Source organism: the organism of the source record quoted next, unplaced genomic scaffold (assembly GCF_019419815.1).
Source record: "Pyrus x bretschneideri cultivar Hongxiangsu unplaced genomic scaffold, Pyrus_bretschneideri_v1 Contig107, whole genome shotgun sequence".
NCBI classification, from domain to species: domain Eukaryota; kingdom Viridiplantae; phylum Streptophyta; class Magnoliopsida; order Rosales; family Rosaceae; genus Pyrus; species Pyrus x bretschneideri.
This window is the reverse complement of record NW_025999399.1, coordinates 203333-275421: the sequence shown is the minus strand read 5'-3', so window position 1 is coordinate 275421 and position 72089 is coordinate 203333. Positions and strand designations below refer to the sequence as shown.

At 39.2% G+C, this 72089-nt stretch overlaps 2 protein-coding genes across 2 annotated transcripts; one reads left to right on the top strand and one right to left on the bottom strand.

Moving 5' to 3' along the window:
* Positions 1-16973: 16973 nt before the first annotated feature.
* Positions 16974-21004, bottom strand: LOC103959490 (putative vesicle-associated membrane protein 726). Its single transcript, XM_009371841.3, has 5 exons — positions 20595-21004; positions 18641-18782; positions 18424-18544; positions 17710-17772; positions 16974-17440 (listed from the first exon to the last, which is right to left on the bottom strand). The coding sequence occupies exons 1-5, from the start codon at positions 20782-20784 to the stop codon at positions 17294-17296; spliced, it is 663 nt and encodes a 220-aa protein (XP_009370116.2). The 5' UTR covers positions 20785-21004; the 3' UTR covers positions 16974-17293.
* A 15320-nt stretch (positions 21005-36324) lies between these two features.
* On the top strand, positions 36325-61692 carry LOC125471391 (non-lysosomal glucosylceramidase-like). The gene is given in 13 exon segments (XM_048571716.1): positions 36325-36897; positions 56090-56163; positions 56780-56880; positions 56975-57078; positions 57244-57297; positions 57386-57441; positions 57532-57570; positions 58341-58482; positions 58738-58922; positions 59154-59221; positions 59371-59478; positions 59564-60668; positions 61294-61692. Coding segments are annotated over 13 exon segments (2379 nt in total). The 5' UTR covers positions 36325-36816; the 3' UTR covers positions 61556-61692.
* Positions 61693-72089: the final 10397 nt, after the last annotated feature.

The following is a 72089-nucleotide window of genomic DNA, read 5'->3' as shown; positions in this document are numbered from 1 at the left end:
GCTTGTTGCAGGTTTTGGCTAAAGACTACATGATGCTATGGATGTATAATGTATAGGACCATTACTTTAAGTAAAAGTGGAGCGTTGCCTTTGTAGTTTTGTTGGTACTTGTATATGATAATACATTGTATAATGATTTACATTAATTATAGTTCATTATTAATAACAATTCTTCATATCTAGCTTATAGATATTTACATAATTTATAGATTATTCATTTTTAATAATTATTTATTTCTAGTTTATTAAATTAAATAAAATAATTTATATATGGCATCAAATATGACGTCATATATATATTTATATAAAATTTTTTTTATACACCTACCATCTATTATTAACGACGCTTCAGATAGTGTCGTAAGGTTGTCACAAATAGTACTTGTGACGATTAGTTTGCATTGTATATGGTGTCAAAACATTTGCGACATAGGTTTATTGCGACACGTCCATTATCGTCATAAGGTCGTCGCTAAAAGCTTTTTACGACATTTTTAGCATTTTTTGCGACATTCCGTTCCGTCGCAAAAGGCCCTTTTTTTTTGTAGTGGATATTGCCATTATTCCACATATATAACTCGAGATATGGTATGCACAAGATCAAGCTCGAGTTTGGGGAAGGAGACCTTATACCTTTTCTTGCAGATCCAGAACATCAATTTTTCCGCTTGTATCAGGCAGATTTGAAATTCTGCAGTCGCTCTATTCGTGTTCTTGACCCTCTCCGTTGATTGTTGAACCTGCACTGAAACCACACATGCACAAGGGTTTCGTCTATTTTCTAATAAAAAAGGAAACTGCAAACGGAGATGTCTAAGAAACTAACTACGTCCTTCGATTGAATGCGGGGCGTGCCAACTCGTCGGCCGAGCTCGGCCGAGGAGTAAAATTTGTTGATGTCGCGTTGAGCGCGTTGTTGACTTCTTTATCTTGCGACTGCGACCGAGGAAGGAACACTCTCGGTCTTTGGGTTCTAGAGCCTGAAGACAAGGCTGCTAGTTCTGCGAAGTTCACAAATTGTCGGTGCCCAATTCGGTCACCGTGATTAGATTCGTAAGAGTATAAACACGTCGAATCGACACCAAACTATACGGACACAAGTTCTCAAATGTGATGTATGTCTTGATGGTGAATGTAGTTCGGCTGTCAGAATGCCGAACTCTGAAACTTACTTGTGAGTATCCAATCATAAAATGACTCGGCGTCCAATACGTCGAATATCGTAACTCGTGATACCTTACTTCGCCGAGAAGGCTAATAAGATGACCCCTACCAATAAGGATCCGAAAACCCTCCTCAGCCGAGACTTAGATAGGTAACCAGTCGGCCTCGACGCAGTGCTGTTTATCCAAACTGAAGATGCCCCTTGGTCGGCTGATTCTACGGCGACAGTGCTGTTTATCCAAACTGAAGATGTTCGCCAGTCGCCTTCACAGTGCTGTTTATCCAAACTGAAGGTGTGTTGGCAAAAAAAGAAAAGGAAAAAATCTCAAGGTGTTTGAGAGGTTTTGCGCAGGGTGATTGTATGTTGAATCGAAGGTGCTCTATATTGCACGATTTCTTGTATTTATAGCCCCTCATTCCTTGAGACCGAATCGCACCCTTATCTGGATTGGGAGCCCTTGTCCCGTTCCAACTTTACTTCGAACAAACCTACTCCCACTAGGGCTTTGAACTTTCCCCTCTTCCGAGGCTTTATTCTTTGCCGTCCGGGAGTCCTGGTTGCACCAGGACTTCCTTGACCCTTTTCTGTTTATCTGGACTACTCCTTCTTAGGATAGGACTCGACCGACCATGCTAACTGGCTCGGAATTTATCACTCGGCCCATAACATTTGACACAGCCTTGGGCCGAGCATAACCTTCTGCTCGGCCCAAAACTATTATTTTGGGCCCAAACAGTGCCACTTAGATCCATTCATCAAATTCCTAATACATGCATTCGACTTTTCGGGGATCTAAGTAGCACAGAAGATACGGCTCATCAAGGCAGAATACTGATTCAGTTTTGCACATGCTTGGCTTAAGAATGTATTGGTGGGTACAAGCAAGCAAGCAAGAACAGATTCATGAGCATATTGAACACTATATTTGATTTATGCATGCATGCACAAACCAAGATCACTACAAGAAAAAGGCCTTATTGCGACAGGTTTTTTGCGTCAGATAGCACGCCCGTCGCAAATAACACAAAATATGCGCGCTAGATGGTGGAGCGAAAGTAATTGCGACCTTGGCATTGGTAACGTCGCAATTAAAGTCACAAAAAGATTAGAAATAACAATCTGTCGTCTTCAACAAAGGGTTTGCGATGACCCGAGAGGACGGAATAAAATTCAGTGCTCAAATTTTTATATACGTGCTCAATTTTGAGATGAAATAGCCCAGCGCGCGTTTCCTTTTCCCTTATATCCGAAAAAGAAAAATCTTTTTCTCTCCCTCAACCGTTTCTTTCCCTATTCGACTAAAAGTACGGAGCTCCTCTCGCCCTAATCCATCCAATTAGAGATTCAATCGGAGATTTTGGAGCACAATCAGAGTTCTTGTAAGCCACTACAATCATCTCCATCTTCTCTCTTTTCTCATTGAATAACTTTTGCTAAGTGATTTCTAGGGTTCCTCTCAAATCCGGAAGACTATTGTTTTTATTAATATTGGATTGATTTTTCTAATTGTTGTTAATATGTTTACCTGGAAAGATTATGTCCTTGAGATCCCCTCTTTTCTTGTTTCCAATTTTTGTTGTCGTTTGCTTTCAAGTGAGTTTTGAGATATACAAGGATTTATTTTTTGTTTCAGTATGGGTGGTAACGGAATTTGATCTGGAACTCAGTAGATTTTGCTAAAATATATTTTTTAGTTAAATTCAAAGTTGTGTTTTTTTTAACTGCGTTTTAAGTTTTAGTAGAAACACGAACCACTTTTGGTGTAGCTAATGGGATTGTTTAGTTTTGGATTAGTTGGAAAATTGTTTAGCTTTTGCGTAGCTAATGGGACTTTGTTGTGTTGAATTCGTTTGAAAACTTGTAAAACTACAGGGAGTATGAGTTTGGTAAATTTAATTTCTTTGACTCTTTGTAGGGTACACTTTCCCACACTTTTTCATTCGGGATAAATCTGCATTGTTCGTGATTTTAGGAGTTTTAGCAATGTTTGTTGCCAGGACATTATGAAGTTTTGTTTGTGACAGATTCAGCAACATGCTTGGGATCTTTTTTGAGGTTGGAAATTAAGATTTTGAATCAGATGCAAGCTGTGGAAGTTTTTGTTAAGGTAGGATCAGTGTTGTAGTTCATATACTTTGGATTCACAACAGAGATCAGAACAGGGTGCTTAATACATATCTTGGTAATGAGTTTGAGAGTCATGACTCTTATGTCTAAGCATCCAAGGATTACATATGCAGACCTACACCAGGTGATTATAGTTCTGAATAATTTACTCAGCGTATTATATGAATTTAGCTCTTCAAATTATTTGCAAATGAAGACCTTGTACAAAGACCATCACAGGCTTTCCTAAAATACGTGGGAGATAGCATGGATTCTTTAATGAAGACAGCAATTAAGGGGCATGATTACTTGTACTTTCAGCTTGCTGGTGTGCTGCAGTTGAGTTCACTGCCCTGCCATTGCTTTTTTTTTTTCCAGGCAGGAAGGTATGTTGTGGCCACTGATCATTTATTTCAACAACACATAGCTAGTTTCCATATCACTGTTTTCAAGTTTTCATCTGTTTTTTGTACTTTTTCTTAGGATTCTAAAATTTCTCCTAAGGAAGGACGACTTCTAGGTGCTAAACGAGGTTTATTCGAATACTTAATATATCTTCATCAAGTTTTATTTTTCCCTATTTTAATAGTTCTCATATGCTAGCATTTTAGTTGGATTATAATTCATAAATGTTATGCGTTTCAGTATTAGACATTTAGAAGTTTTTTTATTAGACTAGATTAGAAGTTCTCTAATAATGTCTCTATTAGTATACGTGCTTCTGTATCCTAGCTTTCTTAATTCATGCTTGCTTGTGTATCATTTTCAATTAAATTGTTTGGGAGATGAAGTTTTTTGTTGTTCATTAATAGAAGCTAATTTCTTATCCGTGTGTTCTATCTTTTGATGATAGGTGCACCACATTTTAGGGAAAAGTTCTATAGAATGGGGCTATCTGACAAGGATGTAGAAGATTGTTAGAGGAGGGGGAACAAATATCCTTTAAGCTCTATCTCTCTTGTAGAGTAGAATAAATCACTCTCCAAAGTTGATTTAATAACCCACTTAAGGTGGACTTAAATAGGCTTTGAGAGAAATTTATTTCCATTTCCTAGAAGGATCTAATTTCATATTAAAGAGGGAATCTACATCAAAACATTAAGCAATCCTAAGTTTCCTTGAGCAAGAAGATCTCTACACCTGCTGCTTTTTCCTACGAGCAGCCCAGCAGGTATGGGGGCATTTATGGAGCCAAAAATAATCACAAGGCGACACGTGGATTTTTGGTAAAATGGACAAAGTTACCCCCGAGACACACCGGTTGTCTTATGCACGAGCAGTGGACAATAATTTTTTTAATCAAGCCAAGAGTGTCCAAAATAGGTAACAAATTCCAAATTATCTCATCCATCCTCATCTTAGGTAATTACTTCATAACCTACAAATTATTCCATATAAATGGAGATCACTTGGCTAATTAATGGATTAATTCCTAATTAATCCATTAATCATCAATTAAATCGCCCATTTTCACACAAAAAACCTCTAAGGGCTAGCCACCTCCATTCCCTATATATATGACCCTATTTTCTCTAAAAAGCTAAGTTCAACACTCTTGCAAAACTCCCAAAAACTCTCCAAATTTCTCTCTAAATTCTAATTTTGGCATCGGCCAAAGCGCCCCCCCCCCCCCAATTCATCATGGGCGCATGAAACTCTTGGCCTTGACCTAAGGTGTTCATTGTTTTGTAGGTGCAATTTTGTCCAAGAAGAAGAAGTCGGAAATTTGCATCCACATCTATGATTTTGCATGGTGATAGAGATGGAGTTGCGATCCGAAATTAGAAAGAAAAAATGGAAGGTTTTGAATGTCAGGAAGAAATAAGGGAGATATAGAATAGCAGGGAGATCCGTAAATGAAATTAAATGGAAAATGGCTTGCCGTCAAGGGCAAAACCGAAAACTAATGATTAGGCCATTTTAAATGAACTGGTTAAATGTTGGGCTTTGTCCTAACTATTAAATAAAGTTATTACATGGTTTTTGGTTAAATTCAAAGTTTTCAAGCATTTTCCATTAGTTTTCCTTTAATTTTTTGCTATATAAATTATATAATAATCAACATTAAATAACAACAATGAAATATAAGTTATTCTCAAAATCATAACCCTAATCAATGAACTTAATGACCATATAAATAATTAACCTACTAATTAAATCAAGAATAATTGACTAAAGACATAAAGAACACATAGAAGGTGAAATTCATCCAATGAAAAGTAAGAAAATTGCTGTGACGACCTGTCCCGAATTAATGTATATTTTATCCTTGAATGTGTGAACATGACGATTATACCCTCGAGTCGTAGTGATGTGAATGTATGTATGTGGTTTTAAACTATTTCCCATTGACGTAATTAAATCATACTCGATGTCACGAGAGTGTTGACGTGACTTAGGGCCGAGTTGGGTTCGTAACGAAAATGTTACGAATAAACGATTGTGTAATTGGGCTAAGGAAATGGGCCAATCACCACACCTCCTACTTTCTTGGTCAAATTAGAATTTTAGGTGTTTTGGGGTCAATTGTTAGGCCTAGACATGCAGCCCTAGGGCTTAAGATCCCTTTTATATATGCCTAATCCGGACCACACGCACACATTCACACACGTACATACCCTCATCTTTTCTCTCGATCTTTCCTTCGTCCGTAGAGTCCGTACACACACATACCCAACCATCTTCATCTTGCATAGATCGAACTAGTGGAGGTCACTTTCGAGGTCCTTGCAAGGTTAGGAACCTAATCATAGCCTTAGTTTTGTGAAAGAACCTCGGAAACACGGGAACTCGCGAGCTCCGGCGAGGTGCTTTCCTACTCCATAGTGATGGTGGATGTTTCACAGAGTTTAAGGGCTCAATGGAGTCTTAAAACAACTTCACATAGATCATAGAGAAGTTTTGGAAGGTTTTGGACGTCAAGATAGGTCAGTTCCTCGAGTTTCAGTTTTGACCGAAATATCGAAGGATTTTCCAACTATTTCCGTTGATTTTAGGACTTCAAAGTGGTAAGAACATGTTCTACTCATTCAAGGCTTCAAATCCATGTAAATTTTGTGAAGTTTGGTTGAGATTTGAGTGGGATATTTAAGTTTGAAAATTTTCCAATTTCTGACGACGCAACGGCGATTGGCGCTGGAATCTGGTGAACCATCGGAGAAGGAAGGGGAATATTCCGTCAACTTTGATGGAATATACTAATGGTGTTAGGTAAAGCTAACAAAATATTCTATTATTTAGCGGAATATTCCTTAACGGCGTTTAAATTTTGTCTGTGTGCCAGGCATATGCCTGCGCGTGGCTGGCGCGCATGGCCGTGCCTTAGCAGTCGCGTGAGGGCATGTGGGACGTCGAAAAATTATTCTAAAAGTATGGGGATGCTCATGGTGTTGAGTAGGCGATGATGGTATATTCAAACATCCCAATTGAGCAACGTATGAGATGTTATTACATGGTTTTTGTTATGTACTTAAAATTAATGTTAAAATAGTGATTTCACATATAGGTGAGACGTTTTCGGAGGATGAGCACAGTCAGGCAAGACTCAACGGTTATGATCCAACTACATACTAGTGAGTGGGCTTTTGGTTTTCTATATATACGTATATTTGCTTTGCGTTTTCCCAGAAATTTGTTTTAAATGAAATTATGTTTTAAATGCCATGTCAATTGCATTATGCTTTAGAGTATGCATAGTATAGATATGCATATTGTTGCTTGATGCTGTGGACGCCCAGGTAGGCTTCATATGAGTATATATTGATGATAGTGGATGTATTGTTTGTGGTTATACGTAGATGCATTTAGAGCTCATTATCCTGCACCCCCGTCCTAGTGCTCCCGCCCGTGGCCAAGGCACAGTCCTTCATGTGATGTTCACCTCCCGCACCGCATGCTCACCTTGGATCCAAGTTTGGTGCACAACCCTGTCGTACAGACCACATTAGGTGGTTCCGACTCGTAGGTGACCCGCGATTATTCGCACAGCCTTCACGTGATCGTAGCACTTGAGCGTACTTATTTGCACCCAGCCTTGTTGTACATACCACAATAGATGGTTTCAACTCATGTGCAGGCATATCTGATGAGCTATAGGTTCAGCCATACAGGTCACGTTAGGTAACTCCGGTTGACACATCATTTTACATTGATTTATTTCACCTGGCTACTTATTTCCCTACTGGATACTTGACATGGCATATATTTGATTTTCATTACTCTCGAGCGTGATTTTTTTATATACGTAAGTATTTTTATTTTCTGGGAAACTATACGGGTTTTACGGTGAGGGGTTATTACTTTTGGAAAGAGAAATGGTTTTGAAAAGCTCTGCTTTTGCCCACTCACGTTTTTTGTTTTTAGCCTCTCCAGGTTCTAGATAGAAGTGCATGTTGGTGGCTCACGAGGACTCTACTGCGGTTCTGACAGACATCCATCAATGTAGGTTTTCTTTCATACCCTGTATGATTAATATTTAGCTTGTTGGACTGCACCTTGGCACCTATGCTCTGACTATGTGTATCTACACTCTTATCACTTTTCCCGCACTTATTTATTTGTCTTATGTGCATTAGCTAATTGGTTTTTGATTTCTCACATCTTCATATCATTGTCACTTCTGCATTGCGTACATGGCTACGTCACCATCACGTGACAGCCAATATGCCTCGATTTAGGTCGGGGTGTGTCAGTTTGGTATCAGAGCCTAGGTTTGGTAGTCCTGCATATTTTGTGAGTATTCTAATCATTTTGATGTCTTATTTCAGAGTCATGCCGCCTCATAGAGAGCCACGTACCTTTTCTGAGTCTAATTTTTTGGATATTACCCAACTTGTGGAGGTTATTGCTAACACCATTCCGTCCTCACTTTGTTCTCCCCAGAGAACTCCCTTGGGGACTGTATATAACTTAAAGTTGAATAATTTTGTGGGTAATAAGGGACCCGAGGGAGCTGAGCAGTGGCTTAACCATGTCGAGAAAACCTATCGAGTGATGCAGCGATAGGGGAATTTCCTTGAGGATAGATGGGTTGAGACGACCACTTGGTTTTTGGGTAAGGAGGCTGCATCCAGGTGGAGGCAAGAATCTTTTCAGTTCTCACCAGAAAAAGCTGCAAATTGGGAGGTTTTTAAGCAATTATTCCAGAAGAGATTTGTACCCCCAGAGTATTTAGATCGTAGGAGCCAAGAATTCTCCCGATTAAAGCAAGGGAAAATGTTAGCTATTGATTCTTATAGAAAGTTTTCTGATTTGTTCCGATATTGCCCGGAGATTGCTAAAAATCCTGCTGAGATGCTTCGACGATTCAAGTGGGGTACTCGAAAGAAGTGGCATTTTATGGCGACCACGACTCCCTGCTCTACGTATTAGGAGTTTTATGAGATTCTACTGCGGGTTAAGGATTCATAAAATATGCCCAATGACAGTGAAAAAGAAGAAGAAAAAGATAATAGTCAGAAGAAAAATAATAATAAAGATAAAGGCTAGTCATCTTAGGGACCTCGCAAGACGCAGAGTTTTAAGAGAAGTGGTACTAGTTCTAGTTCTTCTAGTGGGGGTTTAAATTCCACTGCCTAGCGGAGAGGTGGCCGGTTTTCAGGAGGTTCCCGGTTCCAGAGACAGAAAGATTCTAGCAGTTCAGGTGCCACACTGTGTCGCAGATACAATAATCGGAATTTTGGGGAATGTGGGCGAGGTAGAAGTGGATGTTTCACGTGTGGCCATATAGGACATCAGGCTATTCAGTGCCCTCAGAATCAGCAGAAGCCCCAGCCACCTACCTTGCCACCACCAGCTCTTATTCAGCAAGTCCCGAGGCCTAGTACTTATACCCAGACGAGTTATGGTGGTGCATATCATTATCAGGGGGATATAGCTCCATATTCTGGAGGACAGTATCTGTACCCACACGATCCGTATCATCAGAGTGGTTACGCTCAGTATCTAGGTGGTTACACGCCATATCCGCCATATTCAGGTGGTGGATCACATTGGTATTCTGGAGGACAGTCCCAAATTGTGGAGGTTGCTTCTAGCAATGCAGGATCATCGAGGTAGCCTAACCATCCTGGTCTGGGACAAGGTACATAAGGACGTGGGAACCAAGCTAATAGGGGTCGTGGAGGATGGCAACAGCTGCAAGGCCATGTTCATCATATCACCTTGCAGGATGCTTAGAAGAACCCCGATTTGATTATGGGTATGTTAAATATCTTTGGCCATTTTGCTAGAGCATTAATTGATTCTGGTGCCACACATTCTGTTATTTCTCATACGTTTGTTCAGACGACGCAACCCTACCTTACATCTCTCAATTATGAGTTAGAGTTTTCGATGCCTAGAGGTGAGACATGTTATGTTAGCTGGGTATATCAAGGATGTCCTGTTCTAGTGGAGGACGTCGTCATGCCAGCTAATCTTGTTCCATTAGATATCGTTGATTTTGATGTCATTCTGGACATGGATTGGTTACATTACAATCGTGCCAAGATAGATTGTTATGAGAAGACAATAACTTTTCATCGGCTGGGCTTGCCTGTGGTTACATTTGTGGGTGTACGTAGTGGACTAAGGCAAGGCATTATTTTTGCCGTGAGGGCTAAAAGGTTATTGAGGAAAGGTTGTCAGGGTTATTTGGCTCACGTGGTATTGAACGAGGATACGCCTACTCGTGTGGAGGATGTACGGGTAGTTAGGCACTTCCCTGAAATTTTTTGGGATGATTTACTTGGATTACTACCAGATAGAGAAGTGGAATTCACTATTGATTTACTCCCAGGTCTAGATCCTATTTCCTTAACTCCTTATTGAATGGCTCCCGCGGAGTTGAAGGAATTGAAAACCCAGTTGTAGGAATTGGTTGATAAAGGTTTTATTTAGCCTAGTACTTCACCTCGGGGGGGGTCTAGTTTTATTTGTATGAAAGAAAGATGGGACTTTGAGGTTGTGTATAGACCATCAACAATTGAATGGGGTAACGATTAAAAACTGTTATCCGTTGCCGCGTATAGCTGATTTATTTGACCAGCTTCTAGGTGCTTGTGTGTTCTTCAAGATTGATTTGAGATCTAGGTATTATCAATTAAAGATCAGAAGTGAAGATGTACCTAAGACGGCTTTTAGGACTCGATATGGTCATTACGAATTCCTTGTGATGCCATTCGGGTTAACGAATGCACTCGCAACTTTTATGGATCTGATGAATTGGGTATTCAAGCCATACCTCGACAGGTTTGTTATTGTTTTTATTAATGATATTTTGGTGTATTCTAAGTCTAAGGCAGAGCATACTCAACATCTCACTTTGGTTTTGAAGAAATTAAGGGAGCACCAATTATATGCTAAGTTTAGCAAATGTCAGTTTTGGTTAGATCAAGTGGCATTTTTTTGGCATGTAATATCAGCCCAGGGTATTCAGGTGGACCAATAGAAAATAGCTACAGTTGAAAATTGGGAGCAGCCATGAATCGTCACTGAGGTACGAAGTTTTCTGGGCTTAGCAGGTTATTATCGACGGTTTGTTAAACATTTTTCAACCATAGCGTTACCACTGTCGAGGTTGACTAGAAAAGATGTTAGATTCAAGTGGGACGATGATTGTGAGCGGAGTTTCTAGCAGCTAAAGTATTGTCTCATTCACACACCTGTTTTGGCATTTCCAGACAACAGTGGTAATTTTGAGATTTATAGTGATGCTTCCTTAAATGGCTTAGGTTGCGTATTAATGCAGCATGGTAGGGTGATTGCATATGCCTCGTGATAGTTGAAGCCACATGAGATGAATTACCCTACCCATGATCTTGAGCTAGCAGCCGTCATTTTCGCCCTGAAGATTTGGAGACATTATTTATATGGAGAAAAGTGCAAGATTTTCACAGATCATAAAATCTTCCAATACTTATTCACCCAGAAAGATCTTAACCTTCGACAGTGAAGATGGATATAATTACTCAGTGATTATGATTGCACAATTGAATATCATCCTAGTCATGCAAAAGTGGTGGCAGATGCACTTAGCAAGAAATCTCGAGGCATATTAATGCTTTTGTATGCTTGCCATATTCCTCTTCTCACAGAATTGAGATCTACTAGAGTTGATTTGTAAGTGATAGATCAAGAAGAAGCTTTGCTTGCTAGTTTCCAGGTCAAACCAATTTTAATTGATCAGGTGCTAGAAGCTCAAGCGGAAGATGGGGAATCCCAGGAATTAGCCAAGGTAGTATCACGAGGAAAGAAGAAAGATCTTAGAATTCGGGAATCTAATGGTATGCTTATGCAGGGAAGTTGAATGTACATGCTGAAGATGTATCACACCATTCGACCTTTCTAATGATATATTCTTGATGAAGCACATATATCGGCATATTCGATGCATCCTGGGAGTACCAAGATGTATCACACTATTTGACCTTTCTACTATTGGTCTGGCATGAAAAGAGAGATTGCTGAATACGTGAGTAGGTATGCAATTTGTCAGCAAGTCAAAGCTGAGAGAAAGAAGCCTTTTGGACTGATGTAGCCACTTCCTGTTCCCTAGTGGAAATGTGAAAACATTACTATGGATTTCGTGTACAAGCTTCCTTGTACGCGAAATGGTTACGATGGGTGATAATGGATTGGCTTACTAAGTCAGCACACTTTATACCAGTTTGAGAGAACTATTCTTTAAGTCAATTAGCTGAGTTATTTATATTAGGGATTGTTGGATACCGCGGGGTTCCGGTTAGTATTATTTTTTATCGGGATCCTAGGTTCACTTCTAAGTTTTGGGTGGCTTTCCAAGAAGCTCTTAGTACAAGATTGCTCTATACTACGGCGTATCATCCACAGACAGATGGGCAATTTGAGAGAACTATCCAAACACTAGAAGATATGTTGAGATCTTCAGTATTGCAGTTTGGCGACGCTTGGCATAAGTGTTTGGATTTGATTGAGTTTGCCTACAATAACAACTACCATTCTAGTATCGGTATGTCACCTTTTGAGGTACTCTATGGTAAATCATGTCGTACTCCTCTTTGTTGGTCAGAAGTTGGTAAGAGGGTGTTAGTGGGCCCAAAGATTGTTGATGAGACTACCCTGAATATTCAGGTAATTAAAGTTAACCTGAAAGCGACCTAAGATAGATAGAAAAGACTTGCTGATAAACACGCCACTGATAAGGTGTATAAAGTTAGAGATTGGGTATTTCTGAAGCTATCCCCATGGAAGGGCGTTGTACTGTTCGGTAAGAAAGGTAAGTTAAGTCCTCGCTACATTGGATTGTACCAGATCACCGAGCGAGTCGGTGAAATCGCCTATAGACTTGAGTTACCTCTAGAATTATCACGGGTGCATGATGTTGTTCATGTTTCTATGCTTCGTCATTATGTCTCCGATCCATCGCATGTGATACCTCCTCAACCTTTAGAAATTAATCCAGACTTGACATATGATGAGGAACCAGTGACGATTTTAGACTTGAAGGATAAGGTTCTTAGGAACAAAACTGTGCGCATGGTGAAAGTTTTGTGGAGGAACCACTCAGTGGAGGAAGCCACTTGGGAGATGGAGGATCATATGTGAGATATGTATCCACGCTTATTTTTTGGATATTAGTGGTTTGTTATGTTAGTGTATAGAAATTTCGGGGATGAAATATTATTAAGGGGGGTAGGTTGTGACGACCCGTCTCAAATTAATATATATTTTATCCTCGAATGTGTGAAAATGACGATTATACCCTCGAGTCGTAGTGATGTGAATGTATGTAAATGGTTTCAAATTATTTTCCTGTTGACGTAATTAAATCATACTCAATGTCATGAGAGTGTTGACGTGATTTAGGGCCGAGTTGGGTTCGTAACGAAAATGTTACAAATAAACGATTGTGTAATTGGGCTAAGGAAATGGACCAATCACCACACCTCCTAATTTCTTGGCCCAATTAGAATTTTAGGTGTTTTGGGGTCAATTGTTAGCCCTAGACATGCAGCCCAATTAGGTCTTAAGATCCCTTTTATCTATGCCCCAGACCACACGCACACACTCACACACTTACATACCCTTATCCTTTCTCTCGATCTTTCCTTCGTCTGTACAGTTCGTACAGACACTCAGACACACTCAACCATCTTTATCTTGCACAGATTGAACTAGTGGAGGTCACTTTCGAGTTCCTTGCAAGGTCAGGAACCTAATCATACCCTTTGTTTTGTAAAGAACCTTGGAAACCTGGGAACTCATGAGCTCCGGCGAGGTGATCTGCTACTCCATTGTGATTGTGGACATTTCACGGAGTTTCAGGGCTCAAGGGAGTCTTAAAACAACTTCACATGGATCATAGAGCAATTTTGGAGGGTTTTGGACGATAGGATAGGGCAGTTCCTCGAGTTGCAGTTTTGATCGGAATATTAAAGGATTTTCCGACTATTTCCCGTCGGTTTTAGGACTTCAAAGTGGTAAGAACATGTTCTATCATTCAAGGCTTCAAATCCATGTAAGGTTTGTGAAGTTTGGTTAAGATTTGAGTGAGATATTTAAGTTTGAAATTTTTCCAGTTTCCTTCGACACAGCGGCAATTGGCGTCGGAATCCGGCGAACCACAGGAGAAGGAAGGGGAATATTCAGTCAATTTTGACGGAATATACTAATGGTGTCAGGTAAAGTTAACAGAATATTCTATTATTTAGTGAAATATTCCCTAACGACGTTTTTAAAATTCTGTCTGTGTGCTAGGCACATGCCTGCTCGTGGCCGATGCGTATGGCTGTGCATTGGCAGGCGCGTGAGGGTGCGTCGGACGTTGGAAAATTATTCTAAAAATATGGGGATGCTCGTGGTGTGGAGTAGGCCACGATGGTATATTCAAACACCCCAATTGAGCAACGTATGAGAAGTTATTACACAGTTTTGGTTATGTACTTAAAATTAATGTTAAAATAGTGATTTCACATATAGGTGAGATGTTTCCGGAGGACGAGCGCAGTCAGGTGAGACTCGGGGGTTACGATCTAGCTACATACCAGTGAGTGGGCTTTTGGTTTTCTATTTATACGTATATATGCTTTGCGTTTTCCCAGAAATTTGTTTTAAATGAAATTAAGTTTTAAATGCCATGTCAATTGCATTATTCTTTAGACTATGCATTAGTATAGATTTGCATATTGTTGCTTGATGTTGCGGACGCCCAGGTAAGCTTCAGGTGAGTATATGTTGATGATAGTGGATGTATTGTTTGTGGTTATACATTGATGCATTTAAAGCTCATTATCCTGCACTCTAATGCTAGTGCTCCCGCTTGTGGCCAGGGCACAGTCCTTCACGTGATGTTCACCTCTCGCACTGCATGCTCACCTTGGATCCAAGTTTGGTGCACAGCCCTGTCGTACAAACCACATTAGGTGGTTTCGACTCGTAGGTGACCCGCGGTTATTCGCACAGCCTTCACGCTATCGTAGCACTTGAGCGTACTTATTTGCACCCAGCCTTGTCGTACAGACCACGATAGGTGGTTCCAACTCGTGTGCAGGCATATCTGATGAGCTATAGGTTCAGCCATACAGGTCACGTTAGGTGGCTCTAGCTGACACATCATTATTTCACCTGGCTACTTATTTCCTTACTGGGATACTTGACATGGCATATATTTGACTGTCACTACTCTTGAGCGTGATTTTTTATATATGTATGTATTTTTATTTTCTGGGAAACTATACGGGTTTTACGGTAAGGGGTTATTGCTTTTGGAAAGTGAAATGGTTTGAAAAGCTTTGTTTTTGCCCACTCACATTTTCTGTTTGGCGCCCCTCTAGATTCTAGATAGAAGTGCGTGTTGGTGGCTCACAATGACTCTACAGCGGTTCTGATAGACATCCATCAATATAGGGTTTTCTTTCATACCCTGTATAATTAGTATTTAGGTTGCTGGATTGCACCTTGGCACCTACGCTCTGACTATGTGTATCTACACTCTAACACTTCTTCCCGCACTTATTTATTTGTCTTGTGTGCATTAGCTAATTGGTTTTTGATTTCTCACATCTTCATATAACCGTCACTTCCGCACTGCGCACATGGCTACGTCACCATCATGTGACGGCCAGTATGCCTCGATTTAGGTCAGGGTGTGTCAATTGCGGATATAGAGATTGAATGGTGGATTCAAAAACAAATTTCTTTTTCTTTTCCTAAGTAAAAAGCATAGAGTAAATGGTCTTTTTGTTTAACAAATATGATAAAAGGGTGGGGAAGGGAGAGAAAGCTCAATTATTATTTTTAACATATAGAGTATTATTCATATCCCATCATGCACTAAATATATATTAAATAATAACCGTATTAAAAATGAGTGGAGTACATATAGGCTACACGCATCAACTTGAGTCATTAAAGCCTAAGTTTACCAAAAACCCTCATTGGGCTAGAGCGCCCACCTTAGCCATACGAGTGGCTCCGGAATTGGATCATCTCTGGACCCATTTCGTGCGGATCCTCCGGACCACTTAATCTTGACGGTTTGCCATATATCGAACGGTAAGGTTTAAAACTATTTTTTTCCGTAATCTCTCCAACATTCTAGCAAGAGGAACACGAAATATAGGGCATTGAAGGCGAAACAAAATGAAAACAAGAAATTATTGGTTGAAATTGAAACGGTTTTCAGATTTTTTCCAGTTGAAAATTAGTGAAGGGATGGAAATTTGGAGCAATCTTGAAGGTTAGGAAAATCGAAACAAGTTTTAGATTTTTTGAAGTTGAAAATGAGTGAAAGGCTAGAAAAAGAAAATCGTATTTTTGGATTTGTAACAATCTTGAAGGCCTAAAGCTTTTCTTCAATGGATGGTGCTGTAGGAGGGAGAGAGAGAAGACGGAACAAACGAAGTCGGGTTGAAACGGCTGGTGCTTCAGTTTTGTAAAAAACGAAGAAAGATAATTCAAAACAGTGTGAACACCAAAAAATCCTCAGCAAGAGCAAGCAAAAGCACCAAAATAATTCAAAACAGTAACAACATACACTCTCTACCTAATTAGTTCTTGGACTTACTAAAAAATACATCTTTTCAGTGATTAAGCATTCTTTGGTATGATGAGAAAAATGTTTGGCCATTTGACGATTAATTTCCATTTGAGTTGACAGAGTATCCGAATGGCGAACCTGCTAATGGTGTTTCCAAAGTACATTCAGAATTATCATTACATTCATAATTATTGAAAACAAAGTTATGCAATGTAATATGTGTTCCTTGCATCAGTGCATTTTACCATTGACTTATGAATCAGTTGAAGATATCCAAACTTCTTATCGTACCTCTTTTGTTTGCCACGACTTTTCTGAGTTGTAAATTTCAATGCAAGACTAACGGTGTTACCCAGGTATAAAGTTCATAGCATTTTCTATGAATTCAATGCAAGACTAAAGATGTGATTATATTGAAAAACATTTCTCATGGCTCATAATATATTCAAAGGTTGCTCTAATGGTGCACTGATGCATCACGCGTTCATAGTTAGATATTGAACGTAGCCGTGCGACGAAAAGACCCTCTTGGTGTTGAACGTTGCAACACGAAATATTCGTCTCGTAAAACTTAGTGCAACAAAGGTTCTTTTGTGGTGTTAAAAATCTTCTTTGCGCAACGGCCTTTGTTTCGTCACGATAATTGTTAAACGTAGTATGATGAAACCCGGTCTCAACCAACTTACTGTATCGCTGCAAATTGGATAAAAGCAAATAAGGGGATAGATTTGAATAGCATTCCAAAAGGACATGCTGATTTACAAAGTATTCCTCCATTACATCGTAAGCTAAGGATCCATTACACATGGTGGAGAACATATAGTGATTTAACTACCTAGACAAGGTAAAAATATATAAACTATACAACCAATGCGAAATACAAAACCGCCCCCGTCCTAAAATGGCTAGCGAAAGAGGACGGGTAGAACCTAGATAGGTAAAGAACTGGAAGAGTTAGAGCAATTTACCAAGACCTTAACTGCCGCATGACATCAGGAAAGTTTCCAGAGACATTCCAAGGCGTTTTAGGTACACTTGAAACCACGACAAATAGATAAATATATGATGAGTGCTATGACAACGAGGATTGCCACGACAATCAGTTTCATCTTCATGTTTTGAAGCCACATCTTTCTTTTCATTTTTGTTCCCTGTGTCCTGAAATCTTGGGCCTGCAACAAACCAGTATTTTGAAAATATAAAACACCATAACAAAGTATATTAAAAAATCGTGAAATTGACAGAAGGGAGATATACAGTGGTTATACAAGAAAAGGTGAAAAAATGGGGGAGGGATAAAGAAAAGAAAGTAAGAGCAAGTGTAGCGCCTTGTAACGTCTATCTAATCAAATAACCATATCATCTTCCTTCACCCAAACCTAACAGGACAAGGGTTTCCAGAAGTTCAACTAGCTCCAGAAGTAATGATTCTTTGACTAACCTGGGAACGAAGATTATCAGTTTTATCCACCAACAGCTCAATCTTCTCACCACGATCAAGAACCTGCACATCATATGAATTTCCACGACAAAATCGGTAACATATTATCCCACTTGTAATGCAGTGTGAATGAGAAAACAAATATTAGAGGGATAAAATTCAAAAAGAAATGATCTCATTGACCTGTTTACTGGGTTCAAAATGAAATAGGCATCGAGTTGTTCCTATCACAAATCCTTTTCAGGAATCAAATAAAAGCAATCTGATTACAAAAGCACCATTGCACAAAGAAACATTTGTATGTGCCAATTACTTACTAATAAAACACTGATTACTTAAGGGAGTTTTTGGTACTAAGTAAAATCAGAGAGATCCGACATGTTTCTTGATTCTTTATTGCACGTAGGTAAACACTGACATGGGAAGGGATTGGAATGATTACCATTCCGGGTATGTAAACATATCATTGAGTCAATGTATGGAAAAAGGCACAGAATATATCCAAAATACACACGAGTTATTGCAATGTATACACAGAATTAGTCAGAGTGATATTATTGATGCCAGTGCTAAAATTTCGATAGCAAAAGTCTGTTAGTAATCAGAAATAAGCATGCAAAATTAGGCTATATCGTAGACAGTCTTTAACTTCCAAATTACCTACATAACAGTTACAAAAATTTGTATAAAAAAAAGGTTATCAGTTCTTTCCACCTTCTCAATATTTTCCATCATAACACCCTTGACCTCAGTAACCTGAGCCTTCACTTTTGCAAGCTTGTTGATCTCTTCAGGATGATCTACACAGTACTTCATGTGGTCCTTCAGTTTGGGTCTAAAACATCCATATAAAAAAGAGTTAAGCGTATTCAGAAAAATTAAAATTTGAACAATATTTGTTGCCATGAAAAGCACTTCGTGAAATTAATACCCAAACTCCCTGTTCAGTCCATTGGCAACAGCAGTCGCAGCTTTCCCACCACCATATCTTTTGTTGAAATCATCCTTGATTCTCTCCAGGTAGGCAATTGGAATTTGCCTGCCAGCAGATTCAGCGGCAACAACACAGTAGGCTGTAGAATCCAAAATAAAAAGAGTCTAAAACCCTAATCCCACAAGATTAAGAACCACTCCACAAGCATTGAACTTCAATAAATCAATAAACAAAAATCCAATAAAAGAAACTCGCAGAGTATCATTTTCTTTTGGTTGGAAGACTTCAAGTTCAAAGTTGAAACTAAAGACAATGTTCCAATACTACAGCGATAGTCTTCCAATAATATAGCGATCTAGTTACTAATACATAAAGATATATGATCAACCACAATAAGAGCAACGAACAGGAGGAAAAATAGGACCATAGCTGAAAATTGGGACAAGTTATCCAATCTATCTAATCCAATAACGATACACCCAAAAACAAAAAAGTTTGTTCGAAAACCTTAACATTAGATAGAAACATAAACTTTTCTCAGAAAATCTGATAGTACTTTACACATTCATAAACGTTTTTGTGAAACTTTTTTAAATACGCACTGTCAAAACGGATTCAGATGATTAAACAGTACTCAGATGATTAAACAGTACCAGTGAATTCTGATTGTAGAAATATTCTCACTGGAAAAGTACAACTGTTTAGTGAATCACAAGATAAATAAAAATTATCCATTGTCTATACAATGTGCATTGCCTATTACATGAATGCAATATTGTAGAAATTTTCAGGTCGACGGGCCGAGGGCCCACTCCAACAACACCGATACTGTCCCCACTTAACCACCTATTTAAAGCACTCTTCTCTTCTCCCTCTGTCCGATGTGGGACAGGGGGTTCCAACACTCCCCCGCACGTGAGACCCCACTTATGGGTCACACGTGAATTTCCACACATCGGCAACCACGTGGAGCCATGTCGGGACTCACCCAATCACGTGGGGCCAATGGGGACCCACCCAAACACGTGGCATCTTTGGCCTACGTGGACAATCACGCGGGGCCAACGGGGACCCACCCAATCATGTGGCTGTACGGGCCCGCCTCCTGGCTCTGATACCATGTAGAAATTTTTAGGTCGACGGGCCGAGGGCCCACTCCAACAACACCGATACTGTCTCCACTTAACCACCTGCACAATCCTCAGGTGTGGGGTTTTATCACAAAAGGCCTCGATGTTAGTTAGAGAGGGGTATTTCTATTTAAAGCACTCTTCTCTTCTCCCTCTGTCCCATGTGGGACAGGGGGTTCCAACAAATATAAATATATAACCTTGCCACTGATTCTATAAGATCTGATCAACTGACTATAGGCACAGACGAGCAACCACCCTTCTCGATTGTTCAAGAAAAACTAGAAAGTAAAAGAAAATGAATGATGACTAGATGTAAAATCTCATGACATTTCAAATATGAAAAACACAGAGATCATTTATCAGCTAATCCCCAATGATCCTTACGTTCTCCATAGGCATCAAGCAAAAATACATTTCGAATTGTCAAATCAGATATTTTCGAATAGGTCCCTTAATAGAAAAACAAAGACACAGCATCCCAGTGTATGCACAATCATTGTCCTTTCCGTATCATTTTCCGAAAGTTTCAATGCACTGCGAATCGCGAAAAATCATGTAAAAAAATAATAAAACACAAAAATTTAGTTCTATCAAACAAATAATTAACAATTATCAGCGTTTCCATAAACGTACATTGATATAATCCTCTCAATCCAACAAAACAAATGAAAGAACACAGGGATCAATCAAAGTCGTCGAAACAAGGAAATCGAAGAGAGGAAGACGCAGATAAAATCACCCAAAACTGAAGGGAAACGCATAAATTAATGGGAAGGAAACGAAAAAACGCATGAGGAAATGAATGCATGGGGACTCACTGAAGCCGTTTTCGACAAGGTAATTGAAGGTGTGGCCGTCGCAATTGTATGTGAACTTGTTGTTGGAGGAAGGAAGCTTCTGGAGGCATTGAGCGGCAATGGTGGTGAAATTTCCGGTGAACTCTGTGTACTCGGCCAGAACCATAGAGCCTCGAGCGACGAAGCTGTAGATCAGATATTGCTGCCCCATCTGAATCCCAAATTACAGGAGGGAGAATAAAAAAAAAAAAAACCTAACAGTAAGTCCCAATCGAAATGTGGTTGTACGGAGATTCAGAGCGAGAGAGGGACGACGGGATGGAAAGAACGTAAATGCTGAATTTACGCAGAGAGAGAAAGAAAAAGCCATACACCGTACTATTTCTTTTCTCTGAGTTCCTGCATAGAACGACGTCGTAACACCGGTGATGCAGTTAATTTGAACAGTTGCAAAAATAAATAAATAAAAGAAAAATGGAAAAATATGAAAGGTGCATAGACCAAGGCGGGAAGGCCCTGTAGAGTAGTGGTGTGAACCGTGCGCTGCGTTCATAAGTTTTGTCAAAATAGGAAAACGTGAACAAATTCTACAAAACTTATAAGGAGGATAATTGACACATCCTAACCTGGAATGTCCATCTGGACACCTGAATCACAATGCGCTGACCGATACTTGGAAGGTGAAGAAACCATAAAGTGTAATGATGTGGATAATGTAAATAAATTAAAACCTAAAAGTGACTAATTTAGAGTGCTCATGTGAGCGGGATTGAACGCATATCACACAAGTGATGTCAGAGTGTAGATAAGTTGCAATAAAAGAAGAATAAGGACATTTATACCGAAAGGAGAAGTCTTCCACATAACAGCTTTTACCAACAATCCTTGTCGTCACGAAACCTTTGCCACTAAAATCCTGGAGGGCCAAAAACAAGGGTGAGTGGACCTAAAAATAAAGTTTTGTAAAACAAGTAAATGGTTTCCTAAAAATATTATAATATTAGTATGTAATAAGTACCCTGCAACACAAATGAGCTAAAGGGTGTAGGCACAACAACAAGGTATCTCAACATCAAATCTCAATTCATTATTATAAGAAATCAATGCTCATTAATTTATGTAGGCACACAAGTCCATTGCAGAGATATACAAACAATGGAACAGGCTGGGTGTAAGTTTTACATTCTAGTGCTACATCATGTGAGCTACACCAGTCGTATCACATACGAGTCCAAAATATCACACAAAAGGACAGGCTGACACCTAACTCTTGATCCAAAGCGAATATAAACGGTGCATGTGAACTGCACGTGAAGCTAGTTCTTGGCCCATGATAGTACAAATAACTAAGAGACACTGTGCAAACATGTAATAATGAGTAGATAAAACGCAAAGATGTCATGCCACAAGTAATATTAAAAGCATAAAGTGTACGAAAAGTCTATTTGTAAAGCTAAACATGACATGTCACATCATAATATATAAAGCAGTTGTTGGGAAAATCACACACCCACACACACACACACATATATATATATATATGTACGTAAAAAAGAAAAGACCCACTCATAGATACTTGCGAGGCTGCAGCCGTTCGAACTAAGATAGCCAAAGTCTCTGATAGTAATCGAAACTAAGCATAATATTGGGACCTATTAGTAAAACTCCACCAAGACAATTAAGTTTGAGAAAACGGAGTGTTGATTTGGAATCAGGGCGTCGAAATACACTAAGGAGGGTCCCCGACAAATTTTAGAAAAAGTCAACGGTTAACCTTAAATGGTCAACCGAGCCGCCCAGGTGGTCGACTACGTTAAAACTTTGGAATTACACTAAATGGATGTCAAAAACGGACTTGGGGCATCGAAATTAGCCTAATAGGGTTTTCAAGAAAATTTTGAAAAAAAGTCAACCCAAAGAATATTCCAGAAATATTCCAAATCCATTTAGTAAATGGATTGGGCTGCATCCTGAGTTGATGGGTCATGGGTTAGGGCCAGTTCCATGTTTGGGGCCCTTTTATTTTTTTATTTTTTATTTTTTATTTTTTTTTCAGGTCGGGTTGGGTCGACTCGGTCTTATCACCGGTTTTCCACGAAGAAGAAAGCCAGAAGCTTAGAAGCTTCGTTCATCCCCAAAACTCAACTGAAACTAGCAACCTAATATATCAAATTAAAGCCCCAGAAACAAAGAATCAAAATATATCATTGGGGGTTCTCGTTTGTGGTCGCATTTGGCCGAAAAATGGCCTGCAAGGACCGGGTTTCTTGTTGGGAACTGGAGAATCCTTTTCCTCTAAGCTTCTTAAAATTATTCCAAAGGTACACCACAACACTATCTACTAGGTTTTAAAAGGATTATCGAATGTTACCTTCACTAGTATTGACAAGATCTTCGTTGGAAAAACAACAACTACTCGTTGGAGCTTCTTGGCTTGACGGCAGTAGCTTAGTTCTCAGGGTGGCTGCTCAGAAATCGGGGGATCCCAAGTTCGACGTGAAAACGAAGGTATCCTTACCTGAAATGGGTATGGTTGAACTCCTAAGGACCTCACGAGCACAACTATATAATTTGTTCCACGATCCGTGAAGATCTCGAGGGTTATGGTGTTGTCCGTACGAAAAGAATAGGAAAGGAAGAGAGAGAGGGGCTCGGGACAGGGATAGGGATGAGGGTAAGTGTGGGGGTGTGTGTGTGGTCCAAACTCCACCAATCAAAACTCAAAAACAACCACACAACGAAAAAAAAACCATACTAAGGGCAAAACCGTCATTTCACCCCTACGGTACGAAAAGTACGGGACGGGCTGTCACACGCCTTCCACAGCCTAGGCGGCTCCGGCAAAGCCTTACGCCCACTCCCTCAAAATAGAGGCGACAACCCTCAAGCTCAGCCTCATAGAGCACCTAGGCGAGCCTTTTAAAACATTGCTCCATATGGACAATTACCATAAAATGAGCTCTTTATCTTGGTTTGTTGTTAGATATCACATATTCACGGTTTATTCATTTTTCATTTATACCTTACTCCTAATTGTTTCTTTGTTGTTTAAATTGGTTAAGAAATAATAGAGATTAGCCTCTACAAATTTGCATTAGTTTTAGAGACCAATGGAAACTTCAAATCCCCAGTTCATTAAAGAAAGTTTGAAGCTTAGTATTCATTGTAGGTTATATTGCCTGGTTTCTTGGGATGACACTGTTGTGAATATGATAAATTTTGATGAGGTTGATGGTAGACCTGGCATTCGTGTCGTGTTTCTCGTGTTCATGTCGTTTTCGTGTCATACCCGATAGCTTAACAGGTCGTGTCGTGTAATACCTGTTAAAGTAAACGGGTAATATGACCCGACCCGAAATCAACCCGTTAATATTATCAGGTAATATGACCCGACCCGTTACCCGTTAAGAAAATTATATTTTAAATCAATAAAAATGAAAAGAAAAACACAATTTGACCCAAAAAATTGTAAAACATAATATTAAATTAGTATATACATACTAAATTTCGGAGTTGACCCCTTAATGAAAGTTGTAAAGCTTTTCATTACGAGTGATCACATTTTTCACACTTATTATTATTAATTTTTCACTCAAATAAATAACATTGCTCATGAGATTTGGAGGGTTTTAAAAATCTACACTTATTTATACTTTCATCGAGTATAACATAAGATTTTATGGTATCCATTAGTGTAAATATTTTAAATTGAAGATCGAATTCATTCATTGTATTCGTATAGGGTCAATGAGTGTAGCTGTAATAAATCATCAAAATCGGAGTTAAAATAACCGTTAAATCGTAATTTTTTGTTTATAACCGTCGAAAAGTTTTGTCTCGTTACTTGATCTTTGAATGTTTTTTTTTTGCAATTTTTCGCGTATGCGATCTCGAAACATATATAAACAAGTTTGACGGTTGGATTGTTGAAATTGGTTTCGTAGGATGTGTATCCCATCAAAACGATGGATTCACTAACACTAAAGAGTTTATTTATACTTTCATCAAGTATAACATAAGATTTTGTGGTATCCACTAATGTAAATATTTTAAATTGAAGATCGAATTCATTCATTGTATTCATTTAGGGTCAAGGAGTGTAGCTGTAAAAAATCATCAAAATCGGAGTTACAATAACCGTTAAATCTTGATTTTTCATTTATAACCATCGAAAAGTTTTGTCTTATTACTTGATCTCTGAATGTTTGTTTTTTGCAATTTTTGGCGTATGCGATCTCGAAGCATATATAAACAAGTTTGACGGTTGGATCGTTGAAATTAGTTTCGTAGGATGCGTATCACATCAAAACGATAAATTCACTAACACTTAAGAGTTTATTTATACTTTCATCAAGTATAACATCACTAGTGTAAATATTTTAAATTGAAGATCGAATTCATTCATTGTATTTGTTTAGGGTCAAGGAGTGTAGCTGTAAAAAAACATCAAAATTGGAGTTAAAATAACCGTTAAATCGTGATTTTTCGTTTATAACCGTCGAAAAGTTTTGTCTTATTACTTGATCTTTGAATGTTTGTTTTTTGCAATTTTTGGCATATGCGATCTTGAAGCATATATAAACAAGTTTGACGGTTGGATCGTTGAAATTAGTTTGTAATATGCGTATCCCATCAAAACGATAGATTCACTAACACTTAAGAGTTTATTTATATTTTCATCAAGTATAACATAAGATTTTGTGGTATCCACTAGTGTAAATATTTTAAATTGAAGATCGAATTTATTCATTGTATTTATATAAGATCAAGGAGTGTAACTGTAAAAAATCATCAAAATCAAAGTTAAAATAACCGTTAAATCATGATTTTTCATTTATAACCGTCGAAAAGTTTTGTCTCGTTACTTGATCTCTGAATGTTTGTTTTTTGTAATTTTTGGTGTATGCGATCTCGAAACATGTATAAACAAGTTTGACGGTTGGATCATTGAAATTAGTTTCATAGGATGCGTATCCCATCAAAACGATACATTAACTAATACTTTAGAGTTTATTTATACATTCATTAAGTATAACATAAGATTTGTGGTATCCACTAGTGTAAATATTTTAAATTGAAGATCGAATTCATTCATTGTATTCATATAAGGTCAAGGAGTGTAGCTGTACAAAATCATCAAAATCAGAGTTAAAATAACCGTCAAATCGTGATTTTTCGTTTATAACCGTTAAAAAGTTTTGTCTCATTACTTCATCTCTGAATGTTTGTTTTTTGCAATTTTTGGAGTATACGATCTCGAAGCATGTATAAACAAGTTTGACGGTTAGATTGTTGAAATTAGTTTTGTAGGATACGTATCCCGTCAAAACGATAAATTCACTAACACTTAAAAGTTTATTCATACTCTCATCGTTTTGATGGGATATGCATTGATCTTATACTTAATGAAAGTATAAATAAACTTTAAGCGTTAGTGAATCTTATCGTTTTGATGACTTGGAATAAATATATTAATTATTTATATATTTTAAGTGTGACATCCCGTCCCGGGATTATTAACACGTACGTGTGGAATTACAATTTTGCCCCTAGTGTGTTTTCGTCACTTAGTGGGGGTTGTTTTGTGTGTTGTGGCATGTGTTGGGCCACACACACACCTGCACACTCTCTGCCCTTCCCTTTCCCTCTGTCTCTCTCCCTCCCGTGTCTCTCTTTCTCTCCCCCGAGCTCCCACTACCCCTGTAAACGTACGGACATAAACCAAGGACCTTTAAACCGTAGCAGATCGAGGAAACCAAGAGTGCAGTTGTGATCGTGAGGTCGAGGGGAGCACGAATATACCACTTGCAGGTAAGAACTTCGACGTTTTCACGTCGATATTGCGATGTCCGTTTTGAACACTGTTCATGCAACATTAATTTACTTAGTTTTTGGACATTTGAAGCTTGTAGGTGGGTTGGTGAAGTCCTAAGGAGCGTCGGAGTAGCTCGTTGGACGAAGTTGGACGTCGGGAAGGCCTGGTTCGAAGTTGGCCGGTTTTTGAGTTTGGGGACAGGTATGATTGCGTAACTTTTAGCCTTTAAAAGTGGTCCAACGTGATTCTACTAGTTTAGGGCTTTCTTTTGGTCCAAGAATCATAGAAAATGGTTGAGAAACGAAGGAGATTAGTGAGTTTGAAGTTTTCCAGTTTTCCGGCCAGTTTTCCGGTGACCGGAGTCCGGCGAAGGTCGGCCGGAGAAGAAAGGAGAATATTCCGTTAAGTTTAACGGAATATTCCTAACGGCAGGGGTTAAGTTTAACGGAATATTCCGTCAGGTTAACGGAATATTCCTGACGGCGTCTGTTGACACCGTCAGTGTGCTTGGCACGTGACCGCGCGTGGGGGCGCGTGGGTCCGTGCCTGTTCTGGCGCGTGGGGGCGCGTGCGGGGTCCAAAAATTATTTTAAAAATATGGTTGTGATCCTGAGGTTGTGTAGAGCACGTTGGTATATTCATTTGTCCATTTTGAGCAATGTATGAGAAGTTATTACGAGAAACGAGTTATGTGCTTTAAAGTTAACGTTTTTATAGTTGTTTCGCATCTAGGTGACACGTACCCAGAGGACGAGCGTGCACATGCGAGACAGGGGGGCTACGACCCTTCTACATACCAGTGAGTGGGCTTTTGTTTTCCGTATATACCTATATACATTTATATTCCCAGAAATTGATTTAAAAAGGGTTATTTGCCTTATGCCATGTACTTTATTATTTATCGTTTATGCATCGTTGCATGCATCATTTGTGGCATACATATACATATGCATATGTTATATATATTTATGTGTGGGTGCTGTGGAGGCATAGGTAAGTGCCAGGTAAGCGTTAATTAACAATTGCATTACATAGTGTTTAGAGATGCTTAGAGAGCTCATAACCTGCACCCCCGGTGTTAGTGCTCCCGCCCAGAGTAGGGCACAGTCCTTCACGTGTTGTTCACCTCCCGCACCATACGCTCAGCTTGGATCCAAGTTAGGTGCATAGGCCTGTCGTACAGACCACAGTAGGTGGTTCCGACTCGTAGGTGACCCGCGATTATTCGCACAGCCTTCACGTGATCGTAGCACTAGAGCGTATATACATGTTACACCCAGGCCTGTCGTACAGACCCCTTTAGGTGGTTCCGACTCGTGGGTAGGTTTATTTGTGAGATTGATATTTGAGCTCTATATACAGCCGTACAGGTCACGTTAGGTGACTCCGGCTGCCAGAGGATTGGGTGATTGATACGACTCACACCTGAGCACTTGCATATCATTAGGAGATTTTGACATAGCATATATTGAGCATGATTGGCATACCCTTGAGCATGTTTGGGCATATCTATACATACGTACATATGTTATTTTTCTGGGAAGTATACAGGTTTTACGGCGAGGGGTTAGATTGTGTTTTGCTAAATGGTTTTCAAAGAGCTTTGTTTTTGCCCACTCACGCTTTTGTTTTGCGCCCCTCCAGGTTCTAGTTGCTTAGCCGTTGCGGTGGTTTCCCTTGCGAGCTTTTCGGCGTTCTGACAGACACTCCACATTGTAGGGTCGCCTTCGGGCGTACTACTGTTGTTGTTTTATTTGGACTGCTATAGACCTGCTCTGAATTTGTATCACACTAACTAGCACTTATTCTAGTACTAGAATGCTAGTTTTTAATTATTCATACTTTTTATTACTACTCTATTAGCTTCCGCACGTGCACATGGCTACGTCGCCTTTGTGTGACGGCCAGCACGCTCCTATCTCGGTCGGGGTGTGTCATTAAGTGTTAATTAGACTATGTTTGAATTAGTATGTGATGATATTTAATAATAAAATTACATTTATGTTTTTTATTACGTATTTTATTTTTATTCAAGTTAAAATGTTATAAGAGATAAAAAAAGAAAAAAAAAAGCTGGTTATTTTTTTTCTTTGGGTTAAACATTAGGCGGGAAATGGATGGGTATAAGTTGCAAAATTTCCCAAACATTAGGTGGGAAATGAATGAAACTCTTGAAATATTAGGCGGGAAATTAATTATTATAATTTTTTTATGTTTTTGGTATTTTTAAATTACTTGATATTTTTATTTTTAATGTGTTTTATGATTTTTAATCTCAATCTTTGCCTATAATATACTATAAAAATAAATAAATAAATAAAACTTAAATTTTAAAATTTATATAGAATAATAATTAATAAACAATATATACATATTCATTATATCTATTGCATTTTATAGTAAGTTTTTTTTAGTAGTTTAAAATATTAAAATCATCAAAATAGCATTTTTCTTATCGTGTCGAAACAGGTTGCCCGCGTGTCACTCTCGTGTAAACCTGTTAAGGACCCGTTATTAACGGGTTATTATCGTGTGACCCGATAATGACCCGATTAGTTATCGTGTTGACCCGAAACCCGTTATTTTCGTGTCGTTTACGTGTCGTGTTAACGGGTCGTGTAATAAATTGCCAGGTCTAGTTGATGGTAATTGAATAGTTACTTGAATTGAAACTTAACAATCTGTGATTTCGTATATATCGTTTCACTATTTAAGATATGATTTTTTTTAATATATCAGTACATTTCGAGTACAAATTATCTATGCTTCCCAGTCGAGCATAATGTAATATTTATTGTGATACAAAAAAATTATGATTAACCTCCGAGGTTAAATAATTAGTCTTATCAAGAAAATAGTTAGGGATGGCCATAATTCCCAATGGGCTTTGTATCCATCGATTTTCTTTCCAAACTAAATAAAAAATGTGTTCTTTTAGGGGATGGGGTAAAATTAAAGAAAATATTTTAGTGAAGAACTGATGATAGAAGAAAAGACAAATCATTAGATCAGTAACGTGTCAAAAATCCAGATGCTTTGCATATGTTCTGTTTAATCGTTAGTTATTCTTATAATTTGTTTCAGTGGTACGAGTGCCTTATAATACAATAGTTGTTTCTTCACAATTTACTTTAGTATTCATCTCATTGTTCACCAAATCAAAGGGAGTTGTCAAGAAATAGAATTTAGACAGCCTTACTGTTCAATATAATTTGAGATTGTTTTTCTTTATTTGAACAATGTAAACATTTCGTTCTTATTATTGATCATGGTAAATATTATAATGAGATGTCTAAGAAGAAAGAATTTCTTTTAAAGAGTAGTATGCGTCATTACCCAAAACGGGTTGGCTTTGCTCAGAGTTTTGCTGTTTAGCGTGCTATGTTTCTAGGTTTTAGCCAGGATTCATCTTTGAATGGGCGGAAAACACTAAACTTTTCCGAATCTCCTTAAGAGTACAACCTCATATAATTACATTGCACTCCTAGCCATTCAATGGTTGTAGTATCATCCAAACTTTTTATTTTCATGTGATTAATTTGAACAAATATTTAAGATATTGTTCTCAATGAATCTGCTAATCAATTCTCTACTAACATATTGAGTGTAAGAAATCCTTCTTTTTCGTTCTTTATTTATTATTCACTATGTTCTCTGTTCTAATTTTATCTATTTCGTTCATATTGTCATTAGAATATGGCTGCCTTTGGATGCGACCAATGATAAATTGAGAATCAGTTTTATTGTGATCTTAGTGACAATATTGCGTGACACACCCCGACCTAGGAAGGTCGAAGCATGTTGGCCATCACCAAGAGATGACGTAACCATAAGGATAAGTGATGTGAAAAAAGTGAATAAATTAAAACTAAACTACAACTAATTAAAATTAAAATGTGAAAGAGTGCGTAGTCATGGGAAGAACCCACTCCAATTATTCAGAGCATAATAGACAGTAAGACTACAATAGAGTAGTCAAAGTAGCTAAAGTACACTTATTACACAACAATGGATAAGTTCATACATCTAAAAGAGGATAATGTCAGAACTGCCGAAGGTTCCTCGAACGCCACAAGGAGTGCAGCTATCTAGGTCCTGGAGGGGCGAAAAACAAAGTTGAGTGGGTTAGCAAAGCAATGATCGTAAGAAAACCTTTATTTTCGAATATACTAACCCCTCGCCGTAAAACAAGTATAATTTCCTCAAAATTATACTACGTATATGTACAAAGATTTAATGTATGCCAACATTGTTTATCATAAATATGCCACAATAGGAACAATTCAACATTAACGGAAATATAGGCATGTATGATGAGCTAACTATATGAATATATGTGTGCCATACAATTCAAATCAATATACTAAACTCACCTGAATTTACATGTGCGTCCTGTAGAATCATTTTAGTATTCTACCACAATACTATATTTATAAACAGGTAAATATGCATATGCACATTCCATAGCCATTTTATTATTCTAATCACAAGGTAATATTTACCAAACTCAATTAAAATTTTGGCATAATAGGCGTAAATCATTTAAATGCATTTGTGGAAACTATAAACCATATATATATATAATAAACAGTTCACTCACAAGTACGCCACCGGGTCGTAGCCCTCGAGCCTAGCCTGGCCTCGTAAGTCCTTGCGATACGTGCCTCCTATATGTGAAATAACTATAATAGAATTAATTAAAGCACATATACGGAAACTTAAATAAAACCCCCATAGTTTGCTCAAACCTAGGGTTTAAATACATGAAATCGATTTACTCGACGTCACAGAGCTATATAAATTTTCAGATAAATTTTTGGACACTGCACAGGCACCCACAGGCCAGCCAAGGCACAGCCAGACGCTCCCCCAAGCGCAGGCATGTGCCGTCAGTGTGACTGACATCGTTAGGAATATTCCGTTAAAAACTTAACAAAGATTAATGGCGTTACCTGACGCCGTGAGAATATTTTGTCAACTTTGACCGAATATCCCCTGTCTTCTCAGGCGAGCTCCATCATCCACTGCCGTCCTCCACCACCGGCGTCGCCATTTGCAACTCGAATCTCGACGATTTTCTGGAAAAATTTCAAACTTGCATAACTTCTTCATTTCTCAACCATTTTCGACCTACTTTATATGGATTTGAAGCTTATGAAGAGTAGAATTGCGTTATACCTTTTTGGAGTCCAAAAAGTGGACGGAGATGGCTGGAAAATGCCTTGAAAGATCTGGCCAAAACTGAGCTCCTCAAAACTCGGTTGTTTCACGTCAATGTTCTTCCAAAACTAGTCTAGGACCCTTAGAGAGTTGTGTAGAAGCCTTCCCAAATCCTAGAACCTTGTAACTCGGTCAAAAACACGTCGATCTAAAACTCGACCGATTCGAACCTCCCGAGTTAGCTAATCAAAACTCATCCATTCTGAATTTGATTGGTATGGTTGTGTTCGTGGAGTCAAGATGAACACGATGGTAGTGTTTTTGGGTTATGATGGTGAAGTTCGATGTAAGTTTGAGGGGGTTACAGAGTGAGACAGCTCGGCGAGGGAAAAAGGGAGAGAAGAGAGAGAGAGAACTTTTCTTCTTTTCTTATTTCTGATTGGGTGCCGTGAAGAGGGAAAAGATGGGATTTGTGACTTTAAAAAGAAGGAAAAACACAATTGAGTGGTAAGGAGGGAAACCGCGAAAAGGAATGGAGAAAGATGGCTTTTAAAAAGTTGATTGGCTATGATATAAAAGGGAAAGGCACGGGTAGCTAAATAGGAAACTAGGGATAGGGTTTCAAAGTTTCTACAGTAAAAGGAGATCGAAACCTATCCGTAATAGTGTTTCTACACAACGTGTACAATTTAATTATGATAGCGAGAAAAATAATTAAGAGCGAATAAACACGTCCATGTTACTTGCCAATAAGGGTATAATAGTCAATTCACATATTCGGGAAGAAATTACATAGAAAATTAAGGACAGGTCGTCACATTGCGGCTCTATGACAACAAATGCCAATCGAAACTGGAAAGCATTTTTTAATTGGTATGTCCAAAACCTGGATTTTACATGCACCTGGGTGACCAACCCTCCTCCAAGAAGGATTGTGCTATGCCCCTTGCCCCCCCTACGGGATCCTTATAGAGCGAAAGAGGTGCCTTGTGATTCCTAAGTTGCAGCATGTCCTGTCCAATTGCTATTTTTATTTCTGTATTTCTAATTTATCCATTAGGTCATTCTGGTTGGTTTCAATGTTAGTGATGAACACTTTTTTTTTTTTTTCCTTTTCAAGCATTTGTGGATTTTGGTTTGTTAGGTAGATTGTAATATGTCTTATCAGATAACCCAGTACGCTATAAAGATAGTATTTGTCGAAATGAGTTGTTTTGTTCATTACACTTTACAAATGCAAATTATCTGTATTACAATAAGTATTACTACTTTTCATTTTACTATATGATCAAATCTTTTGTATGTAAAAAATTTCTCAATCTAAATACTATCTTAATCTAAATAGTATTAATTTTCTACAACACTATCTTTCAAACAAAATCCTTCATGCAATTTCTAATTTTGCAGCAACGTGTGGTTAGCAATTTCTAGTAGTTTTCTATATGTACATGTGTCAATAACAAAATGTTGAATGGATCTATTTTTTGTCACATCCCAGCCAGGGGGGGACCACTTCCCGAGCCCGAAATGTTGAATGGATCTATTTTTTGTCACATCCCGCCCCGGGCGGGACCACTTCCTGAGCCCGATTCCACCGTAGCACGATATTGTCCGCTTTGGGCCCCAGCACACCCTCACGGTTTTGTTTTTGGGAACTCACACAAAAACTTCCCAATGGGTCACCTATCATGGGAATGCTTTCGCGCTCTACTCGCTTAACTTCGAAGTTCTGATGAAATCTGAAGCCAATGAGCTCCCAAAAGGCCTTGTGCTAGGTAGAGATGGTAATATACATATAAGGATCACTCCCCTGGGTGATGTGGGATGTCACATTTTTAATTGCACTGAGGTTTTTTGTGATAAAATTCAACATTAAGTGAGTTATGTTGGCAGCCCAATGCAGGGGCATTGACCTGTTGACCCTAATAAGCTTCCAAATATCCCATTTTTGAAAATTTTGAAGAGAATTAACAAAGCCAAAGTAACTATTGTTCCATCCCTCTCGAAACTTAAACATTTTCTTACGCATTGATTAAAGTGCTAATGTTCATTGACCAAACCATTCTTAGCAGGTCCTAGCCCACCTTCATAACTCTTATATAGGCCAATATAATAGGCACCTTCTTATTTTTTGCTAAGGTACCATTCACCTTGTATTATTATTGATGTGAAATATTCTAACACTCAAATTAAAATCCTATGATTGTAGTATATGAAAGTAGGGATCGTTTTAGGCCGGGGATTAGAAGGACTGCTAATCTACTCAAATTAAACTCTAAGACACTAAACTAGACTCAAAAACAGAAAACTAGACTCTAACAACTCAAAATAAGCTAAACTGACTCAAAATACACAAACTAAGTTAAATTGACTCAAAATAGGACCTAAGCAGTAATTTGGACAAATTCTAACTAAACTTTGACTCAAAACACTTAAAAACATAAAATTGGACAGATTCTAACTAAAAGACACAACAACGTAAAGGGGGATTGGATTTTGGACGAAATTAAGGTAAAAACAAGCAGATCGTAAACTTAAACTAACTTGCACGAAATTGGGGTGAATGGATGCGTGATAAGGTAGCTAGAGGGTCCTTCTCCACACATGACACATATGCAACACAATTGATTTCCAATTATTATCCCAATAAACCATGAACCTCAACGCCCCAGATTAACCGTGAACATCACTAATTAACCCTCAGATTTTCCTTAAGTCATTGAATTGGATGGGATACGCATCAACAACCAAATTATTCTTCAATAGTTCCCTACATGAACAACATAATAGAGATACAATCAAAGATCATTAAGCTTTGTGAAAATCATAAGCATTGACAAGGCATTTGTAACTATGAACAACATGATACTCCTACCAGGAATTTACTTAACATGATCGTGACTAGCAACCTCCACTACTTATGAATATAAGTTCATAACGATTAGGTGAAACTCCTTTATATTCTAGCATCAAATTCATGCATGCAAACTAAGTAGGCCTCCTTAATTAACATATAAGAATAAGTTCTTAATCAAACAGTTAAGTAAATTGCATTCACGATTTATGAAATCACAACTAGAAGTAATCAATTCATATTGCAAATATAATCATGGTTTTGAATTCACCTCTAACTAAAACGAATTTAGTTCCTCATGTTCGCAATTAAACAAAGATAATTAAATTTAAGGGAGTTTTAACGAAAAGCCCGCGATACTGTTCACTTTAACGAAAAACCACATTTTTACACTAAAAAGTCAAACCTGGTTCTATTCATTTTTCCTTTATTTTGTCCTTATCGTTAAAAGTCAAAGTTTTCAAGCCCTTTTCATTAGTTTTCCTTAAATTTAAACATTGAAAACAAAGATAGAATACACCTAGAAACGCTCCAACAATCCAACGTCTTGAATGACAAGCACGGCTCCAGGTGGCTCCTCCTTCCTTCCTTGCTGCGGCACAATAGGGATTTTCTGAATTTAGGCTCTTAAGGTGTGGTGTGAAATTGTGGTAGAGGGTGGTGATCTGATTTGTGCGGCATAATGAGGTATTTATAGGCTAGGGTTCACACAATTTTTGAAGGGAAAAGGACTGCACAATCCTAGGGGAAAAGAATGAGGGTTACACGGCAAAGACCAAGGAGGAAAGGGATTCAAAAACTATAGCAGGGGATATGCCTTCTAGAAAGGGTATTGCGGCAGATTTCTAGAAGAAAAGGGATGAAATATGTGGCACAAACTTAGGGCACGAAAATAAGGCTTCTAGAACCTGATATTTAGGTGATTTAATGTGGAAATGAGTCATCTTTGCAGCTGGAATTAAGGTAAGAAAAGATTAGGTTAGGATAAGATAAGGTAATTTGAATAATGTTTCTTTCTTCATGGCTAATTTCTTATCCTCCAAGTCTTTGATTTAATTCCTCCAGATGTTCAGCACATTCCTAGTCTCTCTTGATCTTCAATTTCGTCCATCCACCTTGCTCCATGCATATGCAATCCATTCCAAGCCCAAAACTGCTTCAAGTAGTTCCAAATTTCACTTTCTTGCCAACTTTGTCATTTAAACTTACAAACACACGAAAATAGCTTAAAACACTATAATAAATGGAAACTAATTATGTAAATGTAAGAAAACAAGCTAACTAAGTCACATAAATATGCTCATATCAATTATTATTATTATTATTCCACTTTTCAAAATAAATTTGAAAATAAGAATAGTGATATCGCTTTCTATTTTTCATAAAAATAAAATTAGTATTTGTTTTGTAACAAAATTACGCAAATTCGTGAGGTAGAGAAGAAAATGGACAAAAGGATAAGAGGGGTTGGATAAAAATCAAAAATGGAAAATTAAACTTTCGATCGGATTATAGGAAATATAGTTATGAGATTGATATCTAGTTATTAGTACAATCTCAAGTGATAGTCTTTTTTTTTTGAACAAAATCTCAACTAAAGGAGTGGAGAGTGGATTAAACGTTATAATAGGTTTACTATAATAATGTGGTTCAACTTCGTCTTTGACAAAAATCAAATTATGTGGTTCAACTTCGCAATCAAATCTAAGATTACTTATTTATAAGTAATGAAAATATCATCAAACGATAGTACTAAGTGGTACTTAAGTGACCAAGTCATTGATTTAGGCCGTCGTTTTCTGTTTTAGTGGGAATAGTCAATAGTGGGCATATATCAAATCTAACGGCGGAGAATAAAAAGCTTCTGACTGACGAATTTTAGCTTTTCTTTTCACGCGCTCATTTCCTTTCTTTCCACAAGTCGTAAATAGACGGTAGGACAGCAGAGGGAGGAGAGAGAGGGGAGAGGGAGGGAGAGAGATCCAGCTGGCGACCTGGGACACGTAGTCGTAAGCAGCAGGCATCTGGAGTCTCTGTGAGTTAACAGACGGCCGACTCTCTGCTCCTTCGCTCCTCCAATCCCCTCCAATCCAATACAGTCCAATCCAATAAAATCAAATCTGAATTGGCCTTTTTTACTTTTAATTGGGTATTCGAATCCCGGAAATTGTTTGGATTCCGGGGTTTCCGATTCGGTGGAGCTCCAGCTCCGGCATGCCTCTGTCTCTGAGCATTCAGCTGAAAGAAAGCTTTCAGCTTGCCTGGTTGTTGGTGTAAGCTTCGATAATATTCCGATCGGTGTCCTTGTTTGGAGGTGAAGGAAGCTTTGGGTTTGGGGCTTCCCTTATTCCCTTATATCAAACTTGGGAGGCATTGATTCATTACCAGTTGGTATCTGCTGCTGAGAAGTCGACATGGTCAGTGGGCACTTGTTCCCTTGTAGAAAGAATTCATGGCCGCCTGAGGAGTATATCAGCAGAAACACTTTGCACCTGGTTCGTTATTCTCTTTCTCTCTCTCTCGTTTTGAATTGGTGTTATTAACTTGGGTTGTAATTGGTTGCTGAGAAAATGTAAGAGGTGCAAGAAAACAAGCAAAAGAAAGTTCCTTTAACTCTAGAATTTACTTAACAAAGTCGGAGATCATAGCTCTATACTTGGTTTCAATGATGATAATCAAATTTAAGTGCCTTTCAATTATCCGGCCCTCATAAAACCCTGTTGTCTAATGTGTGCAAAGCAATTTATTTGATGATTTCCTTTGCATTTTCTTCCAAGTTTTCGGACTTCGAAGGAATTTGAGTAAGCCGTGGGCATTTCAATTAGCTATGAACCCATTGATTAGTTCGCCATTTGTGTTAGTTACCATTGTTAACTAAATATAGTCGGCCAATAAAAACCACACTCTAGAACCTTGAGTAACTAAATGTTTGTTAAGTTATGAACTACATTTAAGTAACAACCATAAGCCAGTAAATTAAAGTTTCCTTGTCCACTGCTTTCTGCTTTCTACCCTCAAGGTTCTAGAGTGTGGTTTTTATTGGCCGACTTTATTTAGTCTTAATCTTTCTTATTTTTAGTTTTGCTTTCTTCGAGCATTAAATAGTGTTTTATATTGTGTTTTTACGGTAGGGATCGTTCTGGACCGGGGATTAGGAGGGATTGTTAATCACTTGGATTTGACTTAAAAACGTAAAAACACAATATAAAACACTATTTAATGCTCGAAGAAAGCAAAACTAAAAATAAGAAAGATTAAGACTAAGACTTCAACGAAATAGGGGGGAATTGGATTTGGACGAATTTAAACTAAAATGGATACTTGGAAACAAAACAAATTGTAAATATGGATTTGACGGAAATGAATGGATGGGAAGCTAGCTAAGGGGTTCATCTCTATACATGTTATACTTGCATACAAAACGATTTCTAATTGCTTTTCAATAAACCATGAATTCTCAACGCCCCGGGTTAATTAGGTCCGCTTAATTAACCGTCAAGTTTTCCTTAAGTTAATGAATTGGATGATTGCATACGACAATCCAAAGCATTCCTCACAAGTTCCCTACATGAATTGCATAATAGAGATACAAGCAAGAATCATTAAGCAACATGAAAACTATAAGTGTTGACGAGGCATTCGTTACTATGATTGCATGAAACTTATGCCAAGAATTTGTTTAACGCGATTGTTTATAAGCAACCTCCACTACTTGTGAATATAAGTTCATAACTATTACGTGAAACTCACTTATATTCTAGCGTCAAATTCATGCATGAAAATTAAGCGTCGACTCTCAATAAACATACATAAATAGGTTATCAATCAAATAGTTAAACAAATTGAATTCACAACTTATGAAACGTAATTAAAAGTAATCAAATCATATTGCAAGCATAAACATATATTTCGAATCACCCCCTAGCTAAGGGGGGTTTAGTTCCTCATACTTACAAAACAAAGAGAATTGAAATTAAACATTGAAATCAAAGAAACACCTAAACATTCCAACAACTCAAACTTGAATTGTATGAACGTTTAGGCCCTTTTCTCTTCCTCTTCTTTGTAGCATAAGGTCTAAGGATAGTTGGTTTGGGGGAATGGAAGTGTGGAATGAAGTGAGGAGTGCTGGAAGTGGAAGAGGATTGGTGTTTGGATTATAAGAGAAGGGGGACTCACGGCTAAGGAAAGAATGGAAGTGTTTGTGGTGTGTTGTGTATGAAATGAGATGATGCTTGAATGAATGAATGCAAGGGTATTTATAGGAGGAGTGAAGGTGTAAATGGCTGTTTGTTTAAGCATGCAAGTGGCTAATTAATGATGAACAAACAGCTAAGAAAGCATATGCAAGCTGGAATTGCATGAGGGGAGCAAAGGGAACCCACGACATTGAATGTTTTGGTGCATGTGTTGCTGATTTGTTTGTTGGGGAAGCATGTGTTTGCATGTGAATGTTGTTTGTGTGAAGTGTGTGTGAATGCATGTGAATTAAAGAATGAATGGTGACTGAAATGATGAAGTAGGAAGGTGGAAATGCATGTGAAATGTAAAGGGAAAAACTGGAAATGCTAAAGGAATGCCACGGCATTGAAGGTGTTTTGTGTTAGTTTTGGGGTTGTGATGCATGTGTTGAATGATTAAAGGGACATGTGGGGTGTATATGTGGCTGAAATGATGAAGTAAGAAGGTGGAAATGCATGTGTTGAAGAATGAATAAAGAAATGCATGTAGGGTTAGCTAGGTTGGCTTTGTTTGGATGCATGTGTTGGCTCAATTATATTGTTGGGAAGGCATGTGGATTAGGTAGAATGTAGGTGGGTTATAATGATGAATGCATGTGTTTGCAAGGAGGAAACGTGCAGAAAATGGAAACACATTGCACGGCAATGTGTTTTGGGTGCATGTGTGTGAATGTTTGGCTTAATGATTAAGGGAAAAAGCTTGGAAAGCATGTGGCTAGGTAATGTAAGTGAATGATGTGCATGTGTGTGAATGCATGTGGAATTAAGAAGAGTATGGAAGTGAATAAATCATAATAGGGCTAGTTTAAAGGGCTAGGGTTTAAGTACATAGAATGGGCCTAAAATAGGTTGGTTTGCATGGCATAATATGTTTGATTGGGCTAGAGGTTTTCCATGGCTCAAAGGATTTGTTTGATTGGGCTAGGCCCTTTGTTTGATGTCCCCAAAGAGCATACAAGGCTTCAATTTCGTCCATCCTCTTTGCTCCATGATTAAGCTATCCAATCCATGCCCAAAAGTGCCCCAAATAGCCTCAAAATGCACTTTCTTGCTCCCTAAGCCCTTAGAACCTGAAAACACACAAAAGAAGCATAAAGGACTAAAATAACTAGAGAAACATAACGTAAATGCACGAGAACAAGCCATTTAAGTCGCATGAATATGCTCTTATCAAACTCCCCCACACTTATCTTTTGCTAGTCCTCGAGCAAAACAGAATAAAAACAAATAAACAAAACGACACTAAACACGTAAAACACAACCTACACCTTCCAACAATCGTTTCAGGGATTTCCAATGCACATGACAAGTTAAAAATCATTATTCCAACAGAATTTAGCCATCTTTACCCTTAAGTACATTCTTAATCATAGTCACCACATACTAGTTCACAATTAAGCATTTAAAACCATGTTTTGAATGTAGTAACATGCCTTAGAGAATTTGCTCAATTCCTTACAAGATATGCACTTGATTTTCACTCAGATTTTCTAACTACACACCCTAATCTAGCCATATGTGAGAAGATTTAATGAAAACGAACACTCACATATATATATATATCACAAAGAGAGCAATTTCTGGAGTTAATAAGCATGTTTAGATATGATCTCATGAATTGAATGCTACTACTTAGACGCGAGAACCAGTGACACCATATGCTCATACCAAGTTCAAACTCCACAATTGAAATACACAACACTCAAGATAGAAGTTAAGGGTTGTAACGGGGCTTGGGGTATGTGGATAACAAAGAAGGGATACGGAAAACAAAGGTTCTTAAAGAAATAGTGAGTAAGGCAATTGAATCAACTTAGAATTCACTTTTGAATGAAAACTCAACTTTTGAACAAAAAGGGAGAATTTAGACAATTTAGGGCCAGAATTGGTGTTTTGAACCCTTTCTTCAATGACTCATTCTTTCATTTTTTTTTCAAGCTCTTTTTTCTTTCTTTCTTTCTTTTCTTCTCTGTTTTTCTTTTCTTTTGAATCTCAAAACATACTTAAGAACAAGCATTCCTTCCCCCACACTCATTTTCTTGCCTAATGTAACTCAAAAGGAATTCATTTAAGTCATGCTCACTATCTTTTAAGAACAAGGGTGTGGATTGTCCTAGACTAGGCTAGGTGAGGATAATGTGAGTTAACAAAGAATAAAGGCTAAACAAAGCTCAACAGGGGTAAAACTTACAACATATACGAAATATGGGAAGTGAGGCTATTTGGCTATGGTGACAACTACACAACTTCATCTTGATATATGTTATGCAAATCAATAACATGCTTTGAATGAAATGGGCATGAGTTCTAGCATTTGGAACTACATGATGAAACGCCTTCTAAGTAGTAACCAAGCAAAGAATAATGAGATCATGCAACGACTTTAGAAAACAAGAAATCACAGATTATACTCTCCAAAGAACGTTATAGGCTCAAGTCTCTCAGGGTTGTAGCGTTTGTTTGAGTTCCTTCCTTCAGGCATGTTACAAAAACTAATTTTTCTTTTATGATTGCATGTGAAGTCATACATTATAACCATAACCAAGCATATACCAAGAGTAAATCAAACTTTTCTCTATGTTTATAACTCTTTTTAACAGTCATGCAATTAAAAACCAAATCCTGAGGCAAGTGTTGGAAGGTACCTACGACACAAACACACAAAAACGACTCAAAACACTCTTTTTAGGCTTTTCAAAAAGTTTTTATGTGATTTTCAGAGTTATAAAACAAAACACACTAAAACACTCTAAATCAGTTTAAAAACATTTTAAAACAGCAAAGGACAACACTTGAAGTGATAGGTGATAAAATCCAACGAATTTGCATCAACATACTTAGTTACCCCCCCACACTTCAACCAAACATTGTCCTCAATGTTTTAAGCTTAAAACACACCAAACAAAAGTAAACACATAAACAGCAACTAAACATACTAAACATGGCAGAATGTATCTAACAAAGAGAAGAGTTTAGGGATGCAAATCTGGTTATGGAGTGTAAATTCCATCTTCTCCTTGGTGATTGCAGTGAGGCTTCATCTTGAGTTTTTCCACAGGCTACTCTTGAACTGAGCTGGAGATTCTTTTGGTTTCCTCCGATCGTTGATTTTCCTTTGTGCTACTCTTGAACTGGGCAGCAGGATTCTTTTGGTCTACCCCGAAGGTCTGAGCTTACTCCTTTTATTTGTTTCTTTGTTCAATCTCTCCAATTCGTATTGAAGAGGGTTAGAGGATAGCTCAGCAACGCTAGGTAAGCAACCAGGGAATAGAGTCCAGATAGACTCCAAGTGCCGACTGATTGCTTCTTTCACTTTGCCATGCAAGTAATATCAAGCACAAAGGAAAAGACAGGGAAAGAGCATGATATGAGATACCTTTGCTTTCGCCCTTGATGATATGAGATACCTTTGCTTTCGAAGAGGCAACGAATGAATCCACATGCTTCGATCCACCGTTTCCTCTTGCCTCCTTTGTACTCCAGGCATTTGGTATCTTCTTTGGGGGATACATCCATGGTTGAAAGTGTGTTCTCAAGAGAAGGAGAAAACTGAGCATGTTTGAGAGGGTTGGTTGCATTTACATTCTTGGCCGAGAAAGAAAATCATGCGCTTCTGGGTGTATGCCTTGCCATGAATGTTGATGTATATAGGAATTGTAATGGCAAGTGGCAATGCGGATGCGGAAATTACCTCCACGCGTCTTCTGAAAAAGCCGAGAGCTTTTGACAAAGTGGCACGCGTCTTCTGAAAAGCCGGGAGCTTTTGACAAAGTTGCACTCGCTTTCTGGAAAGCCGGGAGCTTTCGGCTTTGTCACCCACGTTTGTCGGCTAAAGTGTGCAGCTGATTTCTCGCCTTCCACGCGTCTTCTGAAAAGCCGGGAGCTTTTGACAAAGTGGCACACGCTTTCTGAAAAGCCGGATTGCGTCTGAAGAGCTGGCGATCTTTACGCCGGAAATTCCGGTTTTGAAGAGTGGTGTCTCTTCATTTCTGAATCGGTGAACGCCTCTCCTTTAATAGAGGTGATCGATCACCCCTAGCATGCACACTTGAAAATTGCCCAGAAATCGTCTCCGGCCCGTCGAGATTTCACTCCATCCAACCCTTCTCTTTTAACTTCTTGAAAAATGGCTAGCTCATCTAACCCATCGAACATTTGATTAGATTTGAGTCTAAGCAATGATCCTGTTGCGCCGCGTCAGGATAAGGTATGGTACCCGTTTTTCTTATCTTCTCATGGCCCTCTTACAGATGAGGACTCTGTGATGACGGATGCCACAACGGCCACGATAGTAGCTCGGAACTTCCTCACTCCCAAAGACAGTCAGCTGCTTTCAGGACGGTCCGATGAGTTGGCCGTTCAAGAATCCCTGGCTCTGAGTGTTCAGTGCGCCGGCTCTGTGTCCAACATGGGCCAACGCCTTCTTGCTCGCTCCCGTCAGGTTGAATCCTTGATGGCGGAGGTGGAGAGTCTTAAGCAGGAGATCAAACAGCTTAAGTACGAGAACCGAAGTTTGCACGTGCTTGCCAACAATTATTCGACAGGCATGAAGAGGAAGCTTGATGAGCTTGATGATCGTCAAAGGCTTGCGGCTTTCTTCCAGAGGCACCTCTTTCCTGGGTCATCCAGCATTCCACCAAGGTTTGGGGCCTTGAATGATCTATCTTCGGTGCCTCCCGCTCCGATGCCTCTTGCTCCAATGCCTTCTGCTCCAATGCCTTCTGTTCCGAGAGTGTTGCCACGTAGTGGGGCCTCACGTACACAACCTTTGTGAAGGCTCCATCTTTCTGCCCTTTTTTTTTTTTTTTTTTTTTTTTTTTTTTTTTTTTTTTTTTTTTTTTTTTTTTTTTGGTAATCACTCGGAAATCAATGAACAAGCTTTATTCACTGTATTGGGTTGCCTCCCAAGTAGCGCTTTCTTTTACGTCTTGCAGCCGGACGAAGAACCCAATCACTCCAAATTGGAGCCCACGACACCCAAGGGGGTGTCATCCACGGTGTGCTCCACAAAGTTCTCATAATAGGCCTTCAAACGATGCCCGTTCACCTTAAATTCATGTCCCGTTTTCAAGCTCTGGATTTGGACTGCACCATGAACAAAACCATTAGTAATAACAAACGGTCCAATCCACTTGGAACGTAACTTACCGGGAAACAAACGTAAACGGGAATTGAACAATAGCACTTTCTGCCCAATGGAGAAGGATTTCCCACGGATCATGTTGTCATGGAAAGCTTTGGTCTTTTGCTTGTAAATGCTTGCATTCTCATAGGCTTCATTCCGAATCTCCTCAAGTTCATTCAATTGGAGCTTCCTATGAACTCCCGCTGCATCTATGTCCATGTTGAAAGTCTTCACGGCCCAATGTGCCTTGTGCTCTAACTCTACGGGCAAATGACATTGCTTACCATAGACGAGCCGAAAAGGTGACATCCCAATGGGTGTTTTGTACGCCGTACGATATGCCCACAGTGCATCATCTAAACGTAAGCTCCAATCCCTCCTTGTTGGTCCAACGGTCTTCTCCAAAATTTGTTTGATTTCTCGGTTAGACACCTCGGCTTGGCCATTTGTTTGAGGATGGTAAGGTGTGGAGACCTTATGGTTGACATGGTACTTTCTTAGCAACGCCTCAATGGTCCGATTGCAAAAGTGAGACCCTCCATCACTTATGATTACTCTCGGCATTCCAAACCTAGCAAAAATGTTAGTTTTCACGAAATCTGCAACCACCTTAGAATCGTTAGTACGGGTGGCTTTTGCTTCCACCCATTTAGAAACATAATCAACGGCTAGCAAGATATAAGTGAAACCATAAGATGGAGGGAAAGGGCCCATGAAATCAATGCCCCAAACATAAAAAATTTCAACATTAAAGACAGGGGTTTGCGGCATTTGGTCCTTGGTACCTATGTTACCCATTCGTTGGCAATGATCACAAGACATACAAAAGGTTCTAGCATCCCTAAATATAGTCGGCCAATAAAAACCACACTCTAGAACCTTGAGGGCAGTGCGTTATGTGCCAAAATGACCACCACATGCATATGTGTGACAAAAGCTTAGAATTGAGTGAAATTCAGAATCATGCACACATCTACGTACAATTTGATCTGAGCAATACTTCCACAAATAAGGGTCATCCCAAACATAGAAACGTGCATCATTTTTAAGCTTATCACGTTGGTGCTTGTTTAGTTCATTTGGAAATTGTTTAGCCACCAAGTAATTCACTAAATCTGCATACCATGGTTCACTTACCTCAATGGATAGCAGCTGCTCATCGGGAAAAGTTTCAGGGATAGGTACGGCATGTTCATGCTCCTCATGGATCATTCGGCTTAAATGGTCAGCCACTACATTCTCGCTTCCTTTCTTATCCCGGATTTCAATATCAAATTCTTGAAGAAGAAGAATCCAACGAATAAGCCTCGGCTTTGCTTCCTTTTTCGTGAGCAAGTACCTCAAAGCTGCATGATCAGAATAAACGATTACTTTAGTACCAATTAAATATGAACGGAATTTATCTAAAGCAAAAACCACAGCTAGAAGTTCTTTTTCCGTCGTGGAGTAGTTCAATTGGGCATCATTGAGAGTCCGAGAGGCATAGTATATGACATGCGGCCGCTTGTCTCTTCTTTGTCCTAGAATAGCTCCTAATGCATAGTCGGATGCATCGCACATGAGCTCGAATGGAAGGCTCCAATCTGGAGGTACAATAATGGGGGCCGAGACTAGCTTCTCCTTGAGTTGGTTAAATGTCGAATTACACTCTTCATCAAACTTGAATGGCACATCTTTTTGAAGCAATCGGCAAAGAGGGTTGGACATCTTGGAGAAGTCCTTGATAAAACGCCTATAGAACCCTGCATGGCCAAGAAACGAACGTACCTCTCTAACCGAAGTAGGAGAGGGTAAGTGACGTACAAGGTCTATTTTCGATTTATCTACTTCAATTCCTTTTTTTGAAACAATATGTCCTAAAACTATACCTTGTTTCACCATAAAGTGACATTTCTCCCAATTCAAGACAAGGTTAGTTTCAACACATCGTTTCAAAATTAAGGTCAGATTATCCAAGCAATTATCAAATGAACTCCCAAACACACTGAAATCATCCATGAAAACCTTAATGATCTTTTCAACAAAATCGGAAAATATACTTACCATACACCTTTGGAAAGTGGCCGGTGCGTTGCATAAGCCAAATGGCATGCGACGATAAGCAAATGTTCCAAAGGGACATGTGAATGTGGTCTTCTCTTGCTCATCCGGGGCTATCACAATTTGGTTATATCTAGAGTATCCATCAAGAAAACAGTAAAAAGCATGACCGGCTAACCTTTCGAGCATCTGGTCGATGAATGGCAAAGGAAAATGATCTTTCCTAGTCATGGCATTTAGCTTCCGGTAATCGATACATACTCGCCATCCAGTCTGAATGCGTGTAGGCACGAGCTCATTCTCATCATTCTTGATAACAGTTACTCCGGACTTCTTGGGAACGACTTGAACTGGAGAGACCCAACGGCTATCGGAGATAGGGTAGATCACTCCGCAATCCAAAAGCTTGATTATTTCCTTCTTCACCACTTCCATTATCGGAGGGTTGAGACGGCGTTGAGCCTCTCGGGATGGCTTAGTATGAATGATGTATAGCGTGAAGGATCGATGCGTGGCAGAGAGATATGGTAAAAAAGAAGTGCGGAATGATGTATAGAAGGTTATAAAAAATGCGGAATGATGTCTTGAAGGATGAATGATGGCTGATTGTGTATGTGAGTGAATAGATGTGTGTATGGGTGCGGCAAAGGGTATATATTTGAGAGAAATGATCTTAACTTTAATTAGATGGTTTAGGAAAGAATTAGACGCCAAATTGATAGGAGCATATTTATGCAACTTAGTTAGCTTGTTCTTGTGCATTTGTGTTGTTTTTTCTTAGTTAATGTAGTATTTCAAGTTATTTTCATGTGTTTGTAGGTCCAAAGGGTTAAAGTAGCAAGAAAGTGCACTTTGGTGCACTTTGGAGCAGTTTTGGGCACTAAATGGATAGCACATGTATGAGCCAAGTTGGATGGACGAATTTGGAGTTCAAAAGGCTAGGAATCTGATAAGAAGATGAAGAAATTAAATTCAAGACAAAGACGATAAGAAATCAGCTCAAAAGAGGAAACATTATCCAAAACCTTATCCAACCTTATCTTATCCTGTCCTATCTTAATCTTATCATGCCTTAATCTTAGCTGCAAGGGGACCTAAATATATATTTCTAGAACCTATTTCTAGAAGCATTCTCTTCTAGAAGTCCCAAATCAGCCATAAAACACATTGTTTCTTGAAACCTACAAAGGTGGCGCCTATTCCCTTCTAGAAAGCCTTGCCTTGCCTTGCAATCCATTCTCCTTTCCCTCCAATATTTGCCGCACCCGTCTATCCCTTTTCCCTTGTGGATTTTGATTTATTATGCCTTATTCCTTGTGGATTTGGGTTATACAAATCCTTTTCTGAAATTAATTGGGCCAAACCCTCTCCTAAGTGGATTTAATTAATCGTGCCGAACCCTAGGGCCCTAATCCTTAAAATCTGCTAAGTTGTAACCCTAATCTGATTAACCCTAGGGTTGGCCAAACCTATATATACATATTTTCAGCCACAATTTTGGGGAGAACACTCATGTCGTTCAGAAAACCCTTTGCCGCAACCCTAGACACCATTATACATCATTCATTCAATCCATTCACTTCTATATACAACCTGCCGCAACTTTGCACCCTCATCAGCCATCATTCATCATCCCATCGAATTCCATTGTCAAGGTGCCTTTGTATACATCAATCTTCGTTCGGGCCATCTTCATGAATGGCCTACCAAGGAGAATCGGCAAAGATGTAGAATGGGCTGAATCCTCCATGTCTAGGACGTAGAAATCAGTCGAAAAAATTAAATGGTTCACCTGCACAAGCACATCTTCCAAAACTCCTTTTGGATACGCGTTAGAACGATCGGCCAATTGTATAATTACACCATCTTGTTTTAATTCACCCAAATTCATAGATGCATAAATAGAATAAGGCATGACATTTATGGATGCACCTAAATCAAGCATGGCATGTTCAAAACGATTATGTCCAATCACACAAGGAATCGTGAAACTACCGGGGTCTTTGCACTTGGTAGGCAGTTTACGTTGCAAAACAGCGGACACATTCTCGCTTACCTTCACCACCTCTTTGTTTGCCCTTCTTCTCTTTGTATTGCATAGGTCCTTGAGGAATTTAGCATACTTTGGAACCTGTTTGATTGCATCGAGAAGCGGTATGTTCACTTGCACCTTCCGGAACGTTTGAAGAATGTCCTTCTCGCTTTCTTCCTTTTTTTCTTGCATGAACCTGCGAGGAAAAGGTACATTGGGCAGATTAGGACGTGACATACATGAATTTGAACTTAAATTACCTGATTTGGCCGAGTTAGGGTGATTGGGGGCCTGCGGCATTGGGTTTTTCACCCTTGCCGTGGGTGAGCTAGACACTTCCTCAGGTTGTGTCGTCTCTTCATCTACTTTCTGGGCAGATTTGGGATTGTTTGGTTCGGTCCCAACTTCTTTTCCACCCCTTAGGGTGATGGCCTTGGCGGATTCGAATCCTCCCTTTGGATTGACTATGGTTGAGCTAGGAAGCTTTCCTTGCTCTCTAATCTGTCCAAGGAACTCAGAAATCTGCCCTATTTGTTTCTTCATATCCATCATCTCCTTCTCGTTATTTGCTATCCGGTTGTTTTGATTTTGCAACCCCTGCGAAATAGAGGTTAGTAATTGCATAGCTTGATCACTTTCCAAGGACGTACCTGAATGAGATGATGCCGAAGGTTGTTGGGGTTGTTGGGGTGCATACGGCTTGGAATAAAAACCAGGGGGGTTTGGCCTAAATCCTCCTTGTTGGGCAGCTTGTTGTGGCTCCCTCCATTTGAAGTTTGGATGGTCCCTCCATCCGGCATTGTAAGTGTTCGAGTATGGGTTGTTTTGATTTTGTCCTTGGAAACCAATTGCATTGGCAGATTCCCACCCACCATTCTCGATTAGTTGAGGGCACTTGTCGGATGGATGCCCTTGAATTGAGCACACGCCACAAACTTGGTGTTCTTGTGCTTTTGGACCAATCACAACCTGAGAAACAAGAGAAGTAAGATTAGCAAGTTGTGATTGAATTTCAGAAAAAGCACTCACCTCATTTACACTTTGTTGCCGTGGGGCTTCCCTTTGGCCCACTCCTTCATATTGTTGAGCGTTGAGCGCTCGGTTGGCTATGAGAATCTTGGCATCCCTTGGTGTTTTGTCCACCAATGCTCCTCCCGCTGATGCATCAAGCATTTGACGTTCGATAGGAAGGAGACCCTCATAGAAATATTGAAGGAGATGTTCCTCCTTCATTTGATGTTGAGGACATGAAGCTACAAGGCCCTTGAAGCGCTCATAATAAGCCGGGAATGTCTCACCATGATTATGTTGAATGCCACTAATTTTCTTCCGTAGGAGAATCACTCTCGAAGTAGGGAAGAATTTCTCCAAGAAAGCACGCTTCATACTCTCCCACGAAGTCACAGTTCCCGGGGCTAGTTCGTAGAGCCAATCTTTGGCCTTGTCCATAAGTGAGAATGGAAAAGCCTTCATCATCAGAATGTTCCCGTCGACATTTATGGGTGTCATGCTCGAACAAACAACCTCGAACTCCTTGAGATGCTTGTTGGGATCTTCTATGGAAAGCCCATGGTATTTCGGAATGTGGTGCAACAAGCTTGACTTCAACTCGAATTCATCGGTCTTGCCGTGGTTAGCCGCGGGGTATTGAATGCATAATGGTGCGGCATTGGCCAATCCTGAGGCGGAAAACTCTTTAATTGTTCGGTTGTCCGCTGCCATGTCTTCTTCACCCACTGTTGTCTTGGGTTCCTCTTCTTCAAATTCAGAAATGGACTCGGAGCTTTCACTTGATTCGCTAGGTTCTGGGTTCTTTCTCTTTCGTCTCAATTCTCGCTCGAAATCGGCGTCAAAGACCGAGATAGGTTCACGAATCGGATGAGAACTCCTAGTCATAAACTAGTACCTAAAACAAGAAATAAAACAAGATCAAGAATCTGGAATAAAATAAAAACAAAAGAAAATAAAACAATCCAAGAGATTAGCAAAGTTGCTAATCCCCGGCATCGGCGCCAAAATTTGATGCGTGATTTATGCGCACACAAATTAAACCCTCTTTTTGTCAATTGTAGTGAAGTGTATAAGTAGGGATCGTTCTGGACCGGGGATTAGGAGGGATTGTTAATCACTTGGATTTGACTTAAAAACGTAAAAACACAATATAAAACACTATTTAATGCTCGAAGAAAGCAAAACTAAAAATAAGAAAGATTAAGACTAAGACTTCAACGAAATAGGGGGGAATTGGATTTGGACGAATTTAAACTAAAATGGATACTTGGAAACAAAACAAATTGTAAATATGGATTTGACGGAAATGAATGGATGGGAAGCTAGCTAAGGGGTTCATCTCTATACATGTTATACTTGCATACAAAACGATTTCTAATTGTTTTTCAATAAACCATGAATTCTCAACGCCCTGGGTTAATTAGGTCCGCTTAAATTAACCGTCAAGTTTTCCTTAAGTTAATGAATTGGATGATTACATACGACAATCCAAAGCATTCCTCACAAATTCCCTACATGAATTGCATAATAGAGATACAAGCAAGAATCATTAAGCAACATGAAAACTATAAGTGTTGACGAGACATTCGTTACTATGATTGCATGAAACTTATGCCAAGAATTTGTTTAACGCGATTGTTTATAAGCAACCTCCACTACTTGTGAATATAAGTTCATAACTATTACGTGAAACTCACTTATATTCTAGCGTCATATTCATGCATGAAAATTAAGCGTTCATTATTAATAAACATACATAAATAGGATATCAATCAAATAGTTAAACAAATTGAATTCACAACTTATGAAACGTAATTAAAAGTAATCAAATCATATTGCAAGCATAAACATATATTTCGAATCACCCTCTAGCTAAGGGGGGTTTAGTTCCTCATACTTACAAAACAAAGAGAATTGAAATTAAACATTGAAATCAAAGAAACACCTAAACATTCCAACAACTCAAACTTGAATTGTATGAACGTTTAGGCCCTCTTCTCTTCCTCTTCTTTGTAGCATAAGGTCTAAGGATAGTTGGTTTGGGGGAATGGAAGTGTGGAATGAAGTGAGGAGTGCTGGAAGTGGAAGAGGATTGTTGTTTGGATTATAAGAGAAGGGGGACTCACGGCTAAGGAAAGAATGGAAGTGTTTGTGGTGTGTTGTGGTTATTTCTTGTTTTAGGTACTAGTTTATGACTAGGAGTTCTCATCCGATTCGTGAACCTATCTCGGTCTTTGACGCCGATTTCGAGCGAGAATTGAGACGAAAGAGAAAGAACCCAGAACGTAGCGAATCAAGTGAAAGCTCCGAGTCCATTTCTGAATTTGAAGAAGAGGAACCCAAGACAACAGTGGGTGAAGAAGACATGGCAGCGGACAACCGAACAATTAAAGAGCTTTCCGCCTTAGGATTGGCCAATGCCGCACCATTATGCATTCAATACCCCGCGGCTAACCACGGCAAGACCGATGAATTCGAGTTGAAGTCAAGCTTGTTGCACCACATTCCGAAATACCATGGGCTTTCCATGGAAGATCCCAACAAGCATCTCAAGGAGTTCGAGGTTGTTTGTTCGAGCATGACACCCATAAATGTCGACGGGAACATTCTGATGATGAAGGTTTTTCCATTCTCACTTATGGACAAGGCCAAAGATTGGCTCTACGAACTAGCCCCGGGAACTGTGACTTCGTGGGAGAGTATGAAGCGTGCTTTCTTGGAGAAATTCTTCCCTACTTCGAGAGTGATTCTCCTACGGAAGAAAATTAGTGGTATTCAACAGAATCATGGTGAGACATTCCCGGCTTATTATGAGCGCTTCAAGGGCCTTGTAGCTTCATGTCCTCAACATCAAATGAAGGAGGAACTTCTCCTTCAATATTTCTATGAGGGCCTCCTTCCTATCGAACGTCAAATGCTTGATGCATCAGCGGGAGGAGCATTGGTGGACAAAACACCAAGGGATGCCAAGATTCTCATAGCCAACCGAGCGCTCAACGCTCAACAATATGAAGGAGTGGGCCAAAGGGAAGCCCCACGGCAACAAAGTGTAAATGAGGTGAGTGCTATTTCTGAAATTCAATCACAACTTGCTAATCTTACTTCTCTTGTTTCTCAGGTTGTGATTGGTCCAAAAGCACAAGAACACCAAGTTTGTGGCGTGTGCTCAATTCAAGGGCATCCATCCGACAAGTGCCCTCAACTAATCGAGAATGGTGGGTGGGAATCTGCCAATGCAATTGGTTTCCAAGGACAAAATCAAAACAACCCATACTCGAACACTTACAATGCCGGATGGAGGGACCATCCAAACTTCAAATGGAGGGAGCCACAACAAGCTGCCCAACAAGGAGGATTTAGGCCAAACCCCCCTGGTTTTTATTCCAAGCCGTATGCACCCCAACAACCCCAACAACCCCAACAACCTTCGGCATCATCTCATTCAGGTACGTCCTTGGAAAGTGATCAAGCTATGTAATTACTAACCTCTATTTCGCAGGGGTTGCAAAATCAAAACAACCGGATAGCAAATAACGAGAAGGAGATGATGGATATGAAGAAACAAATAGGGCAGATTTCTGAGTTCCTTGGACAGATTAGAGAGCAAGGAAAGCTTCCTAGCTCAACCACAGTCAATCCAAAGGGAGGATTCGAATCCGCCAAGGCCATCACCCTAAGGGGTGGAAAAGAAGTTGGGACCGAACCAAACAATCCCAAATCTGCCCAGAAAGTAGATGAAGAGACGACACAACCTGAGGAAGTGTCTAGCTCACCCACGGCAAGGGTGAAAAACCCAATGCCGCAGGCCCCCAATCACCCTAACTCGGCCAAATCAGGTAATTTAAGTTCAAATTCATGTATGTCACGTCCTAATCTGCCCAATGTACCTTTTCCTCGCAGGTTCATGCAAGAAAAAAAGGAAGAAAGCGAGAAGGACATTCTTCAAACGTTCTGGAAGGTGCAAGTGAACATACCGCTTCTCGATGCAATCAAACAGGTTCCAAAGTATGCTAAATTCCTCAAGGACCTATGCAATACAAAGAGAAGAAGGGCAAACAAAGAGGTGGTGAAGGTAAGCGAGAATGTGTCCGCTGTTTTGCAACGTAAACTGCCTACCAAGTGCAAAGACCCCGGTAGTTTCACGATTCCTTGTGTGATTGGACATAATCGTTTTGAACATGCCATGCTTGATTTAGGTGCATCCATAAATGTCATGCCTTATTCTATTTATGCATCTATGAATTTGGGTGAATTAAAACAAGATGGTGTAATTATACAATTGGCCGATCGTTCTAACGCGTATCCAAAAGGAGTTTTGGAAGATGTGCTTGTGCAGGTGAACCATTTAATTTTTCCGGCTGATTTCTACGTCCTAGACATGGAGGATTCAGCCCATTCTACATCTTTGCCGATTCTCCTTGGTAGGCCATTCATGAAGACGGCCCGAATGAAGATTGATGTATACAAAGGCACCTTGACAATGGAATTCGATGGGGAAGTGATTGATTTTAATATTTCTGAAACTATGAGATATCCCGTTGATGACCATTCTTGTTTTTCCATTGATGTTATCGATTCTTTGGCACAGGTATACCTTGAAGAATTGAACGAGGACGCCCTGGAAACAACCATCATTAAGGCCATAGAGTGCAAAAATGAAGGATTTGGGCCAATGCAAGGCCACGGCAAGGAGGAGGAATTCTTTGCCATGGGTTCTAGTGAAGAAATAATTGAGGTTGTGGCAGCCCTTGAGTCATTGCCACAACAATATGGTAAGGTTCCACTCTCACTTTCAAATTCAGTTTCCACTAAGATGCTACCTTCTGTTGTTCAGGCACCATCGCTTGAACTTAAGCCGTTGCCGGAGCATTTGAAGTATGTGTTTTTGGGAGAAGGCGAAACATTGCCCGTCATCATTTCATCAAGTCTCACGGCAATGGAGGAGGAGAAGTTTGTGAGGGTGCTACGAGAACACAAAACGGCCATAGGGTGGACTTTGGCCGACATTAAAGGAATAAGCCCTACCACATGCATGCACCGTATACTTCTCGAGGAGGGGACTAAGCCATCCCGAGAGGCTCAACGCCGTCTCAACCCTCCGATGATGGAAGTGGTGAAGAAGGAAATAATCAAGCTTTTGGATTGCGGAGTGATCTACCCTATCTCCGATAGCCGTTGGGTCTCTCCAGTTCAAGTCGTTCCCAAGAAGTCCGGAGTAACTGTTATCAAGAATGATGAGAATGAGCTCGTGCCTACACGCATTCAGACTGGATGGCGAGTATGTATCGATTACCGGAAGCTAAATGCCATGACTAGGAAAGATCATTTTCCTTTGCCATTCATCGACCAGATGCTCGAAAGGTTAGCCGGTCATGCTTTTTACTGTTTTCTTGATGGATACTCTGGATATAACCAAATTGTGATAGCCCCGGATGATCAAGAGAAGACCACATTCACATGTCCCTTTGGAACATTTGCTTATCGTCGCATGCCATTTGGCTTATGCAACGCACCGGCCACTTTCCAAAGGTGTATGGTAAGTATATTTTCCGATTTTGTTGAAAAGATCATTGAGGTTTTCATGGATGATTTCAGTGTGTTTGGGAGTTCATTTGATAATTGCTTGGATAATCTGACCTTAATTTTGAAACGATGTGTTGAAACTAACCTTGTCTTGAATTGGGAGAAATGTCACTTTATGGTGAAACAAGGTATAGTTTTAGGACATATTGTTTCAGAAAAAGGAATTGAAGTAGATAAATCGAAAATAGACCTTGTACGTCACTTACCCTCTTCTACTTCGGTTAGAGAGGTACGTTCGTTTCTTGGCCATGCAGGGTTCTATAGGCGTTTTATCAAGGACTTCTCCAAGATGTCCAACCCTCTTTGCCGATTGCTTCAAAAAGATGTGCCATTCAAGTTTGATGAAGAGTGTAATTCGGCATTTAACCAACTCAAGGAGAAGCTAGTCTCGGCCCCCATTATTGTACCTCCAGATTGGAGCCTTCCGTTCGAGCTCATGTGCGATGCATCCGACTATGCATTAGGAGCTGTTCTAGGACAAAGAAGAGACAAGCGGCCGCATGTCATATACTATGCCTCTCGAACTCTCAATGATGCCCAATTGAACTACTCCACGACGGAAAAAGAACTTCTAGCTGTGGTTTTTGCTTTAGATAAATTCCGTTCATATTTAATTGGTACTAAAGTAATCGTTTATTCTGATCATGCAGCTTTGAGGTACTTGCTCACGAAAAAGGAAGCAAAGCCGAGGCTTATCCGTTGGATTCTTCTTCTTCAAGAATTTGATATTGAAATCCGGGATAAGAAAGGAAGCGAGAATGTAGTGGCTGACCATTTAAGCCGAATGATCCACGAGGAGCATGAACATGCCGTACCTATCCCTGAAACTTTTCCCGATGAGTAGCTGCTATCCATTGAGGTAAGTGAACCATGGTATGCAGATTTAGTGAATTACTTGGTGGCTAAACAATTTCCAAATGAACTAAACAAGCACCAACGTGATAAGCTTAAAAATGATGCACGTTTCTATGTTTGGGATGACCCTTATTTGTGGAAGTATTGCTCAGATCAAATTGTACGTAGATGTGTGCATGATTCTGAATTTTACTCAATTCTAAGCTTTTGTCACACATATGCATGTGGTGGTCATTTTGGCACACAACGCACTGCCCTCAAGGTTCTAGAGTGTGGTTTTTATTGGCCGACTATATTTAGGGATGCTAGAAAGCAATGGACAAGGAAACTTTAATTTACTGGCTTATGGTTGTTACTTAAATGTAGTTCATAACTTAACAAACATTTGATAAGGTGGTCTTGAATATTGTTTACAATGAAAGTTTAGACGACGATGTGTGGTGGTGTTGCGAAAATCAATGTTCAATGTACACTGGGCAATTTAGTTGTCTAAAGGATGGTGGAGGGAAGGGGGCTTTGAAAATTATGATAGGGATATGCATATAAGGCTTGATGCATATAAAACTTTAGAATCTCAGGGATGCTGTCTAACCGCGTAATTTGGCTGCTCTTAGCAATTCAAAGTTGTTACTCACACTGTATTTAGCTGAGGAACGTTTATGCTGTTATTTTGTATAACGTACCAGAGAAGTGAATCCTAATATTTAATTAGTTGTTTCTAGAGATAGAGTTCATTTCTTTTGTCCTATTTACTTTTTGTCATGTTTTAGTTCTGACTAAGAGCTTCTGTGATATTTCAGATTTTTATATCTAGAGAAGGAGTGAATAAAAAGTATGCATCAGTCTTGGCCCCGGGTCATCATGAAGGATTAGGGTAAGAGGATAGACATTGAATTTGGAAACCATCTTCTGAAATAATTATAATTTCTTTTCACTGAATGATAAATTTATGATACGTATTACAATTCCGCATGGTTTTTACATTTGGTGACTGCAAGTCAAGACGAAGCTTGTGGGTTCATATGTAATATTGAGACTCAATATCTTTCTTTTGTGGCATCAAGAGGAGTATGAGAAGTCTCTCTAACTGGCAAGTGAATGCTAGGCAGATGCTGCTTGGGTACCTGGTCCCTGATAGATTTGGTGGCGTGCTTTGAGACACTTCTCTTGGAACATTATGAGTATCAAAGTTTGTAGAGAATAAGAAATTATTGAAGCGACAAGGACCAATAGACTTGATTGGTTGGACTATCCAAGCCCTTTACCATGAGCTTAAGCCCATAGTCAGAGTGCAGCTAGTTTGTATATTCAGAAGGTGTCTTATTTCTATTGGGACTAGATGCACATCAGTTTTCAGTTTGTTTATAGCTAGAATTTTGATGAATAGTGCATTCACTTGGTTTTACTATTTTTGGTAGCTCTATATTTGACTATAGTAGTTGAAATACCCTGATTATTGACATCCCAATTTAATTTGACTGTTTTCACAGAAAAGCTGATGATCAGGGTATATCATCATGGGGCTGGAACCTGGGTGGCCAGCATTCCACATACCATGCACTATTTCCAAGGGCATGGACCATATATGATGGTATCATTCTTCTTTCTTTCCTGTTAGCCATTGGTCCTGTAACTTGCCCTTTAAGCTGCTGTTTTAATTCGGGTAGTTTTATGTATAAATTTAGGTGAACCTGACCCAGAAGTGAAAATTTCATGCCGGCAAATATCACCATTCATCCCTCATAATTATAGAGAAAGCAGTCTTCCTACAGCTGTTTTTGTTTACACGGTAATCTCATTCAACTTGATACCAGGTATATTTAGATGAAAAAGATCGTCGTTTTCATAACCTCTTTCTGTCTTAGACAAGTGTGAACGTAAGGATCTTACACAAGAATTTCAATATAATTGTCTATCATTTGGTTTGTTTATAAGAGTCTTCTTTCTGATATAGTTGGTGAACACTGGAAAAGAAAGAGCGAAAGTCAACCTTCTATTTACATGGGCGGTAAGGTTATATGTTTTGCTTTCGGAATGGTTTCCAAGCAATTCAAAGATTCTTGGATATTTAGTAATTTATGCTTTTCTCGGTGTAGAATTCAATAGGAGGAATCTCACACTTGTCGGGCAATCATGTGAATGAACCATTTATGTGAGTAAATTTAGTGGGTGTTGTATGATTTGTTGCCTACTATAGTGGCAGCATGTATTTAACATATTCCGACTTCTTTTTCTTTGACAGTGGCGAAGATGGAGTCTCTGGTGTACTTCTGCATCACAAGCAAGTCGTCAAACCTTATTACATTTATTTGATGGTTGGTTTGCAGATTTTTCTGCTGGCAGTGTCATATTAGGCCAGACAAAGTGTTCAAACAACCCCCTCCTCTTTTATCAAGGCATATAATGCCCCAAACAGGTGAAAGAAGTCAACCATGAGGAAAAATGAGATGCTTCTGCGTCAACTTACAAACTTAAAATTCCTTGTCAAAATACCAGGAAATGAATGACATGGTAAAAACAAAGAAGTATGGACAGATATCACAGGAGCGTTTAAGCAGAAATGTTAAAAAAAAATTAAATAGATTAATCGTCTGATGCTAAAAGTAAAACATATTCCCTTACATATGGAATTGATATTTAAATACTAATTCTTGCCCTTTCGGGTCCCTTGTTCTCCTATTTTTACAATTAGTAATTCTTGTCCGGTCATCAACGATAAGTTTTGTGGCCAAGTTGTAACTGTTACTTGGGTCTCTGCATTTGTTAACATTGAAAGTGTCTTCTTGTGAGCACCTTATTCGATGCCCATTCTTATTTTTGTTCAAACATAGGGATTTTTATTTTTATTTTACAAAAATTCTGTTTTCACCTTGTCTTGTTTCGTTCAAACTAATGAGCTTTATATTCTTATGGTTCTTGGTAACCTGAACCAAAAAAAAAAAAAAGTTATCAGTATGTGATTTTGGGAGTTGTTGTCATTCACTATTTTAAAACTTGTTAATTCTTGACAGTATATTTAAACTGTGTTTAACAACTGTGCTTATGTTGCAGGACTGCAAAAGGGAACCCTCCTGTTACTTTTGCAATAGCTGCATGTGAAACTCAAAATGTAAGCGTGAGTGTGTTGCCATGTTTTGGGTTATCTGAAGGAAGTGCCACTATGGCCAAAGAAATGTGGGATAAAATGGTGCAGGTATTATTTCTGTGGTTTGCTTTCTCAATTCAGTGTACCTTGTTTTTTGTTGTCTAACCTAATGCTATGTGCCTCATTTTTCTATTACCCAAATCCATTGTCTGTTCTATCCAGCAAATGCTGTCATTCAGCAACCTGGTTGATCAAATTCAACTTTTGAAAATAGTCCTACTTAGATTTTGACATGGTGTTCCTTCCATTGTTTTACAAGAGTGATTGTTTTTCCTTTTCTAAATCCGAGCCTTATCTTTTTAGGATGGAGAATTTCATCGTGATAATTTCAATTCTGGACCATGCATGTCTTCATCACCTGGCGAAACAATCTGTGCTGCAGTAGCAGCTTCTGCTTGGGTGGAACCTCATGGGAAGTGCACTGTTGCATTTGGCCTATCATGGTCATCTCCAAAAGTAAAATTTTTGAAGGGAAGCTCATACCATAGGTAAGCTTATTGTAAATCTTCTTTTTCCTGTTTTCTGCATCGGTGTTTTAGTAATTTACAGACGAAAAGCTACTTCAAAAGTTGGATGCAGACAATCCACTATGCATATTTTGCAGTACTGTACTTAGATGATTTACAAATGAATGGATTTAAGAATATTGTAATCTAGAAAGTGGCAGCAACACTAGTGAGGTGCATTATTGGTTATTGAATTTTGTAATTTTTCTGTAGGAGGTACACAAAATTCTATGGGACCTCTGAAAGGGCAGCTCAGGACATGGTGCATGATGCGCTGACAAGTTTGTTTCTCTCTTTTTCTATTGTGACCTTTTCATCAAAATACTAATATGTTGACATTCACTAGATTTAGTTTTCCGCTTACTGTTTCTTGTTTAACAATTGTTGCGGTATATGTGATGAGTCCTGATCAGTTTTGAAATCTGGACAGATTATAAGCGATGGGAAGAAGATATTGAAAGGTGGCAAAACCCTATCCTCAGGGACGAAACATTACCAGAATGGTAAGAATGGAAGCATTATACTGTGGTTGCTCTTTGTTAAATCAGAATGTCCCATCAGATAATATATTGGTTTCCTAAGTTGGTGAAACTGCCTTAAAGTACCCAGCAGTAGAATCTGAGCTTATGAATCTGAAGTGAAGAGCAATCACAGCGCAGTTGTTGAGCACACTGCAACTGGTTGCCAAAGGAGTGTAAAGTTGGACCCACAAAATGCCAATGAAGAGGTTGGGAGGTTCCTTTATCTGGAAGGAGTGGAATATATCATGTGGAACACATACGACGTACACTTCTATGCATCATTTGCCCTTCTTGAGCTGTTTCCCAAAATTGAACTTAATATTCAAAGGGACTTTGCAAAAGCTGTCTTATCAGAAGATGGAAGAAAAGTAAAGTTTCTGGCTGAGGGTAACTGGGGAATTCGTAAGGTTAGAGGAGCTGTCCCTCATGATCTGGGAACACACGATCCTTGGAACGAAATGAATGCATATAATATTCATGATACTAGTAAGTGGAAGGATTTGAACCCGAAGTTTGTACTTCAAGTGTATAGAGATTTTTCTGCATCGGGGGATATGTCATTTGGAGTTGATGTTTGGCCTGCTGTTCGTGCTGCAATGGAGTACATGGAACAATTCGACCGGGACAATGATGGACTCATTGAGAACGATGGTTTCCCTGATCAGACCTACGATGCTTGGACAGTTCATGGAGTAAGTGCTTATTGTGGGTGCTTGTGGCTTGCTGCACTTCAAGCTGCAGCAGCAATGGCCTTTCAACTAGGCGACAAGGAATTTGCTGAATGGTGCAAAACCAAATTTTTAAAGGCAAAACCATCTTTTGAGGAAAAATTGTGGAACGGCTCTTATTTTAGTTACGATAGTGGGTCCAGTAGTAACAGTAAGTCCATACAAGCAGATCAACTGGCTGGGCAGTGGTATACCGCATCCTCTGGTTTACCCTCACTTTTTGATGATTTTAAAATCGAAAGCTCTCTGCAGAAAATCTATGATTTCAATGTCATGAAAGTTAAAGGAGGCAGAATGGGTGCTGTAAACGGAATGCATCCCAGTGGGAAGGTGGATGAGTCTTGCATGCAGTCACGTGAAATATGGACTGGTGTCACATATGGGGTGGCTGCTACGATGATTCTTGCTGGAAAGGAGAAAGAGGCATTCACTACTGCTGAAGGTATTTTTATTGCTGGCTGGTCTGAAGAGGGCTTTGGGTAAGTAGACATATACCTCCATTATTTAGAGTAATCAATTGTTGATGTGATTTTACTCTTGTTCATGTCATGTGCTAGATGTGAAAAGTATAGAATCTTACAGAGAAAGCTTTAGACAGGAAGAAAACTCTTTGACTGAAAATACATGTATTTCTCATTAAACAATAATTAGTTATACACTTGGTATTTATAGTGTCAACAGAACTAGCACTTTACACATATACCCTTAGTAATACTAACAATTACATTTGAGAATAACAACTATACAGAGAAGAAACTAACAGTACAAGTATATTAGATTGCTCTTTAATAATGGTGATCATTGAAAATCTCGTAGTTTCTAGTTTTTAAGTTGTTTTTTCCTCTGGCAAATTAAGTTGTCCAGCCAAACTATAGTAATGCTCTGCTGTTTAGTTATCATTTTTTCTTCCTGAAAACATAAGATGTCTGGAAAGGACCCGTCGAAAGCATAAGTTGCTCTGTTGTTTAGTTATTCAGCATCACGTCTCCCTGGACTTTCGTGGCGGAGAAATATTATCTCAAATTTTGTCATATTTTTAATGGTCATTTTTTGTTGTCATATTTTGGCGTTAACAAAGTTAATTTTCTGTTAAACTACCTTTAGATACTGGTTCCAGACGCCTGAAGGATGGACGATGGATGGGCACTTCAGATCTCTAATATATATGAGGCCACTATCGATTTGGGGGATGCAATTCGCCTTGAATCTGCCCAAGGCAGTTCTCGAGGCTCCTCAGATCAACATAATGGACAGAATACATTTATCGTCTGTCAGCTCACAATCCTCTCACAACGAAACAGGTGTGAGAAAGATTGCAACCAAGGCAAAATGCTTTGGGAATTCAGTTTTTAACTGTGCATGCTGATATTGTAAGATGTAAATTGATCGTGTTGTAAAGAAGTGTATAGTGAAATCTTCGCTTCCCCATACCCTCCCGATGTGAGGTAATATAAGTTGGGAGAGGTTTCGGGGGGAAGTCTTGAAGAAATAGCCAAATAGGTATTTGTAGATCAGTCTTTCTTTGTAATCTGAATCCTGGCATGTAAATTGGAAGACAGTATCGAAATAATGTTGTTGTGTTGGGTAGATGAATAGAAAAAAAGAAACCTCTTTCGAGGGGTGGTTTTTGGTGCTCGTGAACGGATTCGAATCCAACTAGCTAGTGTTGGCGACAGTGTTAAAATGGTGTAGACTTGGTTGTTTTTGCATTATGTTCAGGCATCTAATTCTGAGACTTCCCAAGGCATACAGCTTAAGCTTTGGTTCAAGGTTTGCCAAAGCTCCAGAGACTTCCCAATGTAAGGCTCAACCGCAATTGGTATTGGTGGTAATTTACCAATATTCTATTGTACTCTAAGGTACCTTATACTTCTGTGTTTTTAGTCGTTAGATTTTTGATAATTATGTCTTTTATAAATCTAATGGCTAAAAATTTTGGAGCATACTAGAAAATCTTGTTATTTTTTCTATTGGAAATAATATCAGTGGCTAGAAATTGCCAGGTTCCCAATATCTCCTTTATCCACTTAACCCGTGAGATAACACGGGGGCTTTAATTATTGCATGTGTGTATAGTCAGTACAACACGGGGGCCTTAATGAAAAAAAAAATTCTTAATTTTTGGTAATAAAAAATTATATAATAACTGTATTTAATAAAATAAACTTAAAACTTTAACAAAATGCTTTGGGAATGCTTTGGGAAACAGGTGTGAGAAAGATTGCAACCAAGGCAAAATGCTTTGGGAATTCAGTTTTTAACTGTGCATGCTGATATTGTAAGATGTAAATTGATTGTATTGTAAAGAAGTGTATAGTGAAATCTTCGCTTCCCCATACCCTCCCGATGTGAGGTAATACAAGTTGGGAGAGGTTTCGGGGGGAAGTCTTGAAGAAATAGCCAAATAGGTAATAAAAAATTAAAAAAAAAAAAAAAGAGTTGTATTTCATTTACATGGTATTTGTAGATCAGTCTTTCTTTGTAATCTGAATCCTGGCATGTAAATTGGAAGACAGGATCGAAATAATGTTGTTGTGTTGCGTAGATGAATAGAAAAAAAAGAAACCTCTTTCGAGGGGTGGTTTTTGGTGCCCGTGAATGGATTCGAATCCAACTAGCTAGTGTTGGCGACAGTGTTAAAATGGTGTAGACTTGGTTGTTTTTGCATTATGTTCAGGCATCTAATTCTGAGACTTCCCAAGACATACAGCTTAAGCTTTGGTTCAAGGTTTGCCAAAGCTCCAGAGACTTACCAATGTAAGGCTCAACCGCAATTGGTATTGGTGGTAATTGACCAATATTCTATTGTACTCCAAGGTGCCTTGTACTTCTGTGTTTTTAGTCGTTATATTTTTGATAATTATGTCTTTTATAAATCTAATGGCTAAAAATTTTGGAGCATACTAGAAAATCTGGTTATTTTTTCTATTGGAAATAATATCAGTGGCTAGAAATTGCCAGGTTCCCAATATCTGCTTTATCCACTTAACCCGTGGGATAACACGGGGGCTTTAATTATTGCATGTTGATGGCTACTAAGTAAGCACACAAATTAAAACCCTCTTGTGACAATTGTAGTATATAAATAAGTAGGGATCGTTCTTAACCGGGGATTAGGAGGGATTGCAAAATCACTTGGAAACTGACTCAAAAATGTAAAATAAAGTTTGAAATACTAAACTAGACTCAAAGAATGCAAAACTAACAATAAAAACACTCAAACAAATCAAAAGACTCAAAGAACACAAAACACTTATAAACACAAATTAAAACACTTTCTAACTAAATTAGACACTAAGGTAAAGGGGGATTGTGGTTTTGACGAAAATAAATTAAATGCACAAATCGTAATTTAAAGGCAGAATTTAAATATGAATGTGATGAAAATATGGATGAATGCTAGCTAGAAGGTTCTTCTCCACACATGTCACACTTGCATACAATTTGATTTTCAGTTGGTCTTTCGATAAATTATGAAACTCAACGCCCCAAGTTAACTGTGAATTGCACTAATTAACCATCAGTTTTTCCACAAGTTATTAAGTTGGATGATTGCATACGACAACCCAAAACATTCCCTACAAGTTCCCTACATGAATTGCATAATAGAGATACAAGCAAGAATCATTAAGTTCTATGAAAAACATAAGCATTGACGAAGCATTCGTTACTATGAATTGCATGAAACTTATGCTAAGAATTCATTCAACGCGATCGTTTTCAAGCGACCTTCACTACTTGTGATTATAAGATTGTAACTATTAGGTGAAACTCCCTCATAATCTAGCATCATATTCATGCATGAAAACTAAGCGTGCACTCTCAATCAACATACACAAATAAGTTATCACTCAAATAGATGAACGAATTGAATCCACAACTTATGAAATTCCAACCAAAAGTAATCAATTCATATTGCAAGCATAAACATGGTTTCGAATCACCCCCTAGCTAACTAGGGGGATTTAGCCTCTCATGTTCACAACAAGAAAAATAAAATTGAATTTAAACATAAAGAACAAAGGATGGATTACACCTAGAACGCCCAACGAATCCACTTGAATTTCTGCGCGTCTAAATCCTCTTTCCTCTTCTCCTTGCTGCGACAGTTTGGTTATGGGTGGTTTTTGGATGATTTTCTGGGTTAGGGATAGATTTAAGGTGGTTTAGGGATGCGGCAAGGCTATGGGGTGGTGTGTGAAGGTTTGTATGGTGGTGGAAAGTGTAGGAAAAGCTGCGGCTGATTTGGAATTGGCTGGACAGTTTTTGGGGAGAATAATGGGATGCTATGGCTGCGGCTGTGTGGGTTTTTGATAGGAAGAATGGCGGCTGTTTTTTTTGTATTAGGTTTAATATGGAGGAATAAAGGTGTCAATGGGTGCTGAATGAATTAGGGTGAGAATTCATGGGGGGGGGGGGGCCACGGGCAGCATGTTATTAGAAAAATAATGGGATTTGCGGCTGCTGGGTTTAGGGAAGTCACGGCTGAAAAATATATGGGATGTCAAGGTGGCTGCGTGAGATGGATGAAAAGGTGGAAGTCGGCTTGGTTGTAATTTAGGGTAAATGATGAATGACATTTGCGGGATGGAATGTTTTTTTTAGATGTATTAGGTTGAATGGATGCTACGGATGTGGGGGGAATTGAGGGAATAAAAGAAAATGGCTGAATTAGAATGGGGGAATAGAGAATAATGTGCGGCTAGGTTGTAAAAATGTGTAGGGTTTTAGAAAATAAACCCTAGCTTATTTAAAATTAAATCAAAGGCTTACGAAAATAGGAAATTAAAACATAAATATAAAGGTGCGGCTAGGAAGGGAAATAGGGCTAAGGCCTTGGTTTTGTGTCCTAAAGTGCATACGAGGCCTATAAAGTGGCTAGAAAATATGGACGTTTAGAATTAGGAAAGGTTACCAAAACGGGAAACTTAGGGTCAACTTTCCTAAAATAGGAAGCCTTGTTTGAGTAGGATTCTTCGTTTTGGTAAGAATTCATCGTTGGCGTAGGAATTCGTCATTTCTTCAAGTCTTCAACTCATTCATTCCTCTTTCGCTCCAAAAGACTCCAATTTGCATCTTCTTGCACACTTTGGCCTTATAATCTGAAAATACACAAAAGTGGCCTTAAACACTAAAACAACTAAGTAAACACAACATAAATGCACGAGAACAAGCTAATTAAGTCGCATGAATATGCTCCTATCACATGTGTGTATAGTCAGTACAACGCGGGGGCCTTAATGAAAAAAAAAAATTCTTAATTTTTGTTAATAAAAAATTATATAATAACTTTATTTAATAAAATAAACTTAAAACTTTAACCAAAAACACTTAAACTTTAATAAAAATGACTTAAACTTTAATGAAAATACCAAAAATTTAATATAATAAAAATAAAGAAAAAAAAAAACTACTGATGTAAAAGTACTAATATACCCTATTTTAAACCCTATATCGAATTATAGCCACCATTTTAGTTTTATGATAATTCTAACCAAAACTTGCCAATTTTGCATAATTAAGCAGTAGGGATGTTCTGACAAAAAAAAGGCAGTAGGACACATCAGCCTTTTCAAATTGTCCAAGAAACAATGGTATGGTTGGTCAATTGTAGCTTCCAATTCCTAAATCAACTTTTTGATATTTCATATCATGGTTTTAGTCAAAACTTTAATGATTTTCATGTTCCAATGCAGGTGAATATATTATGAATCCTTCGACAAATCAACAACTTTAATGATTCAGTTCCTGATTCATTTTATGTTTAGTTTACTGGGTTATCTTCAGTTTTCACGTTCTCTGATTACATTTGAATATCTATATCTACTCTATATCTATATACATATACATACATACATATATATATATATATATAGATAAAAAATTAAAAAAAAAAAGTGTAGGAAATGGAGAGGTTCGAGATTAGGGGTACTGGGTAGTATTCAAGATCTCAACTAATTGTTGTTTTTTCATGGTTAAGAGTAATGGGGAATTTTTTGTCATTAAGGGTATATTAGTACTTTTACATTAAGTTTTGGTTAGAATTATCATAAAACTAAAATGGTGGCTATAATTCTATATAAAGTCTAAAATATGGTTATTTTCCCAAAATTCCCCTATTTCTTATACTGAACATTAACTATTTTTTAAACTGAACACTAATACTATTACTATTTCTTAAATAGAACAGTGACTATTTCTAGAATTGAATATGAATACTATCACTTTTTTCTAAACTGAACACCAACTATTTCTAGAACTGAACACCGTCTATTTCTTAAACTAAACATGGGTATTATCACTATTTCTTAGACTGAATATTGATACTATTTATTTCTTAAATTGAACACTAATTATTTTTTAAACTGAAAACTGACTATTTCTAAAATCCACGTCAAAAAGCCACCTTGTTTATGCTTGGTTGGTTACATCCCACGTTGAAGCAATGAAATGTGGGGCGATGTTCTTTATTCGATTGTACCCCTAAATCATTACATTCCAAGTTGCAAATCCTTCTGGTGAATCATATCAAAAACTACACGTGCCATATCAATCAGGCCACAAATAGGATACATATGCACCAATGCATTTTGAACAGACATTAGAATCAAGCTCATACTTCAGCACATGAGGCGTTTGTGATAATGCGTTCTGGGACAAGGCGTATTGCTGCAAGTAGCAAACCGAAGACAAATCTGTAGGATGTGAACATTAGAATGAATAGAATAGCTTGCAAAGGGCTTATAGCTCAAGTAAGTTACCTATATCTACATGGTAGCATGAAATGACACGAAATTTGAACAGTGTTGGGGCTCAAAAATGTCACACACCAATCCAATCAAGTCTCAAGACCCAATTGTCATGCAAAGCCTACATTCAAGCCCAAGCACATGCCAAGGCACGAGATCGACGAAGAATATATTTACAAGCATGCCATGCCGTGGTGATTAAGTCAGATGTTCACGCCATGCTCATGCCTATTCATCACGCCATGCTTCCTTAGCCACAAATCATGCTAAGCCTAAGTCACATAATCGGGGCTTGCCAAGTGGATTGTGGTGTGGATAGTTACGGAAGGTCATCGGGCCTACGTGGAATCGAGGTCATGGAAGACTTTGGGCTGCTTGGGAGCCCAAAGATCCAAGCCCATACCTTTTGTATTCCATGCATGCATCATTGAGAGAGAACCAGCCCATACCTTTTGTATCATCATATGCTCTAGAACCATCCATGGATCCACAATCCCAAGCCAGTGGAAGCCATTTGGGAACCTTCTGGGAACATTGAGAAGGCTTACTGGTGCAAATACTCCAAGCTGCAGAGCTATGATACACCATGGTCTCAAGTTGAAGGATAGGGAGATAAGGATGCAAATCTCATGGATTTTACCCCAAGCCTAAGTGATGAAGTCTTCACCATCGATATGCCAGAAGAATACAATGAGGAAGCTGCAGAAGAGTAGCTGTTCCACCAGAAAATGATGGTTGTGACTCTATACAGCCTTCCTGACATGGAAGCTGACACATCTAAGCTTTACTTTTCCCCAAGGCAGGGGCACACTACAGCGCATGTCCTCCAAGAAAACCCGAAGTTCAAATCCCTCTTCAACCAGCTTGAATACGACCCAAAAGCAAGGATTACTACTGTTGAAGCTCTCATGCATGTTTCTGAGGACTATGGCCCTCAATGCTACAACGCCCAACTGCAAAAGGCTTTCCTCGAGAATAACAACGCCATCATCTTCATTGACGAAGACATGGAAATGGCTTTCCTTGAACATCGAAGGCCACTGTACTTGGAAGGACAGATCGATGACATCTTCATTAGGCTTGGTTGACACTAGTTCCTCCGTTAACATTCTGCCTTTGGCAGTACTTACTACAACAGGCGTCCCAATGACAAAGGTGGTAAGGTCTCAAATCTCTATCAATGGGTTTGGGAATATCAGTGAAGAAACTATGGGATATATCGAGATTGACTTGAGGATCGGCCTTGTCAGGTCTTTTACTAAGTTTTTTGTGATGGACATCAATGTGGCTTACCACACTCTGCTCAAAAAGCCATGGATAAACAAGCACAGACTTGTAGCCTCCACCTACCACCAATGCGTCAAGGGAAGGATTGGGCTAAGGCCTATTCACATCCTAGGAAACCAAATGTCATTCAACTTTGACGAGGTCCACTATTCCGATGCCGAATTCTATAATGATTTCTTAAGTGCTGGACGTGGGATATCACAGGTCTCAGAGATACCTTTACCCCATTGGGAAGAAGTTCGAGATCTTAGTGACCAAGAATTCCTAGCCACTGTGGAAAAGGGAAAACACATTCAACCTGAGACCAATGTATTTGCCTATAGTTCACCTCAATGCTCCAAGGTCGTGTTTCCTGATGGCCGCGTCGTCTACCGCTTATGACGGGTTGGGGGGCCTAACCACGTTGAGTGGGAAAGCCCCGAGTATAGAGAGAGTATGGAGGCATTGAACACCAAGCAAATGAAGTTCCCAAGGAAGCTGAAGACATGCCTGCACCTATTGGTGAGGACGAATCCCTACAGAAAATCATGCCTGCGCCAAAATGCATGCGGGATGGATCCATTGCAGTGGTGGAAAAGCTTGAGGAGGTAAACCTAAGTGATGATCCCTCTATGCAAAAAATGATTTCTATTAGTGTTTGCATTGATTACCTAGATCTCAATGCAACATGCCAAAATGACGAGTTTCCACTGCCCAACATGGACATCATGATCGATTCAACCTCAAGGCAAGGCCTGATGTCATTCATGGATGGCTTTAGTGAATACAACCAAATCAAGATGTCTGCCAAAGATGTTGAGAAGACGGTTTTCCGCACGCCATTTGGAAACTTTTACTATACGGTCATGCCATTTGGACTAAAAAACGCAGGTGCCACCTATCAACAAGCAATGATGGCAGTCTTTCACGACATGATGAGGAATGAAGTGAAAGACTGTGAGTACGATCTTGTCATGAAATCTAAGACCAAGGAAGGGCACTGGGAAGTGCTAAGGAAAGTGTTGGGAAGATGTCGAGCATAAGGGTTGCAGATGAACCCCAAGAAATGCGTTTTTGGTGTTTCCTCAGGCAAGTTCTTAGGCTTCCTAGTGCATCAGTGCAACATCGATGTAGATACAAACAAGGTGGGCACAATTAGAGCTCTTATGCCCCCAGAAAATGCAAATGAGCTGAAATGCTTGATAGGGAAGCTGTCATACATTCAACATTTCATCCTAGGATTAGCAGCAGTAACAAGAGCCTTCGCCCCACTGCTCAGGAAAGGGAAGGAATTCGTATATACCAAAGAATGTGGTGAACCCTATCAATGGGTCCAGCAATTAGTCACCAACCTTCCTACCATGAAGGCACCAGTCCCAGCATTCCGTTCAAGCTCTACCTAGCTGTAACAAGCACTGGTGTAGGAGCCCTGCTTGCCCAGGACAATCCAACTCGGGAAGAAGCACTAATTTACTATGTCAACCGATAGCTAAGAGGTGCTGAAACCCGTTATGAGAAGACATAATGCCTCTGCCTAGCTCTTGTCTACATATCACAGTTGCTACGACCACTATTTCGTAGCCCATAAGCTGCACCTTATGGTAAAGTCTGATCTAGTAAGATACTTGCTCACTAGACTTATACTATCTGACTGTTTGGCTCATTGGTTGCTCCAACTTTTTGAATTTGATATTATATGTGTGACGCCTAAGGCTATCAAAGGCCAAGCTGTGATAGACATGATAGCATTATTCCCTAAAGAAGAAGAGGCCACCATCTCCAAGGAAGTCCTTGGTGCACTACTAGAGATAGCTGCCGCAACTGTGGAAGAGGAGCCATGGGTTATGCAATTTGATGGTTATTCTACAACCATAGGAAGAGGAGCTGGTGTTGTACCTGTTAATCCAGAGGGCCAAGCTACTGCCCTATCCTTCAAGCTAATATTTCCATGCACAAACAACGTAGTCGAGTACGAAGCTTTCATTAAGGGCCTTTCCACAGCCAGGGAAATGGGTGCAAGGAAAATACGAGTCGTAAGGGATTCAAATTTGGTCTTGAGTAAGGTCCAAGGAAGCTTTGCGTTGAAGGAAATAACTTTGGCACCATATAACACTATGGCAGAGAAACTCATGGCAAGTTTCAAGCAAGGTGGTGTTGGAGCACATTCCCAACATAACCAACAGATATGTAGATACCCTAGCCATACTTGGCTCCAAGCTTACCTTTGTCGAAGAATAACCTAGCATTGCTGTAATCAGAAGGGAGGCCCCATCCATTGATGCACCCTTCCCGAAGGAAGCTCCAGAAGATGATGGCTGGAGGGAAATTATCAGAAGAAAACTTTTCAAGCCAAGTAGAAAGCTCAGCATCAAATGTCTTAAGGAGTAAATCAATGTTACTGAGACACTCTACAAGCGTCCACCCGGATGAGTATTAACCCGATGCCTTAGACCAAAAGAAGCACAAAGGCGGTTGCACGAGATCTATGAGACCATATACGAAGTCGACCAAGTTGTGAGTCTCTACTGCCTACTACAAAGAAAAGGGTACTATTAGCCAGAGATGAAGCAACAAGCCATATGCATCTAAGCCGACTGTCCAAAATGCAGTAGAATGCTTTCCCCATAAGAAGCACTTGCAAATTCCATTGCTGATGATTAGAGGTCTCCATACCTAACCTTTTTTATTGATGGAATACTGCCAAGCAATATCAGGGACACACGTAAGTTGAAAGGGATAGCCAAGAGGTACTTCGTGGGTGAGGCAACTTTATACTGGAAGGGATTCAATGGGGAACTACTGAGGTTCCTTGGGCCATCCAAGTCGTCACAAGTTATGCAAGAGGTACATGTTGGAGAATGCGGTGAGCACCAAGGAAGAAAGAAACTACACAAGCAGCTACTGAGCCTAGGATATTATTAGCTAAGCATGAGGGAAGACACGCACAACATGGTCAAGTGATGCCATGCATACCAAGTTCATGGAAATTTAATCCACAGGCCTCCAACGCTACTGCATGACATGGGCACCTCATGACCATTCCATACTTGGGGGCTTGATTTGATAAGAACAATCAATCCATCTTCCAAAGGCCACATATGGATCCTAGTAGCCACTAAGTCCTTCATAAAATGGGTAGTGGCAATCCATCTCAAGAAAGCAATAGGAGCAGCAGCATCTAATTTCATCAGGGAATGCATCGTTTTCTGATTCAGTATACCTTACAAAATAGTAAGAGACATGGCACACCTTTTGTGAACATACAAGTAAGTGCCACACTTAATGCTTACGGGATCAAGCACTGTCGCTCCATGCCAAATTTTCCCTAGGGAAACGGTCAAGCCGAAGCCACAAACAAGGCACTGCTAAGAATCCTAAGCAAGATGGTACATGATTACGTTGGGGCTCGAGCACTTATCTTCTAGATATCTTATGGGCCTATCACACATGCCCAAGGAATAATATGGGTTTCTCTCCCTATTCCTTGGTGTATGGATCCGAAGCTATTTCCCCTGTGGAAATGATGATGCCCACAGTAAGAGTTTCAACATTCAACGATGTGGAATGGGATGCTATAGCATAAGCAAGCTGGAGGTGGAAAAACCTTAAGTTACTCGAGGAAAAGAGGCAAAAGTAGTTGGGAAAGTAGCCCTATACCACCAACAAGTTACCAAAGTCTACAACCGCACAGTCAAGCCACACAACTTTAAGGAAAGAAATCTCGTCCTCAAGACAACCAAGCACATAAGGAGGCAGATCTCCGGACCTTTGAAGTTCGCCCCACACTAGGAATGACCTTTTGTGATCAAGGAAGCATATCAGAGTGGCTACTACTACTTGACCTCAGTCAAGGAAGGTACGCTAATGGAGCCTGTCAATGTAAAG

What these genes read in the sequence shown, in the direction of transcription:
- LOC103959490 (XM_009371841.3), bottom strand. Translation starts at nt 20,784, where the DNA reads ATGGGGCAGCAATATCTGATCTACAGCTTCGTCGCTCGAGGCTCTATG. An exon ending in CCTTGTCGAAAACGGCTTCA is followed by an intron (nt 18,783 to 20,594) that starts GTGAGTCCCCAT and finishes TGGATTCTACAG; the next exon opens with CCTACTGTGTTGTTGCCGCT. An exon ending in GGACTGAACAGGGAGTTTGG is followed by an intron (nt 18,545 to 18,640) that starts GTATTAATTTCA and finishes TGGATGTTTTAG; the next exon opens with ACCCAAACTGAAGGACCACA.